Below are 70,498 nucleotides of genomic sequence, written 5' to 3'. Positions count from 1 at the left end.
ATACATCGCCTCCTAGTCTATTTAGTCTTTGTGTTTCCCTTCCTTTGTGCCACCGAACAATCCTCCAGTAAAGACCATTCTCTCTACTCTGTCGTTTGCCTCCTGAGTCATGTATTTGAGTCCTTTTTCTCCTGTTGGTCACCCAGCCGTCACAGCGCCGGCTGAGCCAGGGGCGTAGGAATGAGTTTAACATTGGGGGGGACACATATCGGAAACCTGACAGATCCGTTAATGGTTTGTACAGAAATATGTCATAAATGAACTACACTGAAAAAATTCACAAATATATTTTATTATACTAAAAAGATGCATTCATAAATGTAAAGGAAAACACATTTTGAATGGCAGTAATGAACTGATGAATATCAAATCAATTCTTTAATTGCACGCTCAATCATCCAGTTTTTGTAGAATAAGAAGCGGTGACAAGACGCTGTGTTGCGCTTTCAAAATAAAATAAAATATTTTTCTCTCCCCGGTATAATTCTTAGATGGGACAAATGCACCTGTCTCCAATATTGGAGGGGACACGTCCCCTCCGTCCCCCCCGGTTCCTACGCCCTTGGGCTGAGCTAAACCATAAGAGCGATTTGATGAGCGTTGTGTAACGAGCGTTGTGTTTGTTCCTGCCATCCCGTACAGCATGTCGTCATGGCGACAGAGGAAATGGTCCTTCCTGGTTCTTACAATTCTGCTGTACTCGATCATAATGGTGATGATCAGTCTCCTGCAACCGGAGCGGGCGAACCGGCTGGTGAGTTCGGAACGTTTTGAATAGAGTTGTTCCGATTGGTCGGAAGGTCAGAGGTGAAAAGTCGGAATGGGAAACGCTCCATCTCTGACCAACGTGCGTTCGAGCTAACAAATCTGAAAAACATGGATGCTCCCGCTTAACTACAAGCAAGGGCGTAGGAACCGGGGGGGACGGAGGGGACGTGTCCCCTCCAATATCGGAGACAGGCGCATTTGTCCCACCTAAAAATTAAACCGGATCTGTCAGGTTTCCGATATGTGTCCCCCCCAATGTTAAACTCATTCCTGCGCCCCTGACTACAAGAATCCAAATGCATTATTCTAATTATAGATTATAAATGTAAATGAGCTAGTTCTGAAAAAAATAATTGTCGGCAGAAAGTGAACAGACTATACATTGCCGTCATCGTAAGAGAAGCCTTCAAAAAGAACAAGTGCTATTAGTAGTTACAATGCTAGATGCCGTATCGGAGTATACTTGGTATCGGCCGATACTCAAGTTCAGGAATCGGTATCAGTAGGGAAAAATGGTATTGGAAATTTGACCCTCATTAGACGGTCAAAATGTACGGAAGGCCATTGGGGACAGAATACGCGTTAACACACAGGAATGGCCATGTTGAGACAGCCGAAATGATCGCTTTGACTACACAGCCAATAATACTGCAATATTTTGTCATATTGGAATGTCTTTTCATCTGCGATTCTTTTATCGGTTATGAGCACCCTTCCCTTTTCTGAAATTTTGACCAGATACATTTCTAGAAGATCCACTAGACTCCAATGCCGTGTCTGAAATCGCGCACTTACGTAAGTGCACTTACATTGAGTGCACTTCATTATCCCTACAGTACACTTACTTATAGGCGCAGTGCTGTCATTTCTACAGTGCACTGTCAAAACAGCCTTCGCGCACCTACCGGAAATGAGATGCAGTTTGACGGTTCTTCTTCGGTGGTATTTTTTTTCTGCTTGATCATTTCCATAATTCGCCCATCATTTTAATAGCTATCAATTTAAATTACCATCAATCAATTTCTATCGATTTTATCTGTTTTTATTTTAGCGCTGAATAGTACTAATCAACTCAAAAACATTTGACGTTCCCGCCCCCTCCGCTACGTAGACAAGATGGCGGCCGTTGAGGGTGGAAAGTGTCCATCGGTCCACACTCAAGTTCTAGATCGTTTTGAGTGCGCCACCGAGGTACTTCCAGTGCACTGCGTTTTGGCACACTCTCCGTTTTTGCGCAAAGTGCACTCAAAAAAGTAAGTGTAAGTGTAGAAGTGCGCGATTTCAGACACAGCACAGGTCTCCGGAGTAAACAGGAAGTAACAACCTCCCCTTGTCCTAAGCCCTTCTCTCGCCTGCTGCACTAACAGAAGCGTGAGGCCTGCGGCTGCAGCGTGCGCTCCGACTCCGAGACCTTCACCCAGGTCCCCGGCTCCAGGACCCTGCTCATCAACGCGTTCCGCGAGCACCGCACGCCCGCGGCGAGCGTCCGCCTGCTGGCCATCGTGCCCGGCGAGGAGCGCTCCCTGCGGAGCCGCTGCGTGTTCTGTTGCCAAGGGGACGGCGAGATGGCCACGGCCACGGCCCAGCGCACCACCCACCGATCCAACTACTTCTTCCCGTACGGGACGGGGGACTTCCTGTGCCTGATCCCCCCCGGCTGCGAGCCCAGGTAGGGCCATTCAAGAATGTTTATTTCACTGTCGCCAATGGAGCCTACAGTGACATTCGAAACACACTTGACCGATATTGAGGGCAGCTGCTCTCTGATTGGCTGGATGTCTCCCAGGTTCGTTGGGCTGTTGTCCGGAGACAGCGTGGACTTCACCAACTTCACCCTGCTGCCCGTCCTGAACCGGGCCCCCGTGGAGCGGCCAAGGCTCCCGCTCCGCTTCACTCTGTGCATCGCCAACATGTTCAACAGCTACGACAACGTGCTGCAGTTTGTCCAGGTCACCAGTCTCAGTTTGTCCAGGTCAAAGGTCACCAGTTTCAAAGGTCACCAGTCTCAGTGTGTCCAGGTCAAAGGTAACCAGTCTCAAAGGTCACCAGTTTCAGAGGTCACCAGTCTCATTGTGTCCAGGTCCCCACTTTCAGTTTGTCAAGGTCAAAGGTCACCAGTTTCAGAGGTCACCAGTCTCATTGTGTCCAGGTCCCCACTTTCAGTTTGTCCAGGTCAAAGGTCACCAGTCTCAAAGGTCACCAGTCTCAGTGTGTCAGGGTCACAGGTCACCAGTCTCAGTGTGTCAGGGTCACAGGTCACCTGTCTCAGTGTGTCAGGGTCACTGGTCACCAGTCTCAGTGTGTCAGGGTCACAGGTCACCAGTCTCAGTGTGTCAGGGTCACAGGTCACCAGTCTCAGTGTGTCAGGGTCACAGGTCACCCGTCTCAGTGTGTCAGGGTCACAGGTCACCCGTCTCAGTGTGTCCAGGTCACCACTCCAGTGGAATAACATGGGTCCCCATAACTTCCATTTTGGTATCTAAACCATGTTATGATGACCGGTATCTGTTGGTACTCTCCCCCCTACAGCATGGATCCAGAGACATCCCAGTGATGACAGCTTTTAGACACAACAGAAACCAGTCAGCTCACACCCCTGGTCACATGATACACAAATGTGGATTGTGGAATGGAATGGAAAAGAACCTGTGCTTCTGTGGCTATGCAGGCGATGGAGCTCTACCGACTGCTAGGGATCCAAAGAGTCATCGTCTACAAGACCAGCTGCTCCGCTACCATGGATACGGTGCTTGATTACTACTCCCGCAAGGTGCGCTAAGAAGCTAACCCGCTAACATTTTTGGCGCTTATTGTATGTCGTACATCTTGGCACTTAATGTAAGCACTTATCGTATGTTGTACGTCCTTTCACTTAAAAATAGTTATTAAGATCGCGTAGTGTCTTATCCTATCTACCTTTTTCGTAGACGGGAAGGGGTTAACCTAGAGATTTTAGTGCCTGGCACTTGTTTCTATGAACATCCTTACTGTTCCGACAGCGATATATTTGTTTATTTTTCTTCTGACAATACTCATGCAAGTCGCTTTGGATAAAAGCGTCCGCTAAATGCCCTAAATGTAAATGTGAATGTAAAAGTACATTGTTTCGGCCCTCTCCCCCCAGACGGGCTTCCTGCAGGTGCGGCCCTGGCCCATTGACGCCTTCCTGAAGCCTTCCTCCAGCTGGACGCCGTCGCTGGGGCCGGGCCAGATCCACTACTACGGCCAGATCCCCTCCAGCAACGACTGTCTGTACAGGAGCATGTACCAGTCCCGCTACGTCCTGATGCACGACGCCGACGAGGTCATCCTGCCCGCAGGTACGGCACAATTGAACTTTTCGGATTTTTGGGGGTAAGGGGGGAGGCTATGGCGTGCCTAGGTGAACAAGTGATTTTTGAGCCTTTTGCGGAAGCTGGTGAGCATCGTTGAGCAGTTGATCACCAGTTATGGGCAAGGTTTCACGTTGTTAAAAAAGACTCGGGCCAATCAGATTAGATAACTTAGTGCATGCTCTCTTCGCTGTGAATGCAGTTTTCTCCTCATCTTTTAACATTGTTAAGTGATGAGGACGACCGCTGTGTCTTGCGGTGTTCATCCCATCGCCACTGATAGACGATGGTGTCAATCTGTTGACAGGCAACGTGTCTTTCCAAACGCTGATCAGTGACCTGGAGAAAGCCCACGGAGAGAAGGTCAACTTCTACTTCCCCAACAACGTTTTCCCTTACGAAGAAAAGGAGGAGAACAGCAGGTACGCCCTTCCGCCTGAAGATACGGCAACGTTTCATTCCAATACATTTATTTAGCCGACACTTTCGTCCAAAGTCACTGACGTGCATTCAACAATGAAGATATACCCCACAAAGTGCAAGATTAATTTAGGTGCAAACAAATCACAAAATAAGCAGAGCAACTGCTTTTAAGTGCTAAGGTACAGAAACAAGAAATGGAGACCAATTCAGAATTATGATTATTTTAAGGGGGCATATTATACCACCAGGTGTGAGAGGGATTACCATTAACTTCCAGCAAAGATCTACTTATCCAGCAAAGATCTACGTGGACACGCCCACTAGTGATGTCATATGGGGCAGATTTTCGAAACGGCTTGTAAGGCTAATCACACTCACAACTGGTGGTATAATATGTCCCCTTTAATTTCTAAAATGTTTTTATAATGTAGGCTATGTTTTTATTGGCATATATATATATATATATATATATTAATGCAAATAACAATTTTTTTTATATTTATTAATTCAAATAAAACAAAAAGATATTATTTTTAAATAATTAATATTATATTAATAATATTTTTATTATATATATTTAGCATTTATATATATGAATATATTGTAATATTTTGCATTCATGTATACATACATAATTATTTTTTTGCCTCCTGTGTGCTCCTCAGGTTTGACTTTCCAGAGTGGAGGAATGTTCCTGGCTCCAACTTCCTTGGTCATGTTCTGAGGGAGCTAGACACGTCGGGCTACAACACGGGGAAGCTTGTGCTGGACCCCCGCGGCGTCCTGCAGATGGAGGTTCACAGCGTCCACGAACACATCGACGGAGGACGCACCGAGCGGGTAAGCGTCGTGACATAAACTCTAGCAGTCATTCCCAAAGTGTGGTCCGTGGGCCACCAGTGGTCCGTGACGGTACTGCAGGTGGTCCGTGGAAAAGCAAAATAAAATGTAAAATAATAGTATTTTTTAACGTTCATTTTACCAGGAAATAAAATATGTTAGTTAATATGTCAGTTATTTTTAATGCAGGGGTTTAGTAGGCCCATTAAGAGGTGCGGGTGATTCAGGTAGGACTGTGTGTAGACATATTCGGGTCTAGAATCCAGACCGCTCCCAGCTCATTTCTGACCAATCAGGGCATCTCTTCCACGATTGGTCCAGGAAGACATCACTCACGTGTTTAACTGAAATGGGTACACTTTTCATTGGCTGGGAAACATAAGGAGGGCGGGAGCAGAGAGGGAGTTTAGTTCCGGTTAACTTCGGTTATTTTCTGCCCTCCATCTTTACACCCTCTAATCTTACCGACAGCCTCTTTAATGTCCCGTTTTCCTTGTTCTATCTATAATAACTCGGATCAAGAATTATTAACGCATACACCAAATTAATAAATCAGAGGTGAAATATTCTGGAGTACTTCTCAAGTGTATTTTTTACATTTCAAAACCGATGGTCCCACGATAATTACACCAATTGTAAGAAAACACTTCCTGCCCTTAAACTTCACAATTGACTTATTATGACCGCATGACTCCTGTTGACCCCGTCCAGATCGGCCGAGAGCGCGGCCAGCTGTACCACGTGCGGCGCAGGAAGAACAACCAGCAGGGGGTGCTGGTCCGGGACGAGGGGCTGCTGAAGGTGGCCGGCGCCCTGGTGGAGCGGGTCAACCGCGCCCTGAGCTCAATGGGCCTCCTAAACACCACCGCTGGCCCCGCTCCAACCTCAGCCCATCCTAGTCCCGCCATGGCAGGACTACTTTGATGTTAGCTACACGTTAGCTAACACAACGTTAACGTTAGCTAATGCTAATTTTAGAAATTAGCATGACTTTGTTGCCATCAGTAAAATAAGGATTGCGACAAAGTATTGAAAAAGAAGTTTTTAATTCAGTGATTTATTTAATGGGAATGTTCATAAGAGTATCTCTTGAGAAGCTTTGCCATCAGGCCCTGAACCTCCGCCAGACAACTGCCCTTTGACCTCGTGCTCAACCCACACACTTATCTGGTATGACAAGACAGGAAATAATTACAGTTTTTTTCAATTGCTTGAACACACTTTGCAAAACTTGGCTCATTGTGTCGAAACTTAACACACAAGCAAATAAGACCGAACACTGAGAAATATACCATTCACATCTATGTCAAATTGAGACTCTTCTATCGAAACCTAACAACCCTTTGTCAAAATATCACTCTGATGACAAAATGATACACACTTGTATCATATGAATATACTTTCAGATCAGCAACAACACACTAGTCTACTTTATATAAAGCACTGCAGTCTTTCATGTTTACTGTTTTTATTCAGTTCCACAGAAGGCACGTTTTCACAACAACCAAAAAATCTAATACTCAATACTGTACATTGCAGTAAGGTACTTTACAGGGCAGTAAATTCAGTTCAAGCAAAAATAAAACAAAAATACACTACTGTACTATAAACTGTATAAACACAGCAATTGTGCGTGTGTGGGCTTATGGATCCTCGCCCTGTGTGCCGAATCCATCCATGGATTGACCTTACCTCAATGTCTCCGCAGGCTCCATTGTTCCATTGCCTGCAGAAGAGGCATGCGGGCATTTGGTTGGCGGTCATATATACGCCATCTTCAAGCTGAAAAAAAAACTTCTATAGGGTTTAGAAATGGCGAGTATATGACTTAAAATTGTTTATGGTTGGTGTACCAGTGCCGGACAAATACAGCCTGATGGAAACAAACATTATCCCAGACAACAACAACCCTAGGCTGCTCTGATCTGTCCTGTTCAGCTGCATCATGAAGTGCATCTAGAGAGTGATGATATGTTGGGTATTTTAGGGACCTATTTTTGAATGATGTTGCAGTTACCCTCGAAGGCTTATGGCGACACACAATGATATGTTTCCCCTGCGCTGCCCGGGTACGTGCACAATTGCCCTTTGGCCTTGTAGCTGGCTGATAGGTGTTCAGTTTTGCAAGTAAGTATTTTCAGCTGTGTATCTAAGTATTTTCAATTACCCAATGTGTTTTGTATTTTGAATAGATGTGTTTTCACAATGGTACACTGAGATATAATTTTTGAACTAAGTGTCTTATGTATGAAATAGTGTGTAGTGCGCAGGAGTGAGTGTGTTGCAGAAAGGAGCAAGTGTGTTGCACAATTGCAACTAAAGTGCAAAGCAGCGCTTTTGTTTAAGATATCGTTACATGTGTTTAAGGTATAGTAACAAAAACTTCAAGTTGTGTTACTTTGGTCTAAGCATGTGTCTATAGTGTTCAAGCAATTGAAAAAAACTGTAAAACGGCACAGATTATCAATCAAATTATTTTCAATGCAAATTCCAGCCTCTTCCAGGACATTTGATAAATTTGTCCATGTTTTCCATGTTTCGAAACCAAGCTTTTAAAATCCAGGTTTTCCAGGCACGTTGGAATCCTGCAAGGGTCGCAGTGTTTGAATGTGTGAATGAATGGGTGAATGTTTTACGCTTTGAGTGGCCACAGTTCAGAACATCACTGTGTAGTCCATTTATTATTTATCATAATGAATATAATTCATACTTATCGACGTAAAACGACAATCTCTCTCTTACCCCCCAAACAGTTCCTCTATTTGTAAATTATTCCATATCCCAAAAAAATAAAAATTATATTTTGAAATGTTTTAATCTCTTTGCACGTCAACTATAAAGCACCCCTTGTACATCATGTCAGTAGGGCCGAGCTCTCTGAGTGGCCAAAGACGTGCGTCGCGACGTCTGGCTGCTTTCAGTCGCTGTGGTCGCTGGCAGGCTTGGTCGCTCAGTCTATGGGCGGTCGTTAATCAGTTTATTTGCCTGTTATTAACGTTTTTTTTGAGACAGTTGAAGTGCCAGAAAGCCATGCTCTCTGGCGAAAGCTACCTACAACTCTTTATTGCTAATATTATTTTAATATTTTTCTATTGAATTACAGTTTAAAATGATGAAGTCGTTGCTCTATCAGTATCGATAAAATATATTAGTTGTAATTTGGGGCATATTCAAATGATGTATTTTATATATTATAAATAGCCTATTTGTTTTGTTAAATGTCAATAAGCCTAATAAGGTATATTATGTACAAAGTTCTGCGTTATAGTGTTAATTAAATAGGATTGTAACGAATGGAAGTTAATGCCACATTGGTACAAGCGTTATTACCGATAGGATAGTAATCAAGAGGGACGGTGTTCTATTCTCTCCACGGTCAGATGTACTTCTGCTCTTTTAGTCAAACTTACGGATGCAATCGGCCTCTTTCATTTCAACATTTTAGTATGATTTAGTACGATGGTATGATAATTAAGGTATCGTTACATGTGTTTAAGGTATAGTAACAAAAACTTCAAGTTGTGTTACTTTGGTCTAAGCATGTGTCTATAGTGTTCAAGCAATTGAAAAAACTGTAAGACGGCAAAAAAGATTATACGACGTAATGACGGGCTGCGACGCCTGGCTGGTATCGGCTGGATGGCTGCGACGACAGGCCAGCCACGGCTGGCCGCTGGCCGCTGGCTGCGGCTGGCTGTTGCTCTGGCAGGCTGACCGACTAGGTCGCGACCATAAAAGCGTCGCGACTCTTTTTGCGGCAAATAGGTCGCAACCAACCAGAGGCTGAATGAGCGACCTGTGGCAGCCAGCCATTGTCACCATGGCTGCTACCATAACTAAATCCTATGTTATCAGTAAACATTTCACTCATTGAACAGAATAAATATGCATGCGTCAGTATAATAAAAACGTACATACAATAATATATAGCTTTTGTGGGGAGGGGGCTGATTTGTGAGGCATTGAAATGCTCATTATTGTAGGAGTGGCCAATTGTATCAGTGGGCACATCAACAAGGATGACAAAACAACTGTAAGCTGTCATACAATTGTTAATCAACTATTGATATATCATTCATCACTGTATAACTAATTATAATAAACACGCCTATCGTGGCCTATATACTGTATATCTAACCAATATATTATTTTATAGGCCTATGTTTTTACTATACTGACGGACACTAGCGGCGCCAAGATTTTGATTGTGGGTCGGCCTCCAGAAAACTGGATGGGCCAGTTAAAATAATCCAAAAAAAACAACCAGGTTCCCCTTCATCTCTGTTTCAGCGCCTTTCTGCGGCACTGAGGACAGCGACTCAGTAGCCTACCTGTGTGGCTCTTGTGTCGCTGTTCTCAGCTCAGAGCTGAAGTGGACAAAGACACACACCTTAGCAGTAAGCCTAACTTCATTTATCTGTTTTGAACGTTCAATACACAAAAAGACTGAAACTGAATTTTATCGTTGGAGGGTCTGTTTCCCTCTCCATTCATTTACCCAGCACGGCGCCCAGGGAACTGTCCAAAATTATTTAACTGTTTCTTATAAATTCAGAATGACAGAAGAACTGTATGGACATGAAATAACAGCAGCATTGAATCTGACACAGCTGCTAAACACAAACAGCAGGAAAACGATCAAAAATTATTTCTCCTGTAGCTTATTTCTTAAGAATAATTGAATGAATAACATATCTAACCATAAACAACAGCATAACAATCCGAGATAACTGATAAATAATCACAAATGCACACAATTCAATTCAAACTGGCTTGTGGGACTTGGGGCTTGTTACAGCAGGAGAGGGCGGGGTTTCGTGCTGAACACAGCAAGAATTTCTTGATATTCCAGTGAATCAGTCCATTCCCTTTCAAATGAAAGCAGGGACAACGAGCTCAGTCTATCTGTCAACATTGTTGCCATTGTGCCTGTTTTTATCCGATTGACAGCTGAAAAGAGTCTCTCCACAGTACTTGTCGTCATGGGCAATGTGAGGAGGCTGTTCATGTTGGGGAAAATATCACGGGGGCATGCGTCGAGCACTTCCACAAGTGTTTCGTTCATGGTCTTGTTGGCCTTTGCCTTTCTTTTAAGCTGCTGCACAAACACAGTGTGCTCTGCGTCTTCCACTGGAATGGAAAAGTGCGCGCAGGCGGGCCGGATGAGAGCCTTGTCACCAAAGGTGTCTGACCATGGCAAGCAGGCAATGAAATTCACTCACTACTCACTATAGGCCCGGGTCAAAATGGGCGGGCCCGGACCTAAAATGGGTGGGCCCAGGCCAACCCGGGCCCAATGGTAGCACCGCGGGTGCTGACGCACGTATATTTATTATGTCCAATGAGATGTTAACTGATAACAGGCTTCTGGTTGCGACTGAAAGCAGCCAACTACAGCTGCTTTTTACAGCAGCCATGGTGACTGTGACTGGCTGCTTTGGTCACTCACTCAGCCATACCTCTAGTTGGTTGCGACCTATTTCCTGCCTAAAGGGTCGCGACGCTTTTATGGTCACGACCTAGTCGGTCAGCCTGCCAGAGCCAGCAGCCAGCTGCCAGCAGCTAACACATACTTATCATACTATCGTACTAAATCATACTACAATGTTAAAATGGAAGAGGCCGAATGAATCAATATGTTGGACTAAAAGGGCAAAAACAATCTGAGTGCGGAGAAAATCGAACGGGCATCCTCTTGAATACTTACCTAGCATCACTACTGCTTGCAGCAGTGTTAGGAAAGTTCACTTTCTACGTGAACTAGTTCAAAGTTCAGTTCACAAATTCACAGTTCCAAAATATGAACTAGTTCATAGTTCTTTTTTTCAATATGTTGCTGTGAGCTACTCGTTTTTTCTGGTATTTTGAACATTGAGCCCCCTTTGTGGTTTGTCTAGGATGAAATAGAGTGGTTGAATCAAGTATCGTAGCGAAATACAATTTCTATCGTGTTTTATTGCACATTTATCGCATTTTGCAAATCCCATTGATTTCTGTTGGAAGACTCATTGCTCGTTGGCCGGAAACGGAAAAAGGGTGTTCACGTTTGGTTGTAGTCTTTCGCTCGGTTCTAGCCCTACTAATGAGAAGGAGAACCGAGCGAAAAGACTACAAACAAACGTAAACAGCCCCCCTTTTCCGTTTCCGGCCAACAAGCAATGATTCTATGAGGTATTCTAGTCCGCTGAGCTATGAGCCAGAGAGCTAACGTTATGGATTGTACATATTTATAATTCGAAATTCGTGTCAGCCTTTATACCACAGATACTCTAGGGTCCATAGCATATAACCGCGTTGTCTGATTACAGTTTAATTCATTTCCCACAATTTAACAGCTCTCGTTTTGAAGAATAATCACCGCGTCATTCGTTTTAATGGGAATCGCGCCGGTCTATACTTTCAAAATAAAGTGTACATATTTATAATTTGAAATTCGTCCCAGCCTTTACACGACATATACTATAGGGTCAATAGCATATAACTGCTTTCTCTGATTACAGTTTAATGTAACAGTAAGCTTGCAACACCGCAACTGCAAATTAACCACACGGAGATTACCATGGCAACCGGTCAAACAACACGGCGATCTGCGCGCGCATCCGCCGTGTTGATCAAATAACCCCCATAATTGAACGAAGTTAAACCAAGTGAGCGTGCCGTTCACAGACACCAGAATGAACGAGTTCACAGTAACGTTCATCAGGCAGTAATACAGTACGTTCAGTTCACATTCGCCCAAAATATGAACGAGTTCATGAACTATCGTTCAATGAATGCGTTCAGGCACAACACTGGCTTGCAGTATAGTGTAGTGCCGGAGGAAAAGGAGGACGTAGGCAACGTAATAATAACCGTTTTAATCCAAAAACGACAGAGCAGAACAATCACTCGCAGCGCATGGCTAGAACTCGTGCAACCGCATAACCCGTCCCCCTAGACCCCCGTGACTCATAGCCAGTTCCCTCCCACTCGATCAGTAAGAGGGGAACACGAACCCATAATGTAGTCACTACACCAGCCCCCCCAGTGTTCACCTCAATATTCAAAATCCCCACGGCGAGGAGGGTGTATGGCCCGGCCCCTACGACTGGAGGCAAAGTCAGGAGGTGCGGGAGGAGGTGTGACATCGTCCATCACATCCTCTTGTTGTGCGGGGCGGGGGGCAGCGTCGACCCGAGGGCCGCAAGCTGTGGGGGCTTGTAGGGGTTGGAGGGGGGAACAGCCACGGCGTGGCAGGGGGGGTAGGACGGGGGGGCGGCCCCTGAGCGGTGGCAGAGCCAAGTCCGGGGGCAGTTCAAGGTCCAAGTGAGCCGGTTTGAGGCGATCAACAGACACACACTCCGGCGTACCCCCCATATCAACCATGAAGCTCTTGGCCCCTGCCTCGATGACACGGAAGGGTCCGTCATAGGGAGGTCGTAGCGGAGCCCTGTGGCCGTCGTGGCGGATGAAAACGTAACCCGCAGACTGCAGCTCCGGGGGCACCCGCGAAGCAGGGACGCCATGCCGCGTGGTCGGGACCGGGGCGAAGGCCCTGGCGCCGTCCAGCAGGGAAGCGCGCTGAGTGGAGGCGGACCAGGGCTCCGTCGGCTTGGGGATGAAGTCACCAGGGACCCGCAGCGGCTGTCCGAACACCAGCTCAGCCGACGATGACCGGAGGTCCTCCTTGGGCGCCGTCCTGAGCCCCAGCATGACCCACGGCAGTTTGTCGAGCCAGTTGTTGTCCGTGAGGCTGGCCCAAAGGGCGGCCTTCATGGAGCGATGAAAGCGCTCCACAAGTCCGTTAGCCTGTGGGTGGTAGGCGGTAGTGCGGTGGAGCTTGACCCCCAGATTCTCTGCCACCGCCGCCCACAGCCCCGAAGTAAACTGCGGGCCGCGGTCAGAGGAGAGGTCAGCAGGAGTGCCGTAGCGGGAGACCCACACCGCGATGAACGCCCGGGCCAGGTCGGGGGCTGTCGTTGAGGAGAGTGGGACTGCTTCCGGCCAGCGGGTCGTCCTGTCCACCATGGTAAAGAGGTAGGTGAAGCCGTGCGAGGGGGGCAGGGGTCCCACCAGGTCCACGTTGACATGGTCGAACCTCCGCTCGGGCACCACGAACTGTTCCAGGGGGGCCTTGACATGGCGATGCACCTTGGCGCGTTGACAGGCAGTGCAAGTGTCGACCCAGGACCTCACATCCCTCTTGAGCCCGTGCCAGACGAACTTCTCTGACACCAGCCGTGAGGACGGTTTCCTACCCGGGTGAGATAAGCTGTGCACCGCCTCGAAGACGGGGCGTCTCCAGTTGGCGGGGACTACTGGCCTTGGCTGACCCATGGAAACATCGCACAGGAGCTTGGCCCCTGTGTCACTGAAGAGCACCTCCTCCAGGCGCAGCCCTGTGTTCGACGACTTTAGAGCTTGGACGGAGGGGTCAGCAGCCTGATCCACAGCCATGCGGGAGTAGTCCAAGTTCAGCTGGACCGCACCGACCACCGCCCTGGAGAGACAATCGGCGAGCACGTTGGACTTCCCAGCCACGTGCTGGATGTCTGTGGTGAATTCGGAGATGTAGGAGAGTTGGCGCTGCTGGCGGTCGGACCAAGGCTCCGTGGTTTTGGACATGGCGTGTGTGAGCGGCTTGTGGTCCACGTAGGCCGTAAACTCACGGCCTTCCAGCAAAAAACGGAAGTGTCTGACCGCGAGCCACAACCCGAGGAGCTCCCTGTGGAAGGTGCTGTACTTGTGCTCTCTGGGAGACAGCTGGCGGCTGAAGAATGCGAGTGGCTGCCAGGCATCCCCAACCCACTGCTCGTACACCGCCCCCACGGCAAAGTCTGATGCGTCCGTGGTGAGAGCAGTGGGCGCAGAGGGTGAGGGGTGGGCCAACATGGCCGCGCGGGCCAGGGCCGCCTTGGCGTCCTGGAAGGCCTTGACACGTTCCGCCGTCCAGTCGACCGGTTGTTTCAGAGCCTTGCCCTTCTTGGCCTCGTACAGTGGGTGCAGGATGTGAGCTATGTGGCGGAGGAAGCGATAGTAGAAAGTCATCATCCCGATGAACCCCTTGAGCTCGCTGACTGTGCAGGGGCGTGGGAAGGCTGCAACAGCTTCTACCTTCGAGGGTAGGGGGGTCACACCCTCCGCGGAGACCTGATGCCCGAGAAAGTCAAGGGTGTGTCGTCCGAACTCACACTTTGCCGGATTGACAATCAGCCCATGTTGGCTGAGTCGCGTGAAGAGGGTCCGGAGGTGGGACAGGTGCTCCTCTTCTGTGGTGCTCGCGACGAGGATGTCATCCAAGTAGACGAAGAGGAAGGGCAGGTCCTGGAGCACCGAGTGCATGAGGCGTTGGAAGGTCTGCGCCGCGTTCCTCAGGCCGAAAGGCATCCGCAGAAACTCGAAGAGACCGAAGGGGGTGACGACGGCTGTTTTAGGGACGTCCTCTGGGTGCACCGGCACCTGATGGTAGCCCCGTACCAGGTCCACCTTGGAGAAGAAGCGTTTGCCCGCCAGATGCGCTGAAAAGTCCTGGATATGCGGGACTGGGTAGCGGTCAGGCTTGGACGCGTCGTTGAGGCGGCGGTAGTCCCCACATGGGCGCCACCCACCGTCTGGCTTAGGGACGATGTGCAGGGGAGACGCCCAGGGGCTGTTCGAGCGTCGAACAATGCCCACCTGCTCCATGTGCGCGAACTCCGCCCTGGCGACGGACAGCTTCTCCGGGTTGAGGCGCCTGGCCCTGGCGTGGAGGGGAGGCCCATTGGTCTCGATGTGGTGCTCCACACCATGCTTCACCGTGGGAGCGGAGAAGGTGGGCTTAGTGAGGTCAGGGAATTCGGCGAGCAGCCGAAGGTACTGGTCGCTGTCGGCGAGCGTGTTGGACAACCCGCTGTAGATCGCCTCCCCCTGCGTACAGGCGAAGGAAGCGAAAGTCTGCGAGTTGACCAGGCGCCTGTTCCCCACGTCCACCAACAGGTTGTGGGCGCACAGAAAATCAGCGCCCAGGAGGGGAAATGTGACAGCTGCGACGACAAAATCCCAGGTAAAGCGTTGTCCACCGAAGCAAACATCCACCGCTCTAGTGCCATAGGAACGGATAGGCGTGCCGTCCGCACCCACCAACTGCGGACCGTGCTCCCCCTTTGCCACCTCCGATCCCCCTGACGGAATGATGCTCCATTGGGCACCTGTGTCACAAAGGAATCTGCGACCGGAAATGGTGTCTTTTATGAAGAGCAGCCTGTTGGTGACACCAGCGCTCAGGGCTACTACCGAACGCTGGCCCTGCCGTTTCCCGCCGGTCCAAAGGAGCAGGGCGAGTGGCATCGTTTGGCCTTGGCGCCAAAAGTGGCGTGGTAGAAACAATGGCCCGCAGCGTTACCCTGCTGGCCCGAGGGTCTGGCGTCGTCCTTCGCTCTCCTGCGACGGTCCGGCAGTGGAGCAGCCGCGGGAGCCAGCAGGTCCGGGGACCGTTGAGGCATGGCCAAGACGAACCGGTCTGCCTCCCTGGCCAGGGCGCGGGGTCCAACGATGGTGGTGTTAGCAAGCGCCATCCTGACCTGAGCTGGCAGTGCGCGCATAAACAGCTCCGTGAAGAGGATCATGGGGTCTTCTGTACCGAGCAGGTTTAGCATCCTCTCCATACGTGCAGAGGGCCTCTCGTCTCCCAAGTCCGACATGTCAAACAAGCGGCGCACCCTCTCTGCGGTGGACAGCTCAAATGTCTCCAGGAGCAGGGCCTTGAGGCGCTCATACTTGTTTGTCGCCGGGGGGGCGGACAGAAACCCCACCACACGCGCTGCGGTGGAGCTGCCTAACATAGCTGTTGCTATCGCTTTTGTAGAAATGTGCCTCTACTATAGTGAACCATGCAGCAGGCGTTGAGCCCCAGAACTCTGGCAGCTTAAGAGTGGGGGTGCGCACGACCTGCGTCACCCTGACAGGAGACGGTGATGTCTGCCGCTGTGAACGTCTTCCTTGGGCGGACATGTTGCAGAATAGCAGTGTTCGCTTGTGCGGTTTTTGTAAACGAATAAATAACAAAAACGAACGTCGGGGTCACCAATGTAGTGCCGGAGGAAAAGGAGGACGTAGGCAACGTAATAATAACCGTTTTAATCCAAAAACGACAGAGCAGAACAATCACTCGCAGCGCATGGCTAGAACTCGTGCAACCGCATAACCCGTCCCCCTAGACCCCCGTGACTCATAGCCAGTTCCCTCCCACTCGATCAGTAAGAGGGGAACACGAACCCATAATGTAGTCACTACACCAGTAATATTTTATCAGTCTTTGACGTTTACCAAACCAATAGGTTATACAATATAATCAATACAAATTCGTACACATCAATGTATTACAAAGTTATTACAAAATTAAATATAGATGGATAGACCAATAGGCCTATTTATTTATATATATATTATAAAAAGGCCTATTGGTCTATCAATATCTAAGCTATATATTATTGTATGTACGTTTTTATTATACTGACGCACGTATATTTATTCTTTTCAATGAGACGTTAACTGATAACATAGGCTTTTGGTTATGGTAGCAGCCATTTTTGACAATGGCTGGCTGCCACAGGTAGCTCACTCAGCCATACCTCTTGTTGATTGCGACCTATTTGCCGCAAAAAGGGTCGCGAAGCTTTTATGGTCGCGACCTAGTCGGTCAGCCTGCCAGAGCCAGCAGCCAGCCGCAGCCAGCGGCCAGCCGTGGCTGGTCTGTCGTCGCAGCCATCCAGCCGATACCAGCCAGGCGTCGCAGCCCGTCATTACGTCGTATAATTATCATACCATCGTACTAAATCATACTAAAATGTTAAAATGAAAGAGGCCGATTGCGTCAATAAGTTTGACTAAAAGAGCATAAATATAGCTGACCATGGAGAGAATCAAACACCCACCCCCTTGATTGCTGAACTAGCGTCACAACCGCTTGTACCACTGCGGCATTGACTGCACATGGTTACACTTATATTAAATTACATCACTCTATAATGAAGAACTTTGTACATAATATACCTTATTAGGCTTAATGACATTTAACAAAACAAATATAATATATATAATATATAAAATACATTATTTGAATACGCCCCAAATTGCAACTAATATATTTTATTGATACTGATAGAGCAACGATTTCATCATTTTAAACTGTAATTCAATAAAAAATATTAAAATAATAATAGCAATAAAGAGCTGTAGGTAGCTTTCGCCAGAGACCATGGCTTTCTGGTTCTTCAACTGTCGCAAAAAAAAGTTAATAACAGGCAAATAAACTGATTAACGACCGCCCATAGACTGGGCGACCAAGCCAGCCAGCGACAACAGCGACTGAAAGCAGCCAGACGAGCGACCAACACAGCGACCAATGCGACCTACGTTGCGACCAATACGACCTAAGTCACGACGCACGTCGCTGGCCAGAGCTCGGCCTTCCTCCATCATGTTGTCTGCGTATAATTCATATTATCACTTAATCATGGACATTTACCTTTATGCAAATGAGCGCCCCTTGCAGAGCCTGTACGGCCATGCGATTTGTCAATCGGCATCCAGTGAAGACCGGCGGACGTACAGGCTCGTTTAATTTAATTTCCTGGTTTAAAGCACTTCCATCGACCACGTGGCGAACTCTCACCAGCGGCCACTTGAGGGAGTGCTAACAATGATTTCACTATTGCAAACGTCCTCCACATTGTAAATAATGTGTATGAGCCAGTGTTGCCACAGTAACCTTGAAAAAGTAATCGGATTACTGATTACTAGTTACTCCTTAGAATAGTAACTTAGTTACTTTACTGATTTTAAAAGTAACTAAGTTAGATTACAAGTTACTTTATTAGTTATTAGTTACATTTAACGCGTTACTGGCATCACTGGTATGAGCACAGTGTATCTTTAATTAATCTGTTTATAGGAGACACTGGAATTATTATAATATCCCATATTTTACTTTTTATATCAGCTGGGAAAATGGTCCGTGTGGAATTGATTGCGCTGTTGCACATTGCCTGTTTCGGGCACAAACTCAATTATTTGGTAAAAAAAAAGTAAGTTGTTTTTAATACACTGAAGACATGTATACATGGTTCATTATATATGGGATTTGTTAACCTGTTCAAAGATCTCGCTCTATCCCTGGGTGCTGCTCTGATCAGTTCAGACTCTGTCCTGTCCTTCAATTGCATTCCTTGTTACAGTACTTGATTTCTGTACAGATACAGATAAGATATAATATAAGTCAGGCTGTTGGTTAGGACACTAAAAAGTACATTCATGTAACTGCTTTGGGGTGAAATATGAATGTAAACGTTCATATTTTTAACAATGCACCAGGTTAGAGGGTTCCTTGTTCTATTTACAGCATTAGACCTATGATAATCTAGTTCATATCCAGGCAAAATTGGTATTGCAACGAAAATATCCCTGACCGAATCGATATCGAATCGGATGTTAAGTCAAATCCGGACCTTGTGAATCAGTAGCGATACCCAGTCCTTCACGTGTCTCCAATGGCATATCAGGGGGGGTCACCCTGCCATGAGGTGCTATTGCAGGAGATGGCTGGGTGGCACCCACTGGGTGGTCATGTCTCTCCATAAGCTGCTCTTTCGGGAGCAGGGGGGTTGCTCACGTGTCTCCCATAGGGTGCTCTTACGGAGATGGCGGGTCCTCACGTGTCTCCCGTCGCCTCCTCGGGCGGGGGGCGGCGGCGGGTGGGTGCCTATGTGCCTCCTCAGGTTCCCGATCTGGGAGAACTCCTTGGGGCAGTGGGGGCAGCTGAAGGGCTTGACCCCGTCGTGGCTCAGCATGTGCCTCTTCAGGCAGCTGACCGTGATGAACCTCTTGGGGCAGACGGCGCACGGGTACGGCCTCTCGCCCGAGTGCGAGCGGCCGTGCACCACCAGGTGGCTCTTGGTGGTGAAGCCCTTCCCGCAGGTTGTGCACGTGTAGGGCATGTCGCCCGTGTGCGTGCGCGTGTGCAGCAGCAGCTCCCCCGACGACAGGAAGCTCTTGCCGCACGCCGGGCACAGGAAGTCCTTCTGGCCGGCGTGCATGCGCATGTGCCGCACCATGCTCACCTTGCTGAAGCGCTTGCCGCACTCGGGGCAGAGGTGGGTGGGGCCCTCGGTGTGCGTGCGCTCGTGCTGCCGCAGGGAGTAGTGGCACAGGAAGCTGATCGGGCAGTGGCCGCAGGGGAAGGCCCGCCCCTTCCTGTGCAGCCGCTGGTGCTGGTAGTAGCCCGACTTGCTGCCGAAGCCCTTCTCGCAGGGCAGGCAGCGGTAGGGCAGCTCATGGAGCTTCAGGTGCGTCTTCAGCTGGTTGGGCCGCAGGAAGCTCTTGCCGCACTGCGGGCACCGCGTCTCCGCCTCCGTGTGGGGCGGGTTCTCCGGCCGCGCGCTCAGGAACCGCCGGTCCTGCCCCTTGGGCTTGTCGGCGGGGTGCTGCTCCGCCCCTTCTTCCGCTTCGTCTACCTCCTCCTCCCCCTCCTCCTCGATCGGCTCTTCCCCCACAACGCCTTTCCGCCTCTTCCTCTTGGTCGGGGCGGGCGTGGCCGCCGCCGGCTCTGCCCTATCGGCGTTCTCCTTTCTCGGCCCCTCCTGGGCCATGGCTTTCCTCCTGCCCGGGGGGCGCCCCCGGGGCTTGGGGACGGGACGTACTGGTTCTGGGATGGGGGGTTCTTTAGAGGGGGGGATGTTAGGGGGGCCGATCTTGTGGAGTTGGATCTTCAGCAGCTTCAAGGCCGGCTGGCGACGGGAGGACCGCCTGTGGCCTGGAGAGGAGAGGAGGAGAGAGGAGAGGAGGGGAGGGGAGGAGAGGAGGAGAGGAGAGGAGAGGAGAGGAAGAGAGAGGAGGGGAGGGGAGGAGGGGAGGAGAGGAGGAGAGGAGGGGAGGAGAGAGGAGAGGAGGGGAGGGAAGGAGAGGAGAGGAGAGGAGAGGAGGAGAGAGGAGAGGAGGGGAGGGAAGGAGAGGAGAGGAGAGGAGAGGAGGAGAGAGGAGAGGAGGGGAGAGGAGAGAGGAGAGGAGGAGAGAGGAGAGGAGAGGAGGAGAGAGAAGAGGAGTGGAGGGGAGGAGGGGAGGAGAGAGGAGAGGAGGGGAGGAGGGAGGAGAGGAGAAGAAGAGGAGGGGGGAGAGGAGAGGGGAGGAGAGGAGAGGGGAGGAGAGGAGAGGAGAAGAGATGATAGGAGTGAAGAGTGGAGAAAATAGGAGAGGTGAAGAGGAGTTAAGAGGAGTGGAAAGGAGGAGAGTAGAGAGGAGAGGAGGAGAAAAGAGGAGAAGATGAGTGAAGGGGAGTGAAGAGTGGGCGTGAGCCGAGCAGTCGTTGCATCCTAGGTAAAGAACTGTATCTCTAATCACTCCCACATCATTGAGCGTTAAGTTGATTAAACATTCTCCGCCAGTCTCACCTGACGGTTTGGTGGGCGGCTCCTCCTCCTTCCCGCAAAGGACGTCCCCGTCTCCGTCCCCGTCTCCGTCCCCGTCCCCGTCTCCGTCCCCGCTGTCCTGGCCCTCCTCCAGTCGGGGGCCGCGGGCAGGGGGGGGCAGTGCCAGCGCGGCCATGATGGCGTTCGCCTCCTCATGGCGGGGCGGGCCTGAGGGTCAATGACACGATCAGACTCCAGCGTCCACTGTGACCCCCCCCCCCCGCCCACCGGACGAGGGCGGAGAGAGCGGGATTCAGGGGAAGGAGTTAAGACCCCCGCTGGGCAGGAGACCTTCCACTTTAAAGAGAGAGTGGTCTAGAAGTACAAAGTGGACCCTGAATATGGTCTACAAGATGAAATGAGATGAGATAAGATAAGCTTGTTCTTTGACGGGAGATTTGGAGGTCACAGCAGGAAGCACAAGACTATAGTCGAATAAAGAGATGCAAATAACAAATAATATATATATATATATATATATATATATATATTCTTTGCTATTTGCATCTCTTTATTCGACTACAGTCTTGTCACAGCATATATATATATATATGTGCTGTGACCCCCAAATCTACCATATATGTATATATTAGTGTGGTCAAGCGATTAAAATATCGCATTAATGTCATAGTTAACTGGCGATTAATCGCACATTTTTTTCTATTCTAAATATACCTTGATTTCGTGCTGCTAGCCTTTTAGTGAGATCAGAGAGTGTTGAGAAGGACAGTAATAAAATACAGTTGGTAAGATGGATATAAGAATAGAGACCCGCAGTGAATTCAACCCGGTCCACTTGGCGTCGGGTAGGTGCATGACAGTGGTAGGCCTACCGCAAAACTTCGATTGCCCAGGCTTTAATTTGTTTCAATGACTGAACTTTCGAACAAAACTCTTGCACAGCAAAGATGGGAAATACTATAACATTTATTATTTAAACCAGTATGTTTATTCCTACCGTACGTAGGCCTATATACATTACCAGGCTATCGAATAACGCCTACACACACACACACACACACACACACACACACGGTGGCGGAGTGGTAATCGGGAGAGTCGGGAGAATTCCCGGTGGGCCGTTAACGTTACGGGCTGTCGGGCTGATTACTGCGGGATAACAATATTGTGTTATGAAAGTTCCTTGCAGCGCCTTCCGGCAGCCTGAGCTGTGCGCCTGCAACCTCACACTCACTCAACAAACTGTCAACGTTGCAACCAAGTCAATTTTGTCTAGAGGGGAGTAACTGAGCGACCACTCCCGAAGTGGTACAGCCCAGGTGGGCCTTGAACTGCGATTGGTCAGAAATACGTAACAGCTCATGACAACATTGAACTCTCGTGCAGGCTTGAACAGAGTGACACACAAACACACACACACTTTTAAGGAGTTTTTCACCCGCTCCGTATCCTTGCTTGCCCCAACAAGTTTGTGTGGCGTGCTTGTTGTTTTGTTTCCGGTGTAGATCCAGTATGGTGTTGTAGTTTTTCTAACTTGACTAGTTGCTGCTAGACAGCAGGTGAAAATACGACAACGTTTGCCAAGCCAAAAGAGCATTAATCGCGCGATAAAAAAATGAACCCCTTTAAAATTGGTTTGCGTTAACGTACAACAAATGAGCGAGAGACAGAAATAAAGAGAACCACAGAAGAGGGAGAAAGAGAAATAAAGAGAACAGAAATAAAGAGAAGCAGAAATAGAGAGAAGCAGAAATGAAGAGAAGCAGAAGTAAAGAGAGAAACAGAAACAAAGAGAACCAGAAGAGAGAGAAACTGAAATACAGAGAACAACAGAAAGAAGCCGCACGAGTTCCACATGAGGAGGAGAGCGCTTGGTACAGAACCAGGCTCCCCTCCTAGCATCCGGGTCAGGACCCCCCACCTTGGCCCAGGGCTCCCAGACCCCGGTGGTGTAGCAGCAGCGTCTCCAGGGAGGACGGATCCAGCAGCCAGCGGCTGAATTCTGGTCCGGAGGGGCCGTCAGGGAGCCAGGCCGCCGTCTGAGGAGCAGGGAGGAGGAGGGAGGAGGAGCAGGGAGGAGGAGAAGGGAGGAGGAGGAGGGAGGAGGAGAAGGGAGGAGAAGGGAGGAGGAGCAGGGTGGAGGAGAAGGGAGGAGGAGGAGGGAGGAGCAGGGAGGAGGAGAAGGGAGGAGGAGCAGGGTTGAGGAGAAGGGAGGAGCACCGAGAGATTTTAAAGTTTAAATTTGAAGTATTTAAAGTGAAAGATAAATGCAAAATATGTTCTTTCTTCATTACCCGTCCGAGATCAATTGATAACGGGGGGGGGGGGGGGGGGGGGTAGCTGTGTGAGGGTGGGGGGGGGGTAGTTGTTGTACCTGGGTGGGGGTGGTGGTACCTGGGTGGGGGTGGTGGTACCTGGGTGGGGGTGAGGGTGGTGGTACCTGGGTGGGGGTGGTGGTACCTGGGTGAGTACCTGGGTGAGGGTGGTGGTACCTGGGTGGGGGTGGTGGTACCTGGGTGAGGGTGGTGGTACCTGGGTGGGGGTGGGGGGTGGTGGTACCTGGGTGAGGGTGGTGGTACCTAGGTGAGGGTGAGGGTGGTGGTACCTAGGTGAGGGTGGTGGTACCTGGGTGAGGGTGGGGGTGGGCAGCAGCTGCTCCAGTCTGGAGAGGAACTCGGCCAGCAGCCGTCTGAGGGTCTGGTCGTAGACCCGGCCGTACGTCACGGGGAACACCTCCTATCAGGACCAGAGGTCACGGGGAACACCTCCTATCAGGACCAGAGGTCACGGGGAACACCTCCTATCAGGACCAGAGGTCACGGGGAACACCTCCTATCAGGACCAGAGGTCACGGGGAACACCTCCTATCAGGACCAGAGGTCACGGGGAACACCTCCTATCAGGACCAGAGGTCATGGGGAACACCTCCTATCAGGACCAGAGGTCATGGGGAACACCTCCTATCAGGACCAGAGGTCACGGGGAACACCTCCTATCAGGACCAGAGGTCACGGGGAACACCTCCTATCAGGACCAGAGGTCACGGGGAACACCTCCTATCAGGACCAGAGGTCACGGGGAACACCTCCTATCAGGACCAGAGGTCATGGGGAACACCTCCTATCAGGACCAGAGGTCATGGGGAACACCTCCTATCAGGACCAGAGGTCACGGGGAACACCTCCTATCAGGACCAGAGGTCATGGGGAACACCTCCTATCAGGACCAGAGGTCATGGGGAACACCTCCTATCAGGACCAGAGGTCACGGGGAACACCTCCTATCAGGACCAGAGGTCACGGGGAACACCTCCTATCAGGACCAGAGGTCACGGGGAACACCTCCTATCAGGACCAGAGGTCATGGGGAACACCTCCTATCAGGACCAGAGGTCATGGGGAACACCTCCTATCAGGACCAGAGGTCATGGGTCATATGGAACACCTCCTATCAGGACCAGAGGTCACGGGGAACATCTCCTATCAGGACCAGAGGTCATGGGTCATATGGGACACCTCCTATCAGGACCAGAGGTCACAGGGAACACATCCTATCAGGACCAGAGGTCATGGGGAACACCTCCTATCAGGACCAGAGGTCATGGGGAACACCTCCTATCAGGACCAGAGGTCATGGGTCATATGGAACACCTCCAATCAGGACCAGAGGTCATGGGTCATATGGAACACCTCCTATCAGGACCAGAGGTCATGGGTCATATGGAACACCTCCTATCAGGACCAGAGGTCACGGGGAACCCCTCCTATCAGGACCAGAGGTCATGGGTCATATGGAACACCTCCTATCAGGACCAGAGGTCACGGGGAACACCTCCTATCAGGACCAGAGGTCACGGGGAACACCTCCTATCAGGACCAGAGGTCATGAGTCATATGGAACATCTTCTATCAGGACCAGAGGTCACAGGGAACACCTCCTATCAGGACCAGAGGTCATGGGTCATATGGAACACCTCCTATCAGGACCAGAGGTCATGGGTCATATCGAACACCTCCTATCAGGACCAGAGGTCATGGGTCATATGGAACACATCCTATCAGGACCAGAGGTCGGTCCCTTACTGAGGTCACTGGCATCAACAAAAACAAACTACGACAGGAGTGGAGGTCTTCTGTAAGTATTTGACGCCTTCATTTGATGAATGAACCATTTCATTCATCTCTTCTTATGAATCAAAGCAAAGCGTGGAGCTGACCTTGAGGAAGGTCTCCTTCTCCGAGGGAACGCTGATCAGCCTGAGGACCAGCTGGGAGAAAGCAGTGGCGGAGGCCTCCAGGGTCTTCATGCCGCCCTGCCACCAGAGAGCAGGAACAAGAGGAACACGTCAGGAGTCCGTTGTTATGGAGACCATGCCGAAGAGTCATGGAGTGAGTGCTTTGATTTGTTGTTACCCGGTGTGATTAAAAATATAATAATCTTGATAGTTGGTGGGCGGAGAATGTTTAATCAATCTTGATAAAACGTGTTATTGATCGTTTCTACGTGGTATTGATGGTTTCTACATGATACTGATGGTTTCTACTTGATCTATCCTCCGTAGGGTTCAGGCGTTTAGGGCTTCAGGGGTTTAGGGGTAAAGGGTTAAGGGGTTCTACCTCCTGGTGGAGGGAGCCCAGCTGGGCGCTGCAGGCGTGGATCTTCTCCAGGTTGGCCTGGATCCTGACGAGGTCGGGCGGCCCGTCGGCCTTGCAGAGCTCCAGGATGAGCTGCACGGGACAGAGGAGAGGACAGAGTGACCACACTGCACCATGAACACATTCACACGCACGGGGATCACCAGAATCATGGTGTAGTGCTCAAATAGGAGCACCATAAGCAACATTATGTTTGTTACATAATATAAGGATAACTTATAGCAAGAACGCAGGTCGAGACATTGATATCCTTTTTAACTCTGATTTACTAGCACCAGAACAATGTTACAAGATACACTTAATGGTGACGTATTATTCCACCAGGTGTGAGTGTGACTGGCCACTATGGAAATCTGCCTCTTCTGACATCACAAGTGGGTGTGTCCACCTAGATGTGTGCTGGATAGACCAGTCTACCAGCCTACCCATTGGACTGCAGCAAACGTTGCTCATCTATCCAGCACACATCTTGGTGGGCACGCCCACTTGTGATGTCAGTAGAGGCAGATTATCAAAAACGGCTAAACACACTCACACCTGGTGGAATAATATGTCACCTTTAACGTAAGGCGCCGTAGAGCGCCCCCTAAGGCATGGGAATAACAATGCATGCTGTTGAATATCTGTTGCATACATAACAAGCAGTATGTGTGTGAGAGGGTGAAGAATAATCCCATCCGCCCAACCACTGGTCCTCACCCTCGCTCTCAGCCCCAGGACCAGCTCCGCCCTCTGGCCCGGCGCCAGCAGCTCGGGCACCGTCTCCGTGACGACGGCCACGAGGTTGGCCAGCGCGTCGTAGCTCAGCACGCGGCGCTGATGGACCACCTGCCAGGCGGTGGCCAATAGGAGGCGCAGCGGGGAGACCAGGAGGCGGAGGGATGACAGGGGGAGGGGGGGGGCGCCTGAGGGAGGGGGGGGGGGGAATCAGAGCACAGACGTTACCACAACGCTTTGGTCGGTGAGTCGCTCACAAGCCTCCGCAAAAGACTCAAGACTCACTCGTTCAGAGTTCACCTAGACACTGCATAGCCTCCCCCCTTACCCCCCCGCCCCTCAAACCCCTAAGTGTTACGCACATAGTGTATGTTGTACGTCCTCACACTTAATGTAAGCACTTATAGTATGTTGTACGTCCTGGCACTTCATGTACACACTAATTGTATGTTGTACGTCCTGGCACTTACTGTACACACTTATTGTATTTTGTACGTCCTGGCACTTAATGTACGCACTTATTCTATGTTGTACGTCCTGGCACTTCATGTACACACTTATTGTATTTTGTACGTCCTGGCACTTAATGTACGTACTTATTCTATGTTGTACGTCCTTTATTATTATTATTGTATGCACCTATTGTATGTTGTACGTCCTGGTAGTACATCATGGCACTTAATCAACACACTTATTGTATGAGGTTAGTCCTGGCACTTAATGCACGCATTTATTGTATGTTGTACGTCGTGGCAGTTAATGTAAGAAACGTATTGTATGTGGTACGTCCTGGCAGTTATTGTACGCACTTAATGTATGTTGTACATCCTTACTGTAGTCCCTGGTTCTTTAAAGTTGAGGCCTTTCCTTGTGTTTAAAATAAAACCTGATATTTATTGGTTTTCTTCCTACTTCTGAACAAGATTAAAGCATGATAGCAGACTATAGCTGGTACATCAGAATGCATCGGTGTACAAGCCCTACGAGGAGACCTCATTCACCCCCGAGGGGAAATGAAGACATTCTAATACAAGTGAGTGTACGTTCATGACGGCTCATGTGTTCATGAACAAGGCTCTCTAGAGAGGAACTGAGAGGGTGTACTGAACACGTTCTCTTCATCGCTTGCTGTAAAGAAGACGATTGGGGACCCTCACCCCTGAAGGTCTCCCACCCACATCCCCTCAGCCCTTTAATCTTCCTCATCATCCTCATTAACCACTTCATCCAGACCACGGGGTCCGTCCCGCTACTCACCGCGGCTGCTCGAACCCGTCTCCATCATATCTCCAGCCTCCGGTAACCAGGAGACAGACTAGCAGACAGTTAAACAGACTGATATCCACCTCGTTCAACGATGGCAAACTTACTTCCGGGTAAACCGGATGTTTTATTTCTCTGAGCGCGACTCATTGGATTCGAGTCTCATCGGTGACACCTGGTGGACAACATTTGATAGTGCAGTACAATCACTGAAATAAACTAAAAAACATATTATGATACAAAGGATACTGTAAACTTCAAAAGAAAGCAATGTATTATTTCGATCATTGTTTAATTAGAATAGATAATAAAATGCATCTTAAAGATATCCAATATAATATACTGCTCTGCAAAGGCAAACCGCAGGGATTCAAGACAGCATCAAGCAACAGGATAAAAGCTTTTAACAGATACAAATATCACATATCTGAGCTTATACTAGCTATTACAAATATATGCACATGTATGTGTGAAAATGCTATTTAAGTTATATGAATATAAAGAAAAAAGTAAAAAGGAAAAAGTCCGATAAAATGAGGAAATAAAGAAATATACATAAAAAAGTCCAGAGTCAGGAACTTGTTCTGCTCTCCTCCAGAGAGGATGTGAGGCTAGATGACGGTTTTCAGTTTTTACTATTATTATTTTGATCAGCTTTCCATGATAACGTTACTTATTGGAACGCGGCCCAGGTGAGAAGCAGGCCACGCCCCTGGATACGCCCACTGCCCACGCCCCGGACCAGGTAGCGAAGGGTTTCCGATTAAGTGTTCGGCAGAGGAACAAGCAATCAGTGCGCTCGGTTACCTGAACATGCCCGACAGTCTGAAGCTGTGGTTTTAGGGCAGCCACTCTTCGGGTCAACACTTCGCGTTACGGAATGGTGTAAAGTAGTGAAGTCCTCATCTCCTTGGTACTGAAGATCGGGGTGATCCTCCGTCATGGCGAACAGGCGCAGCAGGGGCGCACCGAACGGGGACTTCTCGTACGTCAGCCGAGTTGTGAAGTACACGCTCTTTCTGTTCAACATGATCTTTTGGGTGAGTAGTGGTCATTATGTGGACTGGGAGGATGTGTATCCATGACTATTAATCATCTACTCTCTCCGTGTTTGCTCCCGAGTAATTTCTAACTGCACTGGTGCGTGTATGTGGGATGGCTGAGACTTTCACCTCCTGTATCCTCAAAAAAACTCACCCTATGTGCACTGTGAAATGTGTTTTGTGTCTTGTTCAGACAAGTTTAAGTTTAAACAACACACACACTCTCTCTCCCCCCCCCCCCCCCACCCCTCCCTACCCACCCTCTTACTCCCTCCCTCCTTCTCTCTCTGGAACACACGAACACAAACACACACACATGGTCGTACATTCACTCACACACACACAAACACACACACGGCCCATACACTCACTCATACACACACACACACACACACACACACACACACACACACACACACACAGAATGGTTAAAGTGTAACTGCAGAGTTATGCCACGGTCACAGTATTATGTCGCCCCAAGTCACATGCGATGTGAAGCAAAGCACTAATAGTTCTGAGGTGATTGCCGACCCTGTAAGCTTTTAAGAGGATGCCAAGTGCGGTTATGTGTTCAGATTTATGTGTAATAAGAAGCCAGTGAATGCAGGGGAGTTCTGCTGTCAGGAAACTGAAACCGAAAACGAACTGAGGACTTCTGAACGTGAGCGAACTGTTTCGGTGTGGACGACCATCCTCAATGAACCATCCTCATGGAACCATCCTCATGTCACTATACCCATGTCACCGTGCAATGTTAGGAGTTCCAAAGTAACTTCTCAAACTCCAATGGGTTCATACCAGTGGTTGTCGTGTATGCTGGGACGACATAAAGCGACTAGCCGTTCATTCTGGATCGCACCTTCAGGTTCTAGTCCCTGACCTACCCAGGAAGTTAGGCTAGGAGGTCAGCCCCCTATCACTCTGCAAGTTATTATCAATTGCTTCATGGATGTATGGATATGTAAGTGTTTGATCAGTGTTGTAAACGGAAGAGCATGAATCTGTGATGCTTTCTGTCACTGAGAGAACCTCCACTATCACTGTCACTTTTATTGGGTCATAATGGATTCATTATCAGCTTTTCATCCAGAGAGATATTGATTCCTCCCTGAGCGCTGTTTAACAAGCCCTTTGGCTTTGAGGGGCCAGAAATGAACCGTTCTCTACTGTTGAAGAGTTCAAGTCGTTAGCCCATCAATGGGGTGATAACTGCAGCTTGGGGCGTGTCAAGAGTGTGTGTTCCTCATTCCTCTCATGTATAAACCTGAGGGATGTCAGCGATGGAATGTGTCTCTGCTCGTCGCCCACGGCTGCAGTATTCTGACAGACGCTGGTTGGACAGGAAGATGAAGAGATCCGATCTACCAGTATCATTCAGCTTACCATTCATGACTTCCCAGACCTGACGCTAACAGGCTGCCTGGGAGTTTGCTGATAGTAATAGTGGTTGTAAACGTGTATGGGTGTTTCTCTACTGTGTTTATTCAAATTGAAACTTGTTCCTGCAAGGTTTTAATCGCCTTCCTTTGGCACATGTCATTGCATTAAGTATATTTATAAGCCCCCCCCCCCCTCCTGAAAGTGTGTGTGTGTGTGTGTGTGTGTGTGTGTGTGTGTGTGTGTGTGTGTGAAGTAATTGGATATGTCTGGTGTGGCGAGCATAAAGCATTTCCCAGGCGGCTCCGCATTGTTCGGTGGGGACTCTAGAAATTCTGCCCTCCTCTGGGTGGGGGCCGAGGGAAAACTCTAGTCTGGGGATTCAGTAGCCAGCCTGCCGACAGCTACAAGTCAAGTCTGATTGATTCATTTTATTTGACCATTTTGTTATTAACTATGAACAGCACTCTGTGTCATACACATTAAAATACATAAGTTGTCAGGGATGACGCAACAAACCTTGAAGACTTATTTCCACTGCGGTACCTAAAATACGTTCTTTATCACAGACTTCCCTTGCGCGGTCCTAGACCGCTTCCTGGAGGATTTCACAACGCACGCACGTACACGGCCACAGTGGTGCACGATAAAGGCAGGCTGAGACGTCTCGCCGGGGCTGAGTTTAGTTCCTGTTCTCTGTGTCTGTCTGTGCGTAATATAAATATGCTTCTTAAAAGATGCCAGGAAGACATGCTTCCTCTTAGTTAGCTTAGCAACACGCTCTACCCAAAGTTCTTTGTTTTCAAACACTCATGAAGGCCGATCAAAACCCTCCAGTGAGATGGAGCGTTCTGATAGGCCTGCCCCTCCCTGGACAAGTAGGAACACACAATCAGATGATAAAGGTTCCCCACCTCTCAAAGAGGAACTCGGTCAGACATGGACGGTAGTTCAATGTTTGTGAATTAAATGGTGGATTGACCGTGATGGGGAACGCGTGACGTGTGTCCAGCTTAGGCGGGGTCTGTTTGAGTTGAGGTTGAGGACCCATTAGCTCCTTTGTAAATGGACTGCATTTATATCGCGCTTTCCTAACCAGTGGCCACTCAAAGCGCTGTACAATACTGCCTCACATTCACCCATTCATGCGCACATTCACACACCGACGGCGGAGTCAGCTATGCGAGTCGACAGCCAGCTCGTCGGGAGCAGTCCGGGTGAGGTGTCTTGCTCAGGGGACGCCTCGACACGGGCAGGGATTTGAACTAGCAACCTTTCAGTTACAAGTTAACCCACTCTAGCTCCTGAGCCCTTGCGTGTCCCACGGTCAAGAAGGGCAGCAGACAGTCGCAAGCTTTCCCTTTAGTGCTCCGACCAGAGCTCCTGCTTCGACTCATGGCCACTGTAGAATAAAGCTAACAAAGGTCTGCATTAGGGATGCATTCATTTTTTGAATACATATTAAAACCTTTTTCTTCTCAATGTCGGTCTTCAGGTCATCGCCCTGGTGATGGTGGCCATCGGGGTGTACGCCCGTGTGTCCAAGCATGCAGGTAACACCTCCTCCTCAGACGGAGTCACATCGTCACTAGTGTTTAGCGTCATCTCAGATACCCCTGATGCTCCACAGGGGAAAGGCTTGAATCCACTGATGATTAATGTAGAGGATAATGTTAGACTACAAAACACACACAATGTGTCACTATGACAAGCTCGGACACGATGGCTGACTGACTGACAGCCTAGTATCATCTCTCTGAGTCCTGGCTTTGATAAAACTAAGTACAATTGACCTAAATACATATTAAGGGGCTGTAGGTAAGAGTGGAGCGTTGTAAACAGAGAGCCGCCTCCTACTCCCTACCTTCCCCCCTCCATTGAGAAACATTGCATTCTAGTGATAGACAGATGAGATAGATTCCCCAGCCAATCAGGGAAGAGATGCCCTGATTAGTCAGAAATGAGCCGGTAAACAAAAGATCTTGAAGATAATTTCAAGAATGTTTCCCTGTCCAAACGGGTATCGGTGTCAAGAATTAGTCATCCTCATGTCTTTTCTTCTGCTCTGATCTGTTCTTCTGCTCTGTTCTTCTGCTCTGTTCTTCTGCTCTGTTCTGTTCTTCTGCTCTATTCTTCTGCTCTGTTCTTCTGCTCTGTTCTTCTGCTCTGCTCTGTTCTTCTGCTCTGTTATTCTGCTCTATTCTTCTGCTCTGTTCTTCTGCTCTGTTATTCTGCTCTATTCTTCTGCTCTGTTCTTCTGCTCTGGTCTTCTCGGCTGTTTTTCTCTGTTCTTCTTGTCTGTTCTTCTCATCCAACCTTCTCTGTTCTTCTTGTCTGTTCTTCTGGTCTGTTCTTCTGCTCTGTTCTTCTCATCCGTTCTTCTCTGTTCTCCTGCTCCGTTCTTCTACCCAGAGACGGCCATGGCCTGCCTGGCTGTGGACCCGGCCATGCTGCTGATGGCGGTGGGGGTGCTGATGTTCCTCATCACCTTCTGTGGCTGCGTGGGATCCCTGCGCGAGAACATCTGCCTCCTGCAGATAGTGAGTCCCTGCTGGCCCCCCGGAGCCTACTGGGCCCCCAGGAGCCTACTGGGCCCCCAGGAACCTGCTAGTCCCCAGGAACCTGCTGGGCCCCAAGGAGCCTACTGGGCCCCCAGGAACCTGCTAGTCCCCAGGAACCTGCTGGGCCCCCAGGAACCTACTGGGCCCCCAGGAGCCTACTGGGCCCCCAGGAACCTGCTAGTCCCCAGGAACCTGCTAGTCCCCAGGAACCTGCTAGTCCCCAGGAACCTGCTGGGCCCCCAGGAGCCTACTGGGCCCCCAGGAACCTGCTAGTCCCCAGGAACCTGCTAGTCCCCAGGAACCTAATGGGCCCCCAGAAACCTGCTAGTCCCCAGGAACCTGCTAGTCCCCAGGAACCTGCTGGGACATTCCCAGTCCTGGAGGAAGCATGATGGTTACTGTATAGGACGAGAGGGCCTTCCTTTTGTACTATATAGTAACCATCAAGGCTTTCTTCCAAGACTGGGAATGTGGTCTGGTCCCAGGAGAAGTTATTTTATTTGAAGTAAAATATTTGAAGTTACATCAGCTTGAAAACATGTTTTTGTGGGTTGCAAAACCAGATTCTTGGGTCCTTATGGGAGAAATGTAATTGCTGGCCTATAGCCCGCGGTGGGAACACCCATCTCCTGTCATCTAGTGCCCGGTTGTTGCTTTCAATTAAGGAATTAACTTCAAAACTCCAACATTGCAGCATGATAATTATCTATCACAGATGCACCGTGTGTATATTCTGAGAAACATTTTGTAACAGTTAAACACCAAGCCTCTCAAAACTCTCCAGCAGAGATGAACGTGCAGAATTGAGCAGTACATCTAGTAGAAAAGCCCTTGTCGTTCCTCCACCAGCGCTCTCCTCTCATCGGTGTCAACTTGTTGCTGTTCCTTCTGCCCTCCGTCCAGTTCTGCGTCTTCCTCATCCTGATCTTCCTGCTCCAGCTGGCTGCCGGCATCCTGGGGTTTATCTTCTCTGATAAGGTACGACCAGGGACCGTCGGGAACGTCTGAGAGGTGTGCGCGTCACGCTCGGTCTGTTCACAGTGTTGTTTGTGTGGTTTTCCAAGGCGAGGGCTAAAGTGACGGAGCTCATCACCGACGCGGTCATCCACTACAGGGATGACCTGGATCTCCAGAATCTCATTGACTACGGTCAGAGAGAGGTGAGCCACTGGATTGCACTTTTCCCCCCCCCAAATAAACTTTAATTAAATTTTTAGAGCTGCACTGTGTTACCTTTTCACTGCAGCTGATTAATCCATTAAAGCTTTGTGAACCAGGAAGGTGTAATAAATGAGTAGTAAATAAGGTTTTGGGTTGGGTCTGTCCTGTGTGTAGTTTGGCTGCTGCGGCGGCACGGCGTTCACAGACTGGCAGCACAACATGTACTTCAACTGCACGCCGGAGAACCTGAGCCGGGAGCGTTGCTCCGTTCCCTACTCCTGCTGCCTCATCTCCAAGGACGAGGTGGGAGAGACTGGATGACCCGGGGTCGTGTCCCAATGACTGAATGACCCGGGGTCGAGTCCCAATGACTGGATGACCCGGGGTCGTGTCCCAATGACTGAATGACCCGGGGTCGAGTCCCAATGACTGGATGACCCGGGGTCGAGTCCCAATGACTGGATGACCCGGGGTCGAGTCCCAATGACTGGATGACCCGGGGTCGAGTCCCAATGACTGGATGACCCGGGGTCGAGTCCCAATGACTGGATGACCCGGGGTCGAGTCCCAATGACTGGATGACCCGGGGTCGAGTCCCAATGACTGGATGACCCGGGGTCGAGTCCCAATGACTGGATGACCCGGGTTTGAGTCCCAATGACTGGATGACCCGGGTTTGAGTCCCCCGACTAAATTACTTAATGACCTGGGTTTGAGTCCCAATGAGTAAATTACCTAGGTACGAGTCCCAATGACTCAATGACTTAATGACCATGGTTTGAGTCCCAATGACTAAACGACCAGGGTTCGAGTCCCAATGACGAATTGACCCGGGTTCGCGTCCCAATGACTGAAGTCCTTGAGATGGATTCTAAACCCCCACTACCTGCACCCTTATCACTCGCCCCACTATCCCCAGTAAGGTGCTTTGGTTCCAGTCCTACATGTGTTAATGTGTGTGTGTGTTCCCTCCAGGCCGTGATCAACACCATGTGTGGCAGCGGCCTCCAGCTGCAGAACTTCCTGGAGGCGGCGGAGGTGATCCACACCAACGGCTGCATCGACAAGCTGGTGGACTGGATCCACAGCAACCTGTTCCTCCTAGGGGGCGTGGCACTTGGGCTAGCCGTTCCCCAGGTGAGGCCGCTACACACCCTGTTATACGCACTACACACAACACGAGGGACTACATATTACACCACACTACACAAGCACCTACACACTACACTACACAATGAGCTACACACACTGCACACTACACGAGGAACTACGCACTACACTACACAAGGACCTACACACTACAGGGTAATGAGCCCAACCCGATGTGAGAGAGAGAGAGAGAGACACACACAGTCAGTGAGTCAGTCAGTCAGTCAAGGACCCACTGAAGTGGTCACATTGGTCCCTGAGGTTAAACGTTAAAGACCCCCCTGGGGTCGATTTATACAGGGAAGGAGAATAGGAGCTCTGTTGTACCCAAGGTGAAACCGTCTGAAACGTGAACCTCTTGTCTCTCCACTGAACAGCTGGTAGGGATCATGCTGTCGCAGATCCTGATCAACCAGATCAGGGAACAGATAGATCTCCAAAACTACAACCACAGGCACCAGTCGGACCCCTGGCGCTGAGGTCGGTCCCCAGGACCTGACAGGAGAACCAGGAACCGTTAACAAAAGCAACCGAGATCAGCATGAGGGCTCTTGCTGGTTTGAGAGGACTCTTCTTCTGGTGTCTGCTTGCAACACATTGGGAACGTTTGGTGGATTTCCCCAAGGAAGTGACGGGACTGGAACGTGACTGAACAGAAAGTGTTTACACGAAGCGTCAGGCTGGTCTTGCTTCGCCCCCTGGTGGATGAAAACGGGACTTGACTTATTCGCTATTTTTCAGAACTCGACTAATTTCCAGCCTTATTTTGTCTTCCAAAAGACTCCATGATCCCCGCTAGATAGATGCACATCTGCACATCTGTAACTTTACATTTAGGTGTAATGCAAATGATAATGAGACATTATGTGTTACAAGGGATAGACATTTGGTTGTATTTTTGTAAAAGCTATTTTTATAGTGCACTTTACTTTTAAGGCAGATCGGGTGGTTTATTCTGCCCTCTGAGCTTTCACAACGCATTGGAAGACATTGAGGAGATGCCTGAAAAACACACTTTTTTAAGATTCATTTAAATATTAATCATTTTTATAGTTACAATGTTACACCAACGATGCATCTATTCATTAAACGTTTTCAAGTATGACTGAAGCAAAGGATTTTCTCTGTTCGCAGTTTTCACAAATTGAAAAGTAGATATTGAATTAGTTTTGCGCCCAGAAAAGCTTGAAAACACTGGGCTAGTTTTAGTTTTAGTTTTTAGTCTGCTGGCTGATGAACTATTAATGAGAACGAGGGCTTTAAAAAGTACTTTTAATTGCGCCCCAAGTATTCCGTCTCTCCGCCTGTTCAGGCTGGAACTAGCCCGCCTCCTTGTGGCAGGTTCGGTTCACTACAACACATTGCCGAAGCGTCACCTCAGCGCAGGCTCTGTATTCGACTGCACTGGGTAACACACTGGTAGGATGAGACAACTCTTGTTATACCATAATTCGCTGAGGTTCACTGTTCATCATTTGGGATATTGTTATGTTTGACAATTTGATTTGTCATGGAGATTAATGTAGATTAATGTTCCCATTGAACCTCATTAATTTGCATGTCATAGATCATATTACAGATTAATGGGAGATTAAATAAGGCTTTATTTGAAAATATATTTTTAAAGCATAACCGTAACACAGAATAAACGGCTAAATGACAGATCTTTATTGTAATTAAAAAATACACAATACAAATATGCTTTCGACTTTGAAACAAACCTACCTTCTTGAAATTAATAAATACTTGAGCAACTTGGGGACATGAACCAACCATCGCCTCAACATTAGGGTCTGAAGAACACACACATACACACACACACACACACACACACACACACACACACACACACACACACTGAAACATGACACTGTGAACTTCAGGACTTCAGCGTCTTTCAGGAGGATCGTTCTGGGTTCTGGAGCAGAGATCGTATCTGAGTCGCCGGTCGGAACATCGATAACGTTTCTGCAGCGTCCGCGAAATCGCGACGTGAGAACGAATGGGCTTCGCTCTTAGGACCTTCGGCCGGTTGGTGGGTGGAGTCCAGCGGTCCTCATGTGTGAAAGACAAGAGATGACGATCTATTTTTCATTGTGCCAACTATTATGGAATGAATATTACAAACCGTTATTTACTGCTCTTTGTGTGTGTGTGTGTGTGTGTGTGTGTGTGTGTGTGTGTGTGTGTGTGTGAGTGAGTGAGTGTACGATCGTGTTTGTGTGTGTGTGAGTGAGTGCAAGACCGTGTGTGTGTGTGTGTGTGAGTGAGTGCAAGACCGTGTGTGTGTGTGTGTGTGTGAGTGAGTGCAAGACCATGTGTGTGTGTGTGTGTGAGTGTACGACCGTGTGGTGTGTGTGTACAACCTTTGTGTGAGTGAGTGTATGACCATGTGTGTGTGTGTGTATGTGTGAGTGTACGACTGTGTGTGTGTATGAGTGAGTGTATGACCGTGTGTGTGTGTGTGTGTACGATCGTGTTTGTGAGTGAGTGTACGACCGTGTGTGTATGTGTGTGAGTGTACGACCGTGTGTGTGTGTGTATGAGTGTGTGTACGACCAAATGTGTGTGTGTGTGTGTGTGTGTGTGTAAGTGAGTGTATGACCGTGTGTCTCTGTGAGTGTACACACGTGTGTATGTGTGTGTGTGAGTGTGTGTGGGTGTGTGTGTGTGCGTGTGTGTGTGTGTGTGTTTGTGTCTGAGTGAGTGTGTGGCCGTTTGTGTGTGAGTGATTGTACGACCATGTGTGTGTGTGTGTTTGTGTGTGAGTGATTGTACGACCATGTGTGTGTGTGTTTGTGTGTGAGTGATTGTACGACCGTGTGTGTGTGTGTGTGTGTTCCAGAGAGAGCGGGTGGCAGTAAGGGAGTAGGTGGGGAGGGAGAGTGAGAGTAGTTTGTCTGGGCTGCAGTGAGGGGGGCCGCTAGGAGCTGCTCTGTGTGTGGTCCTGACTCACCACACACACACACACACACACACACACACACACACACACACACACACACACACACACACACACACACACACACAGGAGAAGCAGAGCATTGTGCTCAGCCTAACTGATACACTTCCAAGTGCGCTGTCACAATAACACGGCCATCCACAGCGACACAGGGGCTGCACAGAGAATGAGAGGATGAAATGACAACGTGAACACATTTTGGGAGCTCAGACATAGATTTACCTTCACAGAAAATAGAGGCCTACCTTTTAGCGCAAGAGTAACAGCTATTTTCAACGTCCAACGGACACATAAGTCACTTGTATTTTTAATGTAAATCCTTTTTTTTTAGGCCTATATACCCGTAATCAACTTTTACGTATTTTAATTTCAAGACTTCAGGGCCGTATGAAAAAAAATAAAAACGACTTCTGGCCTTACTCCAATAATGTAGGCTAGAAGTATAGTGATTTGAAACGGACTATAGTGACTCGGTCATTGTCATTGTGTACATCATTAATACGATTAAAAGCATCTCCCTCTCATCCCCATCCCGGCACACACATCTCAGAAGTGAGATTATGTGAGGTGAGATTCCTTCTGGTCCTGAACTGTGGGCTTAGATATTGTTTTGGTATTCACACATTCTTCCCCCGAAGAGGGGGATGGGATTGGATCCCTCCCCCCCCCCCCCCCCCCCCCCCCCCCTCACCACCACCACCAGTAGGCCCACATACCAGTGGGGCACCGGACAGACACTCAACCAGGCTGAGACACAATACTACTTTGTTTGAAACGCTCTTCAATCCAAACTTTATCCCGCATCTCGAACAGCGCGTCTGGACTCTGGAGCCCCGCAGCGATGCGGGATCGCTCGGATTCCTCCTGGAAAGTTTGTGGGAAGTGGGTGGTGGTGCGGGGGTCATATTACACCCAGTCTGAGCTTTTCCAGTCCGCTCCTTCGACGTGGGGGAGGGCGAACCTCCAACTTTTCTCGGCCTGATTTCTTTTTACGCGCAGGGAAAGAAAAAACTTCCAAACGGTGGAATTACTACGTAAAGCGACCGTTTCTTTTTGGGTTTGATGTTTAATGTAGTGTTTCTGTAGAACATACTCGGGATCCGACCATGAATCCGTTTCCGAGGATCTTTGGGTGAGAAAAGAAGAGTTGGAGACCGCGTCAGAGCTCCGAAGAATCCGTGATAATAGTTATTTACAATGCGGGACCTGGGATCAAATCTGGGATTACATCTGGAGACCGAAGAACAAGCCATCCCTTACAGGACCTACAGCGCCGGAATAACAAAACACTAGAATAAAAGTCTTTTTTTTTTCTCGGGGTGCAAAGTTGCAGGTCTGAAACCCCCAAGATGTCCTCCCAGGGTAGCAGCCCTATTGTTGCAGTGCTCGGAATGGTGATGTGCGCCCTGGCCGCCTCCCTCCTAGGCTCCTCTCACGCCGTTTTGTCTCCAAACGGGACGGTATTCGACGACCCCTGCAAGAAGACGACGACCTGTGAGGTCCTGAGGTACAACACATGCCTGGGCTCGGCCCTGCCCTACACGCACACGTCGCTCATCTTGGCCGAAGACTCCACGACCCAAGAGGAAGCCTTCGAGAAGCTGACCATGTGGTCCGGTAAGCCTCCAGTGGAGAAGTTGTTGCTGTCCGATGGAGGGCAAATATAGATTTTCAAACCCGTTCCAAAGCTGGTCCAGAAATTATACTAAACCTGTGCAATGTAGACCCCACAACCACAACATTTATTTGTGGCCTTATAAATCAGTATCGCATGCATCTCTCATTAATAAAAAGATTTGCAGTATAGGCCTACTTGCATAACAAGTCATGATTACCTACACGTTATAATGTCACATAACGTAAAATGTAAATCGGATGCCTATTATTTAAATTAGTCTTTAGGAAGCGGATGCAATCATCGTCAATGATGATGAGGAGGTTGTCGCCAGGGTCATAAAACACCAGATCTCCCCCGGTTTCCCATCCGGAAGAGTCCTTCAGGAAGCAGTGGTGTCATCGAGTCGATGAGGAGATAGCGTGTGAGGGAGAGAGGAGAGTCACCATTGTAAACATAAGCACACTTTACTGATTATAAACACACACATTGTCGCCGTGGATACAACCAACTGACCCTCTGGTGCGTGTCCAGAGAAAGTTAAAGATCAGAGCGAACGGTCTGACTAGACAGCATCTAGTCAAGGTTTGAGTGTCTGCTCAGGAGCCCTTCAGCATAGGAGCTGGTCCAAAGGAGGTCTGTGTGTGTTGTTTAAAAAACAAATCATCTCTTGTTGACGATGAACCCCTCTAGTGTGTCCACATTAGGCTAGCTCCCATATTAGCCATAACACTAGGGAGGATCCCTCACCCCAGGTTAAAGGTCAAGTCAAGCCCTGATTTGGCAGGAGAACTTAAAGGGAACTTCAATATATATATATGGCCTGAACCTCCTTTCTCAACACGTTACACACATTTGACAACTTTCTGAGAGAGAGAGCCAGAGAGAGAGAGAGAGAGAAAATTACCTGGGTTCAAGTCCCAATGACAAAATGACCAGGGTTCGAGCCACTGAACTTTCTCTGCACCGTTACACATTTGAAACCACAACCACTCACCAACACACTGTGAGAATGCAACGTGTTTCCAACTGAAACCCAAAGTGACTGTGTGCTTACACCGCACCTTAAGTAACGAATCAGCTCCTCTCTCCCCGTCCTCCTTCCATCTTTTCACTAACAAACATTCTTATTCAATGATTATATTTTGTGTTCACTCAGTGAAGCTTCCTAGGACGTATTTGGGCAGCAGTAGCTCATGAGGCAGAGCGGGTCGGCCGGTAAACGCAATGTCGCTCGGCCGAGTGTCGGGGTGTCCCTGAGCAAGGCACCTCACCCCAACTGCTCCCGACGATCTTGCGGTCGCCTTGCGTGGCTGACGCCGCCGCCGGTGTGTGAATGTGTGCACGAACGGGTGAATCGGAGGCAGTATTGTCAAAAGCGCTTTGGGTAAAAGTCCATTCACCGTTTATCTGGAAACGTGCTGCATAAATCGCATGTATCATAATCATCGCTCACGTTGTTCCGCTGTCCCCCCCCCCCACCGTACCCCCAGGTCTGCGGAACGCGCCTCGCTGCTGGTCGGTGATCCGGCCCCTGCTCTGCGCTGTCTACATGCCCAAGTGCGAGGAGGGCCTGGTGGAGCTGCCCAGCCAGGCGGTCTGCCTCGCCACCAGGAGGCCCTGCAGCATCGTGGACCAGGAGAGGGGCTGGCCCGACTTCCTCAAGTGTGAGGAGAACCACAACTTCCCCGCCGGCTGCTCGGTACGGCTGCTTTCTGATCCGGTCTCTCACTGGTCCTCGTCATGAGGACGTTGTTTCATGATCCGGTCTCTCATTGGTCCCCCCGTGATGACGTGTTTCATGATCCGGTCTCTCATTGGTCCCTCGTCGTGATGACGTGCTTCATGATCCGGTCTCTCATTGGTCCCCCGTGATGACGTGTTTCATGATCCGGTCTCTCATTGGTCCCCCCGTGATGACGTGTTTCATGATCCGGTCTCTCATTGGTCCCTCGTCGTGATGACGTGCTTCATGATCCGGTCTCTCATTGGTCCCCCGTGATGACGTGTTTCATGATCTGGTCTCTCATTGGTCCCCCCGTGATGACGTGTTTCATGATCCGGTCTCTCATTGGTCCCTCGTCGTGAGGACGTGTTTCATGATCCGGTCTCTCATTGGTCCCCCCGTGATGACGTGTTTCATGATCCGGTCTCTCATTGGTCCCCCCGTGAGGACGTGTTTCATGATCCGGTCTCTCATTGGTCCCCCTGTGATGACGTGTTTCATTAGTTCTGCTCCTGTGCGTTGATCCGAGGTCTTTTGTTTATTCAAACTGTGTGTTATAAAGGGATAACAGAGACCTATGAATACACACACACACACACACACACACACACACACACACACACACACACTAGACTCCAGAGACCCAGGCCTACACACACACACACAAACCACACACACACACACTAGACTCAGAGACCCAGGCCTACACACACACCACACACACACACACACACACACACACACACTAGACTCCAGAGACCCAGGCCTACACACACACACACACACACACACACACACACACACACACACACACTAGACTCAGAGACCCAGGCCTACACACACACACACACACACACACACACACACACACACACACACACACACTAGACTCCAGAGACCCAGGCCTACACACACACACCACACACACACACACACACACACACACACACACACACACACACACACACACACACACTAGACTCAGAGACCCAGGCCTACACACACACACACACACACACACACACACACACACACACACACACACACACACATACACACACACACACGCTGGCCACCAGAGAAGCACAACAGAAAGACGCTCATTCTGCTCCAGTTGTTAAAGCTCCTTCTCCCCCGTCCCCCCGTCCCCCTCAGAACGAGGGGCAGAAGCTGAAGTTCAACACGTCCGGTCAGTGCGAGGCTCCGCTGGTGAAGACGGACACTACTTCCAGCTGGTACAAGGACGTGGAGGGGTGCGGGATCCAGTGTGACAACCCCCTGTTCACCGAGGAGGAGCACACTGACATGCACGCCTACATCGCCTACTTTGGCTCCATCACCATGCTCTGCACCTTCTTCACCCTGGTGAGCGCCTCTACACCTCCCACGATGCCCCCGGGAAGCTAACAGCCTCCCGGGGACAGGTATTATTAATTACCAGGTATTATTAATTACCTATTAACATGTATTGACTTATTACACCCTGGTGAGCGCCACTACAACTCCCACAATGCCCCCGGGAAGCTGTTAGCTTCCCGGGGGCATTGTGGGAGTTGTAGGTATTATTAATTACCAGGTATTATTAATTACCTATTAACATGTATTGACTTATTACTTGTTATTATTACACGGTTATTAATTCCCCTTCTGTGTTTTACCTGCAGAGTGATTTAATTCATGTTTCACTAATGCTCCTGCATTGAATGGGAATGCATTCGCCAAACTACTTAAAATATCGACCACTTAGTTGAGTGGTCAAACTGTTGAGTTGTCCGACCGTCGAGTCGCCTGAATGCTGGGTTGTCTGACTGCAAGGGAGAGGTCTAACCATTGAGTTATGTAAACGTTGAGTCACGTCGCTACCGGTCAAGGATTTGCGGGGACGCTAATAAATCGTCCATGTTTTCCCCCACCCCGCCAGGCGACGTTCCTGGCCGACTGGAAGAACTCCAACCGCTACCCGGCAGTCATCCTGTTCTACATCAACGCCTGCTTCTTCGTGGGCAGTATCGGCTGGCTGGCCCAGTTCCTGGACGGCGCGCGCAAGGAGATCGTCTGCAAGAGCGACAACACCATGCGCCTCGGCGAACCCTCGTAAGAAAAAGAGTCACTCGCGTTATTCCGGAGCATCTACTGATGTCTGGGGTCCGCATAGTTCAGGAAGTGGAGTGGGTTGGATGGTAACCGGAAGGTTGCTAGTTCGATCCCCGGCTCCTCCTAGCCGAGTGTCAAGGTCCCTGAGCAGGACGCCTCAAGCTAACTGCTCCCGACAAGCTGGCTGTCGCCTTGCGTGGTTGAATCCGCCGTGGGTGTGTGAATGTGTGTGTGAACAGTTGTAAGCCGCTTTGGATAAAAGCATCTGCTAAATGCCCTAAATGCAAATGTACTGGGGTGGAGTCCCAGTGTTTACGTCAGAACAGACTCAGATGTGGTTGGCAGTGGGTGGAAGTGGTGAATCAGGACTAGGGTGGAGTAGTTTACGCTCGGTAACTGGATCAACCGGCTATGAAAACGTATGTCGTGAGGCATCGAAAAATTGGTAGATTTTACATTAGGTGTTAAGTGTCACACTCTATGCACTATATGATTTTCTAGCGGTACTATAATCAAACTATTCCTCCTCCTTCTCCTTCTCCTCCGCCTCTCTTTCCTTCTCTGCTCTCCCTCCTCATCCTCTCCCTCCTCATCCTCCCCCCCTCCTCTTCCTCCTCCTTCACCTCCTCCAGCTCCTCAGAGACTCTCTCCTGCGTCACCATCTTCATCATCGTGTACTACTCGCTGATGTCGGGAGTGATCTGGTTCGTGATGCTCACCTACGCCTGGCACACCTCCTTCAAGGCACTGGGCACCACCCAGCAGCCGCTGACCGGACGCACCTCCTACTTCCACATGATCACCTGGTCCGTGCCTTTCGTCCTCACCGTCGCCATCCTGGCCATCGCCGAGGTAGGACCCCCTGGGAGAAGGGAAGACCACCTAGACAATGGGAGGGGATCATTGCGTCCTCTTCGTCGTAATAAGAATAGTAATAACTTGGTTGTTTGAAGATGTTTGGTCAGGAGAACTACGAAGATGCAACGCCATTCTGATTTTTTTAACTCCAGATCCCAGGAGGCCCTCTGTTAAACAGAGCTTTATCTGAGGTCTGCCATCTTTTGACCAAAAATTGTTATAATAATAATACCCAGCAACCATCACGCAGTTGTTATTGTGATTCTTGAACTGCGGGGTAGATCACCATCAGGCCTCTTGTGCTGAAGAAAACGACGGCAGCCTCCCCAGACCAAGCTCAATCGTAGATTGAGCTTGGCCTCCCCAGACCAAGCTCAATCGTAGATTGAGCTTGGTCTGGGGAGGCTGCCGTCGTAGATTGAGCTTGGTCTGGCAATAGCCAGGCTACCTCATTGGGGTCGCTATTCTCTCTGTTTGAGGTGTTTATTAAATGTGTTAAGCGGAGTACTTCTTGTTCCCCGCCTGCAGGTGGATGGGGACTCTGTCAGCGGTATCTGCTTCGTGGGCTATAAGAACTACCACTACCGTGCCGGATTCGTTCTTGCACCCATCGGCGTAGTGCTGGTCGTCGGGGGCTACTTCCTGATCCGAGGTAAGCGGGGACTGGTTATACTTGTTCTGTACTGGTTTGCTTCGTCAAGTAAAAATATGAACAGAACACACTTGGTTTCACTTTTGCTGGCTATTGCGTTCTGTTGGTAGATAAGGGTAAATTGTGAATTTACCCTCATCAATTGTGCTATTTTGTATATTTGACTTTTAATCCACTTCCCCTCCTAAATTACATCCGCTAAGTGAATTCTCCTGATGTTGGGACCTGTTTGAATGTTAGGACACAATATTCCCTTGCTTTGAGATGAAAATCAAATACTTTTAGTTTCAAGACTGTCTTTTCGGGGAAGTGTCCATATATGCAACGCGAAATGCAAAAACTTTTTTCTGTTTCTTTTCTACAAAACGTTTAATTGGATGTCTACAAGTTTACCAAATCAAGTAACAGCGCAACCTTTCTTCCAGGGGTCATGACCTTGTTCTCAATCAAGAGCAACCATCCGGGCCTGCTGAGTGAGAAGGCCGCCAGTAAGATCAACGAGACGATGCTGAGACTCGGTACGTGCCAACAAATCCTCACACCAGACGACCTCTAGAAATGAAACACTTGAGTGGAAAAAAAAGGGCGGGTCAAGTACAAATACAAGAATAGCAGATCTGGGAACAGATCTGGGCTTTGGGCTGAGTTGCAAAGCAACTGCTGATACAGCAGCAGACAGAGCCCAGACCAGTGGGACCTGTGGGTCGGAAAGAGATTCACAGAGTGGTTCCCAACTTTTTTGTCCCATTTTCTATTTCTACACACACCACACACATCCAGATTAACTTTTAAAACTATTAGTTTTTTTATTCTTTATCCAAAACATATCATCAAAAAGCTGTAAATTATTATGCTGCAACCTCCCTGACCCCAATATGCGAATCGGCGACCCCAAGTTTTCTGGTGACCCAGCAGTTGGGAACCACCAGATTAACCCCTGCATCCCGGGGTCTCAGCTCAGATCTTCATGTGTTCACCATTCCCCCAACATTAATCCACTCACAGTAGTTTCTTACCCATGAGATGTGTCCTCCTTCCTCCTCAGGGATATTCGGGTTCCTGGCTTTCGGCTTCGTCTTCATCACCTTCGGCTGCCACTTCTACGACTTCTTCAACCAGGCCGAGTGGGAGCGCAGCTTCAGAGAATACGTGCTGTGAGTTCAAACCCTCAAACCTTTATTTAACCGCTCAAACATACGACACCAATCACGTCCTGTTGTTTAGCAGATTATAACATCAGAAACTATTCTAATATTTATAATATATAAATACTATAAATATATATAACAGTTATGCCCTCAAGCTACGATTAATCCAAACTTTGATTGCTGAGATTGTAATCCACAGCTAAAACTGCTAGCGACACAGCTAATGCAGCGCTAACACACGCTAGCCCTCCTATATAATTACATAACGGAACATCCCTCAATTCCATGGCCTTAGATGTAATATTTAACAATAAACATAACCTGAACATAACAACTATATTATAGAAATATAATTTTTGAACAATAGAACATTACAATAACAACAATTCTCATAAATTGTTATAAATCCTTTGTTGCTCCAGCTGCGAGGCCAACGTCACCATCGCCTCTAAGACCAGCAAGCCGACCCCAGAGTGCACCATCAAGAACCGGCCCAGCCTGATGGTGGAGAAGATCAACCTGTTCTCCATGTTCGGCACCGGCATCGCCATGAGCACCTGGGTCTGGACCAAGGCCACCATCCTCATCTGGAAACGCACCTGGTGCAGGTGAGACACCCCCCACTGCCCCCCCTCCCCCACCTGTCAAACGCTTGGTGGGATCTGGCTGTGACTGGTTTGAGTCTGGTCTCTGAGGGCGTGGTCTCAAGGTCCTTCCTTTATACTCTGTGTTTATAAATGCAATGAATGCAAATATATTGTATTAATGTTTCGCCTTCAAAACCTCATAATGATGTGATAATATGTAAAGTGTATGTAAAACTGGTGCAAAAAATGTCTGACGACGCTTCAGCTTAACTAATCGGTTGACCGGTTTTGAAAGAATCCCAACACCTGAGCGATCCTAAACATGGCCTCCGTTTTTGTCTCCCCGTGTGCCTCAGGGTGATTGGCCGCAGCGACGACGAGCCCAAGAGGATCAAGAAGAGCCGCATGATCGCCAAGGCCTTCTCCAAGCGCAAGGAGCTCCACAAAGACCCCGAGAAGGAGCTGTCCTTCAGCATGCACACAGTCTCCCACGAGGGGCCCGTTGGTGGGTTCTGCTGCCTCCAGGGGGCGCCACATTCAAACTAACGGGCTAACCGTTATGTGTTAACTCAGAGAACTCCACCAGGGGGCGCCACACTCCAACTAACGGGCTCCCCTTAGAGAACTCAGGCGGCATCGTTGTGAGCTAGCAATGTTTGGGAACTGAATCAAAATATTATGTTTTCTATAGACTAGTTACATAATATCTACAATAAGTACATTTGTCAGAAGAAAGAGAAACAACAATATATCGCTGTCGGTACAGTAAGGATGTTCATAGAAACAGCTCCCAAGCACTAACAATTGCTAGGTCAACCCATTCTCCGTATACAACAAAGATAGCTAGAATAAGATGCTACACAATGCTAATTACTGTTTTTAAGTGCCAGGATGTACAACATACAATAGGTGCGTAAATGTAGTGTTTTTAGGAGAGAAGGGGGGCTGGGGGGTAAGGGAGGGGGCTAAGCAGAGACCAGGTGAACTCTGAACAAGTGAGTCTTGTTCAGCGACTAGTTCTAGGTGGCGCAACATATCTGGTCCGTGCTCATTGGTTAAGAGACGACGATTCAGAACATTAACGTTTGTTTATGTATTCCTTTGTTCGCCTACTCCCTGTCTGCAGCTGGGATCAACTTTGACCTCAACGAGCCGTCCAATGACATGTCGTCCGCTTGGGCCCAGCACGTCACCAAGATGGTGGCCAGACGGGGCGCCATCTTGCCCCAGGACATCTCCGTGACCCCCACGGGAACACCCGGTAGGACACGCCACACACGCTTGTTACACGCAAGTTGAAGACAAGATAGGCCCCGCCCCCTCAGCGGAGGACACTTAATTTATTCATCACCTCCACTATAGCGTGTACGCTTTGCTCTTTGCCTCTCTGTGCGTCTGTGTGCTCTGTGAGAATTGAACACACTAGGATATAATAGATCTGCACATGCTCAAAGGGCAGGTACGAAAAGGTACACAGTTAACACACAAATTGAACGATACAGAAACATTCTCCTGATCCCTATAACACACACAGCCCAAAATGTATGACTTCTAATTACAAACAAGACCTCCATAGTCTAATATGTAGTCCCTTAATGTCCCTGCTAAGGCTGTCTTGCTTTTTTACCTGAATGATTTTGTTCTTTATCATTGGAGACAGTTTTCAACACATTTCATTCAGTCCTTCTAGTTGCAGAGTCTGATCGTGCTAGGCTAGCGCACGGCAACCGGCAATACTAGCCTGCTAATAAAAACTTCTTACCCACTCCACAGTACACCCGAGGCAAATCAACTATAACGCCAGACGGTCGATGTAAATGTCTGTGCTGATAGAATAATGTTAGAAATAAAACCAGCCTTGCATTGCATTGGATTTTGAGGGACTTGTGTCTCAGCAGCAGTGTTATATTCCTGGTAGTAGGCTACGGCAGCGGCGGACTGATACCTAGGTTTAATTCCGCTGCTGCTGAGAAAGTAGTCCCTCAAAATGTGATGATTCATGCGATGCAAGGTTAGTTTTATTTCTAACATTATTCTATCAACACAGACATTTACATCTATAGTCTGGCGTTATAGTTGATTTGCCTCGGGTGTACTGTGGAGTGGGTAAGACTGTTTTTATTAGCAGGCTAGTATTGCCGGTTGCCGTGCGCTAGCCTAGCACGAGCGAACCCTGCAACTAGAAGGACTGAATGAAATGTGTTGAAAACTGTGAAGATAAAGAACACCAAGGCTAACTTGGCAATCAGGCCCTATGTCCTAACTACCCCTTTGAGGGCGGAGCGAAAAGAACTGACTGGACTTGTTAACTTTGTGTTCTCCGTTCGCATTGTGTCGGTTTGTCGGTTTGTCGTTTGGTCGGCTTGCCTTTCGCCGCTATGCCTCTGTTGTCGTGGTAACTAACCCCCCCCCCCCCCCCCAAAACCCAGTCCCGCCGGCGGACGAGCGAAACCAGCTGTGGATGGTGGAGGCGGAGATCTCCCCCGAGATGATCAAGCGCAAGAAGAAGAAGAAGAAGAGGCGGAGGGCGGGGGCGGGGCCGAAGGAGGCGGGGCCCCTGGAGGAGGCCGGGGCCGACCACCAGGGGTACCGGCGCCGCGAGTTCGGCCCCAGCGCGGTGCCCCGCCTGCCCCAGCTCCCAAGCCACCCCAGCCTGGTGGCTGACCTGCGGGCGCGGCCGGACCAGCGCCGGCCCCGTCGCCACGACGACGAGGACCTCCTGCCGGGCTCCTACCTGGACTTCCGGCCCTCCCACCCCTACCCGCCCTACCGCCCCCCCGGGCCCCTGGAGGAGCTCAGCGACGCCCCCGAGGACCTGGGTCTGCGGGGGCCCCGCTGTCGGCCCTTCGCGGCCCCGGCCCCGCGGCAGCCCGGCCGGACCCTGCGGCCCCCCGGGCGGCCGGTGGTGGCCCCTGGGGGGCACCGGGTCCCGAGCCAGGGCCCCATCCACTCTAGGACCAATCTGATGGAGGCGGAGCTTATGGACGCCGACTCGGACTTCTGAGGAGGGGGGGGGGGGCGTTAGTGAGGAGGGCTCTTGGGTCCCAGGGGTCCCAGGGGTCCCAGGGGTCTCAGGGGCCTCTGGGTCTGGGGCCCCTGGCATGCGGAGTAAGAACTAAAGCGCTGGCTGCTTTAGCCTCCCAGGGGCGGCCGGTCTGAACGGGATGAAGCCAGATGATGTTAGTTTCTTTTAAGGGATGGAGAAAAGGAAAAATGTAAATAAAATAATGAAAAGAAAAGAAAGATATTTTTATATTTTACATGTGCCCACTTGAATAATCTCATAGATAACTCTGCAGCGACAGAATAAACAACAAGGCAGCTAATATGTTTATGCGGACGAAGCGAACCGCCATAATTATTCTGCCGCCCATTTTCCAAATTGTCTTATTATTTTTATATAATTCACCTCCACACTTAACGCCCCGGATTTCAAGCCCCTCCAAAACTCAAGTCAGTCGCAGACAGATTTATATTCACGGTGTTCAGTAAAGGTTAGTCTCCAACGTCGGAGAATATCAATCCCCCGATGAACTGAGCGTAGTGAGTAAGTAGAAGTAGAGAGACACGCGTGGAGGTCCACGACGTGCCACGTCGCTACGGTACACCTGCAGAGCTTCAGTCACGCAAGTGTTTGATAGACTATACGGCGGTTTGTGAATCGATCCGTGTTCAAATTGATTTCTTTCTGCCAATATGATGAACCTCACCAGCGCTGGACTAAAATGCACTCTCCCGTAGCGATACCCCTCGGTGCTAGCCTGTCCGGTACTGCCATATCCAATGCTAGAATAGACTTTCTCATGGGAAACCTCACTGGTATAAGCTATTGCCGAGTGCAATTTAACACGTTCAGCATCCGTGATTACACATGTTTTTTGTTCAATCGTAAATGTTGTCAGTCAGTTCATGAAATAACTCCTCATTTTTACGTTGTGTGTATATAGAAAAGTTATTTACAGCAGTATTTTCGCCATCTCTGTTCTGCTAATGCTATTTTAATTATTCAAAGTGAGCCTGTTTTTTGTGTTTTTAGTGTTTTAGAAAAGTGTCATGTTGTGCGCCTATTGTGACACTTTGTTTCATCATCTTTTTAAGTATTACATTATCACTTTTCAGCCTTTGAATATCTTTGGAGTGCAAAACAAAGTTCTACCAATTTCTTATTTTATGTTTGTATATAAGCTGTTCGTTGTCATTTCATTAGGATTTTGTTTGTGTCTGATTGCTTTATTACACAATAAAGGAAATTCGAGATTTTATTTGCGAAGTGAATGTGTTATTCTGATCAGTGGTAGGAGAGACAGAAGTTATATTAATCTTAAACTAAAACCAGAAGTTTTATGTAATTACTTGAATGTAGTTCTCAAGACTAGTACAATAATCAGTACTCATCAAAGTAGAATAAGCGTTGTTAATAAAATGAAACCGTTTGTAGCAGTGTAGACAATCATTTAACAAATATTTGTTAAACGATTGCAAAAATTCAGAAATATTCCTATCCCCAGATCAGTACTTTAGGCAGCAATTCATAGCACCACTTGGTGGACTACATGTCCCAGAATTCAGCGCGGCCTTAAGAACGTCAGCTGATTCGTTGTAAACAAGGACAGTGTTTACATTCTGCCACATGCACCGCCTGCTGTCTTGCTCTGTCATAACATCGTTTTGATCGAGGAGAAGAGGAAATATGGAGGACCCATACGTATTTGGGGATATAGGTAAATACTCGGTAGAGCATGTTTGGCTAAGTGAACGTCATTTATGACTTTGTGTTCGTGCGATTTGAACCCGACTCCTGTTAAGGCCTGTTGATGACACGTGCTTCACATGAGAGGCTGCAGCGATTAGGCTGACACAATATTTACCCGACATGGGTTTTATAATCGACCGATGGTTTCAGTAATGTATCAAGAACAGACATTTGCCTCATTTCCAGTCTCTCTTGTGACCCTATCCCTGGCTCTTCTCCACTGGACCACCAACAGTGCTGCTTAATGCTTTAGGAATTATAATGTGATTCATGGATGATTATAAAACGAATAGTTAAAGTTGGCTGCTTGTTTGATAGAGCACACACACACACACACACACACGCGCACACACAGATGCACATAGACAGACGCACAGGCATGTACACGCACATACACAAGAATACACACATAAACACACAGAGAATACACACACGCATGAATACACACGCGTGTGCAGACACACACACACACACACACACACACACACATACACACACAAGCACCTTACTGTCACCTTGAGGCCTTATTACTCTCACTCTCAAAACACAATCAATGACGCTACTATACGTTGTTTTATTACGACGCGACGCTTCGTGGTGAATTGTCGCTGTGCTCGAAGGCAGCTGGGCGGAGCGGACGGAGGTCCACAAGGCCGCCTCGCAGGGCCTCGTGGACCAGCTGAGGCAGCTGATCGCGGACGGAGCTCCGGTCAACATCGTGGCGGTGGACTCCATTACTCCGCTCCACGAGGCCTGCGTCCGGGGCCAGAGCCAGTGCGTCAGGCTGCTGCTGGATGCCGGAGCCCAGGTGGGCCCCAGTCCATTATGTGTTACACAGAACGCCATCACTTTATGAGAGAATGGATAGCGTGGGGGAAACCCCCCGGCTTACCGAGGGGAACTCGAGAATCGTTATTTTATGTTGTGTCGACTTCTATTGATGTTTGTTGATATATATATGTTGTTCTTTATCCTAAGAGGAACATTTTTAATTATTGTTGCGATATTCAGCCCTGGTGCTTGGCTTACTGTTTTGACTCGATTGTTTAATCACAAAAAGCGCTTTTCAAATTACATTCGCAAATTCACACACATCCACTTACACACGGCGTCGTCGACCACGCAAGGCGACAGCCAGCTCGTCGGGGGCGGTGACTTGCTCAGGGGCACCTCGACACTCAGCTAGGACGAGCAGGGGATCGAACTAGCAGCCTTGTGGTTACCAGTCAACCCGCTCTACTTCCTGAGCTCACGCCGCCCAAGTATAGAACGCTGAGTGTCAGTGATTTGGCCCGGATCAGAGTGGCCGCGGCCTCACAGCTGGCGGTGATCCAGAGTGTCGGTGAGAGGGTCCGGTCTCCAGTGTGGCCGCGGCCTCACAGCTGGTGGTCTCTGGGTGCAGGTGGACGCCCGCAACGTGGACGGCAGCACCCCGCTGTGCGAGGCCTGCTCGGCGGGCAGCCTGGAGTGCGTGAGGCTCCTGCTGGACCACGGGGCCACGGTGAACCCCGCCCTCACCTCACGCACCGCCTCCCCCCTCCACGAGGCCTGCATGGGAGGTGAGAGAGGGGGAGGAGGGAGGGAGGGAGGGAGAGGAAGAGAGAGAGGGAGGGAGGGAGGGAGGGAGATGGAGGGAGGGAGGGAGGGAGGGAGGGAGAGAGAGGGAGGGAGGGAGGGAGTGAGGGAGGGAGGGAGGGAGATGGAGGGAGGGAGAGGGAGGGAGGGAGATGCAGGGAGAGGGAGGGAGAGAGAGAGAGAGAGAGAGGGAGGGAGGGAGATGGAGGGAGGGAGGGAGGGAGAGGGAGGGAGAGAGAGGGAGGGAGGGAGGGAGAGAGGGAGGGAGATGGAGGGAGGGAGGGAGAGGGAGGGAGGGAGGGAGAGAGAGAGAGAGAGAGAGAGAGAGAGAGAGAGAGGGGCTTCATAGGATGCGATACCTACCCTACTTAACCCTTGAGCTGCCCAGTAAAGTGAACACATTTGAAATATGTCCAATATCTTTTGAAACCTTTAGAGCACCTTTAGAGAATATTAGTTATTGTCGTCCAAGACAACGATGGACTTGATCAAAAACGGCAAAATGACCAAACAGTTTTAGCGGAACCCTTTCCGTGTCGTGCTCCTGTGAAGCGACTGGCGCCAGTGTCTGACCTCCGACCCCCCCTACAGGGCAGGTGGAGTGTGTGCGGTTGCTGTTGTCGCTGGGGGCCAGCCTGGAGGCCTCAGACCTGTACCACGGCACGCCGCTGCACGTGGCCTGCGCCAACCAGCACACAGAGTGCGTCCGGATGCTCCTGAACGCCGGTGAGGGGGTGAAGGCGGACGGACACCGATCCACACCGGGTCACTTTGTACAGAACAGAATAAATAAAATAAAACGATGGATGTGGCACACAACCAAACCCTTTTTTTTTTTTTTACGTTTTGTTTAGACATTGATCGAACCGAAGTGAAACTGGTTTCGTGTGTGTATGCACACGTGTGTGTTCATGTGGAAGTGCGTTTCCATGTGTTTAACCGTGCGTGTGTGTGTGTGTGTGTGTGTATGTGTGTGTATGCCCGTGTGTGTGTGTACCCGTGTGCGTGTGTGTGTTTCCAGGAGCCAACGTGAACGCGTCCCGGCTCCACGAGACTCCTCTCCACTACGCCGCTAAGGCCCGGCGGGCTGAGACGGTGGAGCTGCTGGTGGAGTTTGGTGCCAACATCTACGCCCGCGACCACCGGGAGAGGCGGCCCGTGGACTACACCGCCCCCGGCTCCCCCGCCGCCGCCTGCCTCCGCGCCTACGAGAGTAAGACCCCCGCCAGGACCCGGGAGGACCTGGAGGACCTGGAGGACCGGGCCGCTGCAAAGCGACCCGGGTGCGGCCTTCAGTCCCAGGCTGCGGCCCACGTCACTCTCTCCTCTCTCTCACTCTCTCTCACTCTGTCACTCTCTCGCTCTCTCTCTCTCCTCACTCTCTCTCACTCTTTCACTCAATGTCTCACTCTCTCACTCTCTCTCTCTCCTCACTCTCTCTCTCTCTCTCTCTCTCTCTCTCTCTCTCTCTCTCTTTCCTTACTCTCTCCTCACTCTCACTCTCTCCACATCACTTTCCTGTCAATCATCTTAAAGTGTGTGTGTCTGTGTGCGGCTGTGTCTGTGAGTGTGTGTGTGTGTGTGTGTGTGTGTGTGTGTGCGAGCGGCTGTGTGTGTGTCTGTGAGTGCGTGCGTGCGTGCGTGTGTGCGTGCATGCGTGTGTGTGCGTGTGTCTGTGAGTGTATGCGTGCGTGTGTGTGTCTGTGAGTGTGTGTGTGTGTGTGTGTGTGTGTGTGTCTGTGAGTGTGTGTGTGTGTGTGTGTGTCCCCAGGGGCCCCTCTTGCTTTGCAGCAGCTGAGCCGAGTGGCCGTGAGGAACAAGCTGGGAACACGCGCGCTAGAGGTCATAGGTCAACTGGACATTCCCAAGCTCCTGATTGGCTACCTCAGCTTCCAGTGACACCTCCTGCTGCCCGGACCCGGACCTGGGGGGACCCCCATCAGGGGAGACCTGATCCTCATCCTCACACAGACTGGACTCTTGTTGACATGTTTCAACGTACAAAACAGTGACAACAAGCATGACAACACAACTTAAAATTGATATACAGTGTATATATATATATACATGTATACCGCTAGTTATACCACACTCTTGTTGAATACTTGAATACTCAGGTGCAATAGTGATTTTTGAACACTTTTTGAACACACATTAGTATCTTTAGTAATAGTGAAGACTTATGATTATGATGAATCACATGGAAGGTTTTCTTTAAGACGAAAACCTGAAATTGAAAAACGAAAGCCTCACATGAAATGTTTTCTCTAAGACGGCCGTCAATATCCTTTGCTGAGGTACGCTGTGACAACTAATGGATTTATTAATGTGAAATAATCTTATCAGATGACTTGATATCTTTTATATGTTCATGATATTTTCCAGCCATGTTGTTAATGTTCTGTATGACTTGATTGTAGTTCTGTCAATATCCTTTGCTGAGGTACGCTGTGACAACTAATGGATTTATTAATGTGAAATAATCTTATCAGATGACTTGATATCTTTTATATGTTCACGATGTTTTCCAGCCATGTTGTTAATGTTCTGTATGACTTGATTGTAGTTCTGACTGCTGTTCTGCAGAGGAACAGTTAGAAGTTTCAGTTTGATTGACTGTTGGTTTTAATGTGTGTGATTCTTGGCTAATATTTATTTGATCATGTTAGATAAGGGTTAGGCATCAAATCAGCCCTATGTAGGCCTTACCTAAGGTTCACATATTTGGCAGGTTGGGAATTGAAAAGCTGTAACAAATCCGGATATTCAATATTACATGGAAAATATTCGAAAAGATAACGTTGACGTCGTTGGCGTAAGCAACTCAACAAAAAACGAATAAACGATAAACGATCATTTGATTGGTTTCATTTACTTCAGATGTCCTCGTTCTCAGCCAATCACAGAGCGTTCCTTCTCATTAGCTCTTAATTGTTTTCAACTGAATCACGCCTATATCCCCCTATATCAACGAGCACATGGCAGCTTTCTTTATTTTTGCGTTGGACCGACCAAAGCGGTTCAAACTGCCGTCAAACTCCGTTCACCAATGGCGCGCTTCAACAGGACCACCGCAGTGAGTAACCAATTAATGTTCTTTAATGAGCTGATTAAAGATTTTGTTCGGCTGTCTGTTTCAGATGAGCTATATTTGGTATATCAGTTTGATCCAGTCAATAACTTGACATGCTAAACATTTTACAGCTGATGTTATTGAGTAATGTTTTTGTTTTAACAGGTCCACCGACTGATTCACTAGACTCTGGGGGGGCCCCCTTTGGGCCCCCCCGGATCAGACTAGTTCACTGTGTAACCTGGAAACCGTATGCTGTGGTAACTTTGGTAACATGACGTAGTACTCTGCCCCTACAATCATATTCTGGTCCAAACCCGGTGAGAAACTTTGGCATGGAGCACTTTGACATTTTGTGTCTGTTACAATATTGATTTAGCGTCTTCTGCTTCGTACTGGCTCAACTGCAATATTTGAGAGACGGCCTAGGCAGAACAAATCAAAGCATAAATCAATATTTGAGTAAATTCACACCGGCAAATTTACTAAATGCAATGACTTGAGTTTTACCACAGATGGTGCTGTTGCTCTACTTTTGGCGTTTGAACGCCAGCAATGTTCAGGCGTATTAGAAATCCTCTCCGGTTGGAGGTTCTTACTCCTGAGGCCTCTCCTGGGCAGGGGGAGAGGTCTGCATGCAGGTACCCAGACTGGCTGGGCCGTCCCACAGAGCGACTCCTAGCTTCACCCCAGCTCTGCACTCATCAGGCGGTTAGAACAACGGTTGGTAGCTTAGAAGGCGGGATTAGCAGCGCTGTAGTCTTAAAATGGGAAATAGTCAAGTATTTTCAGTGTCTGGCCCATGTTTCAGCATGTTTTGCTGTGATGGTGTACGTTGGGTCAAAATGTATTCCTGTGTTCAACTGACTGCATCGATCCTGGAGCATGAAGACGGACCAGTTGATCTAGGACTTACCAGTGACTGACCGGACCAGTGACTGACGACTTGTTGCTTCATAAATAAACATTTTTTTTGTATTTACTGATTTTATGTTGTGGTTTTGCTTGTACTCCGGGAAATGGGTGATAATAAACTGTTAAGTGTCTAAGTTCAAGTTGGCTGCAAAGTAAGAATTACCAGTACTTTGTTGGTTTCTTGATCTAGCAGAGTTGTGTGTCATCAGCATCATTACTTTGGTCGTGCACGGACACACAGACTTCCAAACACTTAAAGGAGACATAGTGTTTTCCTAACAAGTAAACATAGTTTGATTTCGAGAAAACATGTTTTTGAAGCTGTTTGCTGGAAATAGCTTTTAGGGGAAAAAATCTTGCCTCCGCTATTCCCCTGTTTCAGTCCCTTCAGAATGCGCCGTTTCTGGTGTATGTAGCTTTAATGCAAATGAGCTGCTGCCCATTGACCAATGAGCTGTCAGACTGAACCACAGCATGGAGAAGTGATTGTTGCCATTTGCGGACTCCTGGAGCTCTATCTATATATAGGCAGGGTGCGATTTGCCGGTGGGGATTATCCCCCCCTCTGGTTTACACGTCCTACCCTCTGCTGAAATATTTTTATCCTCGGTGGGGATAAAAATGATCCCCCCCCACCCAGTATTTTCACCATTACATCGTAATAATTAACAACCAAAATACACAGGGTCCGTCTTCATTTTGAAACATTTTAAAATGTTTCTCAAAATTATCCCCCCTCTGGTTTTTTCACAAATCGCACCCTGTATATAGGTATTTATATTATATCTAGTATCACGGCCAAAAGCTATGTGCGCCTCGGATATTATGAATCATAAAGACTGCGTCTGACGTCTCTGGTACTTCCACAACAAGTAAAGAATCGTAGTAGGGGTTATGTCGGGCATGGTTGAGAAGTATTGGAGGAAAGGATCTTTGGCCTTGACTCTCTGACGTCCATATCGAACCACGACTTGGAGAAAGGGATTGTACTCCGGGAGCTGAGCTGCCGGACCGCTGGGGGGGCGGGGAGCTCGGCGGCCGTCCAGCAGTCGGAGCTGCTCTTCCGCTGGTCCACAAAATCGTAGCTATGCTCTAATTGGGGGGGGGGGGGGGCTGGGAAAGTGGGAGGTAATATTCAAATGTGCCCCCTTCCTACATAGGAGGCGGCGCCGAAACTGACTCGCTCGTTACTGGTAACTATAGGCAGGGTACTTTCAGAAATGCATATCTTGCTCAAAAACTCATGTACAGACTTTTTTTTAAAGTTTGTATACGTGTGGGAGCACCAGAGACTCAAAACAACACCCCAAATCCCAGGAAAAGTGTTGTTTTCATAATATGTCCCCTTTAACACACAGCCTTGACACTAGCCTGTCAATGGTTTACAAATCACTTTTACAGTAAAATACTTGACTTTTAATGTGCTTTAAAGGTCAGGAGTCTAGACTTTCAGTTTGCTATTTGAGACATTAATCCAGCAGACATTATTCGATTGGTTCCCAGACTTCATTATTTCAGACTTACTTCAGTTAGTAAGAGGAGCTGGGAGGTAGGCCACAAGTTAATGTTGTGGGGGAAAAGGCAAAGCCAAACGTTTAACATGCACTTGTTAATCTAGCCAGTTTTTATTTAGCATTGGTTAATTAGAATACCAAACTAGGGTTAACACTACCATGGACGTGGTCATCAATTGTCCAGTTAGAAGCAGCTCCACCTGGGAGTCGCTCTAGCAGGGCTGGCCACCCTGCCATGAGGGATGGTTAAGGTTCACAACATGTCACACACACGGGCCGTGAAGTGACCTTGCCACAGCAGGTTGTGGTAACCACAGCAAGCCTGAGTTGATGTGAAAGGGCCCATGGAATTACTGCTGCGTCTCTCCCCCCCCCCGACACACACACAGAAATAGTCCCGGGGGAACCCTCAGATCAATGGAGTTATTTAATACCTCCTTCCACCATAACTCCCTCATTTGATCGTGTGCCAGGACGGAGTGCTAATGGACAGTGTTGTCCTCCACAGCCAGGATACAGTGATCCAGCGGGGCCTTCTGATTGGTGCAGAGGGGTTATGGGTCTCTGCCCCTGGTGGGATGCTGTGCAGACGTCCGGGTTTATGCCGGTGTCTACCCGGCAACAGGAGCCGAAGCTTGGCAACGGGTTTGTTTGTAATGGAGCGGAGCTAGGACGGACGGTATGGGCCCGATGGCTCTGCTCCACATCGTTTGTTCTTGTCTGGCGTTCCGGTAAGACCGCTGGCGGGAGACTCTGTGAGACCGGGTGGGATCCGTCAAACATTTGAACGTTTGTCCTGCCGAAGCCTATTTGACCTCTCCCTGAATCCGGGGCCTTTAGAAAGCAATGGGGGTCTTACATACTGATGATGACATCCCACCCTTGTGTCTTCATAGCAGCACATGCCTGATCTCTCTCTCTCAGAATAGTTTGACTACTATCTCTGTTCATCCGTTAGATGATGGTTCATAGACAAGGATGCTGTCAAATGAGGCTCTGTCGTGTCACGCTGTTAACCATTGAGACTTTTTACACATTTGGGATCAGTCATCAGTCATTAAGGAGCAGGTAGGGTCATCAGTCATTAAGGAGCAGGTAGGGGCTAGACAGTACAGATACAGGTCAGTAAGGAGCGGGTAGGGTTAGACAGTATAGAGATGAGCCCTTAAAGAGCAGGTAGGGGTTAGACAGTACAGAGACAGGTCAGTAAGGTGCGGGTAGGGTTAGACAGTACGGAGACATTTTCTCTAGGAGGCAAGCACTTCAGTTACTATTTACTGAAATTCTAATGAAATCTCTTGTCATGGAAGAATGGCCCATCGGCATAAAAGGATCAGAATCTAAACATCCTACCCCTGCTAAGACTGCGACTAATGTACTTGACAAGCTTAAAATAACCAGCAGCAGCAAGACGAGTTGTTTCTGCCCGGCCGGGGGGTGGAAAGAGGAGTGCAGGAATGCGGGGGAGGAGGGAAGAGCGATGCTCGCTTTATAACAGACCCGCTGGAATCCTGTTTGAAGAGGACCGACTTGTTTTGAGAGCTCTTGTTAAGCAAGGGGCAGGTGGAGGTTATATCAGGTGCTGTTTTCATACGATTCTTGTTTAAAACTGTTAGATGTTCAATTTATTAACCTCCTCAAAGTTATATCAACATGTTGCTTGACTCCCCCCAGACGATGCATTCTTTGGTATTCATCTTGATTATAAAGTAAATAGAAATACGTTATAAATATGATGGATTGTATTCAACTTGTTGACCTACTTGTTTTCTATAAAACTGGATCAAACTGCAAAGTAGAAGTGATCTAAGTCACCCATAGGCTACCCATTAAATGTAATTTAGTAGGTATCTGAATGTATGTGGTACAAAATATATATACAGTGTGTTTGATGTGGAAGGTGCAGCGTCCAGCTGCTCACACTGACCACCGGGGGGCGCTGTAAGACAAGTGTTCAAGCTATAAACAACTAGGGGCACAAGTTGTTATTGTGCATTACACACCACCAGTCACCCTTTCGGCTTTGAATAAGATGAGTATTTTTACATTTTATTATTTAATGAAATTGTTGCTGCCTCTCCAAATTATTCCAAGGATAACGTTTACAATAGTTTGACGTTGTTAAAAACATCTTATTGAATTTTGCTAGACAACTTCAAGCGCCTTAATTAAATATACGAAAAAGATACACAAAACCTTTGCCAACTAGCTTGGTCGGTGAATCTGTGTTCTGAGAGAAGCGTAGACAAATCAAAAGCCCCCCTGAGTGTGTCCCTCTAAAGGGCCCTATTTTTAAAGTCTTCCTCGCTAATCGTTGTCCAAACCCAGCGATGGTCTCGCTGGAGGGGGTCTAAGTGGGCGCTTCCATCGATCAGGGGAGGGGAACGACTCTCCCGGCTGATTGGAAACACAACCATCACCCCCACCCCCTGAGATCCGCAGGGTAAACAAGTCGCACGGTTCCTCACTTGGTGATTCTGGAGAAGATTCCGGTGATTTTGGGGACGAGATGGGGCCCTCAGATTGGGGATTGGATGAATTGAGCAGGCAGGAACAGGAGATAAACACCGCGGTGGAAGCCCCTTGATGGTCCACTGCTAGACGCTAGCTTCCACGGGCGACGACCGCCCCCCTGAAATGAGAGGCAGATGTGAGACGGCTCTGGGACCGGGAGCTGCTGTCTGCAGGGCTGCACGTCTGTCCCACAGGCCGGCAGAAACACACGCATACACGTACGCACATGCACATGTATACATACAGTGTACACACACACTTGTACACACACATGCACGCAGAGGCATGTGTGCATACAGTAGACGCACGCATACAGTACAAACATACAGTAGTCCATGCACATAAACTCGTGCCCACAAAGGCATGTACACACAGAAGCACAGGCATGTACACACACATACAGTAGACAGACACACACGCACACATTGTTGTAGCATACATGTATAGGTAGTGTTTCCCACACACACATCCATGCTTTGCCCCAACCTGTTCCTCCTGTCTGCCCCCCCCCCCCAGATGGATCACATGACCGTGATCTACTGGAGCATTAAACACGGTGGACAGAGGAACTCTTTGAAGTGTGACTCGTGTCTGACGTGAGGAGACACACACAGCTGGGCCAGCTGTTAGAAGAGTTGTGATTCATATTTTTAGTTTTTTCCAAGAAGAGAAAATAAGACTCGCGTGGTTACGGTCGTCGGACAATGGCCTCTCAGTTCTCAGTGCAGTTCTCCGTTGCTAGACGGGTTCTCCTGAGGGCTAGCGTGCGAGCTATCTGTGCTAGCGCTCGGTCGGCTGTTTCCACCCCCCCCCCCCCCCCCCCCCCCCCCCTCCAAAGTGTTCCAACATCCAAACACAACATCCAGTGAGTCTGAGCCTGGTCTGGTCCACGTCTGGCAGACACCGCTCGAATACAGACTAGTCTAGCTTTCTGTCTGGGTCAGACAGAAAGCACACAGGCTCAACAACACTAGGGAGGAAGCCTACAGATACACTAGGGAGTAGGCCTACAGACTCAACAACACAAGGGGGTAGGCGTACAGATACACTAGGGAGTAGGCCTACAGGCTCAACGACACAAGGGAGTAGGCCTACAGACACACCAGGGAGTAGGCCTACAGATACACCAGGGAGTAGGCCTACAGACACACTGGGAATAGGCCTACAGACACACCAGGGAGTAGGCCTACTGACACACCAGGGAATAGGCCTACAGACACACCAGGGAGTAGGCCTACAGACACACCAGGGAGTAGGCCTACTGACACACTAGGGAATAGGCCTACAGACACACCAGGGAGTAGGCCTGCAGACACACCGGGAGTAGGCCTACTGGCACACACACCAGGGTGGAAGCCTACAGACACATGGAATCACCAGACACAAACACACACACACACACACACACACTGAAGGAGAAGGAAGAAGGAAACTCAATCTGATCATCTGTTTCTGGTTTAATATATTGGGTCTCAGGCACACACGCAGACGCACACACACACACACACACACACACACACACACACACACACACACACACACACACACACACACACACACACACACACACACACACACACACACACGTGTCTTCCAGTGAAACAGCAGTTCAGAGTCAGGACTCAGAAGTCAGTGCATAAACAGGTTAATGCGTAAACAAGGGCAGGAAGTGTTCAATCTCAAATGGTTCCGGGCCAAACAATCTAGACAATCTAGAGCTGCTGCTGCACTCCTAATACTGACTGACAAGCATGAGGCAAAACAAAGTACTCACACACACACACACACACACACACACCACACACACACACACGGTCACACACATCAATCAGGAGCGCGACGCACAGGTGCCTTCACACCCTGTTCTAGAAGGCCGGCTGCGCTGCATTCTAGCGGTGCTCGCCTACAGCCTCCACCCTGAGGCCCTGAAGGCTGAGAGGCTGAAGGCTGAAGGCTGAGGGCTGAGGGCTGAGAGGCTGAAGACTGAGAGGCTGAGGGCTGAGAGGCTGAAGGCTGAGAGGCTGAAGGCTGAGAGGCTGAGAGGCTGAGGGCTGAGAGGCTGAGGGCTGAGAGGCAGAGGGCTGAGAGGCTGAAGGCTGAGGGCTGAGAGGCTGAGGGCTGAGGGCTGAGAGGCTGAGGGCTGAGAGGCTGAGAGGCTGAAGGCTGAAGGCTGAGGGCTGAGAGGCTGAGAGGCTGAAGGCTGAGAGGCTGAGGGCTGAGAGGCTGAAGGCTGAGAGGCTGAGAGGCTGAGAGGCTGAGGGCTGAGAGGCTGAGGGCTGAGAGGCTGAGAGGCTGAGTGCTGAGAGGCTGAGGGCTGAGAGGCTGAAGGCTGAGTGCTGAGAGGCTGAGGGGCTGAAGGCTGAGAGGCTGAAGGCTGAGAGGCTGAGGGCTGAGAGGCTGAGAGGCTGAAAGCTGAGGGCTGAGAGGCTGAGGGCTGAGAGGCTGAAGGCTGAGAGGCTGAAGGCTGAGAGGCTGAGAGGCTGAGGGCTGAGAGGCTGAGTGCTGAGAGGCTGAGAGGCTGAAGGCTGAGGGCTGAGAGGCTGAGTGCTGAGAGGCTGAGGGCTGAGAGGCTGAAGGCTGAGAGGCTGAGGGCTGAGAGGCTGAAGACTGAGAGGCTGAGAGGCTGAGGGCGTGTGCGTGGCGTCGCGTGACCGACCCTGGAAGGCCGAGCGCGCCACGCCATCCCTGCCACAGAAAACAGAACAGAATGTTCTTTCGGGGAGAGGGGTGGAGCTCTGTCAGTCGGTGTGTGTGTGTGTGTGTGTGTGTGTGTGTGTGTGTGTGTGTGTGTGTCGTGCAGCCATTCATTAGATGTTTATCATGTTGGTAATGGCACACAACCGCTCCACAAGTCTGCACATCCACGTTGTGGGTCTGTTTCGTGGCCGGGGCACCAGAGGCTGACCTTGGGGTCTGAGTGTGCTCTGCAGATCCAGGGCTGACGGGGTTCTCTGCAGGTGGAGCACCTGGGCCTTCACCTGGGGAGCAGAACAGAACGGCACAACAAACCTGTCGGGTGGAGCGGCGAGGTCGTAAACGCATTTGCCCCATTTAAAAGTTGCGCAAGGCCTCGCTCCGCCAGGCGATAAATATACACTGTTAAAACGTGTGCCGGTGGACCGCGTTCCCTTTGATGTGCGCGTAGTCGCTCTGTGACCTCAGATCAGCTGCTGCTGCCTTGCTCTTGGTTCGGTCGCTCCCCTGTCCAGAACAAAAGACATAAACGTTGTGGTTATGATAATGTTTTCTGTTTTCTTGATGATCATTTCATCAAGTTTAGGAGTTTCACCTTTTAGATGGAACGTAAAAACATTGGAATGATAGAGAGGGGGGGGGGGGGGGGGGGGGGTGAGATGTGGGAGATACAAGATGGAGGTAGACCAACAACAGCTCATGTCTTCATTAAAGAAAACAATGAGAATGTGTGTGTTTGTGTGTTCGTTTCTGTGTGTGTGTGTGTGTGTGTCTTCGTTTGTGCACACGTTTGCGTGTGTGTGTGTGTGTGTGTGTGTGTGTGTGTGTGTGTGTGTGTGTGTGTGTGTGTGTGTGTGTTCTACTCCCTTGCATGGCAACACCAGCAAAACGACTCTATTACTTTGATGTGACAAAGCGTTTCCGCCCTTCCATTGCATCACGCGTCTCTCAGGCTTAATAATATCAGCCCATGTGAGGATAAGATTAGAACGCAAGCCTGGCGCCGCACTGGGCGAGCCAGAACGATTCACACCTGTGACCGAACAGGCGGGCCGTGCTAACCCACTTCTATTTGAGGCAGGGTCGGTGACAGTCATCCTCCTGCTTCCAGCGAAGCAACCTTTGTTATATTGGGAATGAAATCTCTTGAAACTTTTGGGTCATTTCAGGAATTCAAGCACTCACTTCTAGGCTTCCTTGGAATGAAAACTGCTGCCTCAAGAGACACCAGCTGTTCTCAGATCAGCGAGGCTGCTTTGTTTGTGTGTGTGTGTGTGTGTGTGTGTGTGTGTGTGTGTGTGTGTGAGAGAGAGTGCACGTGCAAGGCCATGGCTGAGAAAAGATTAGGCGTGCACGTCCAGTGTGAGACTGCGATAAAACATACTTCAATGGAAAAGTTAGTTTGGTTATAGCCCTGAGTTTTGACCATGAGGCTCTATCATTATGAATGATGCTTTATTTAGCAGAAAGGAGAAGTAATCTATGAAGATTTACAAGTTAATCATCTGAAGAAGAATTCCAGAAATCTTAATACGAAATTCCAGGAATGAAAACACATTGAAGTTCCGTTGCATGCTGGGAGCTCGCTGTTGCTCCTTGACATTCCTTACAGATATTTGAATTGACGATCTGTGAAGTGAAACATGTTTCACACTTCATAACACCCTGAGTGTCTGCATGTCTGTGTGTGTGTGTGAGAGTGTCTGCGTGTGTGTGTGTGTGTGTGTGTGTGTGTGTGTGTGTGTGTGTGTGATCCTGGTGTTGGCGGGGGGGGCATACCTTCGTGTTCCTGAGAGAAAGTAGATGTCTCTCCAGGGGCCGATGAGTCCATAAATATCTCTTTTATGCACTGGGGCATCAGAGCACTGACCTCTCACCTTTGACCTCTGACCCTGAGCGGGTCAGGCCGCTGTTCACCCATGAAGCAGACCCTCACTGCTGTCCCTCAGAACATCACCTTAGGGGGCTATGAAGGCGTCCCCAGTGAATGCATGAGTATATGAACACATGAACACATGTAGCACAGAGCGCTGCGCTGTAACTGTGTTAGCATAGCGTTAGCATTGTAAGCTTATGGCGGTTCATAAGCATTTATTAACAAGGTTTAAAAGCATGTACTCAAACATTTCATACGCATGTATTCACACGGTTTATAAGCATGTATTAACATGGTTTATAAGCATGTGTTCACACGGTTTATAAGTATGTATTTACATGGTTTATAAGCATGTATTTACATGGTTTATGAGCATGTGTTCACGGTTTATAAGCATTTATTTACATGGTTTACAAGCATGTGTTCACACGGTTTATAAGCATGTATTTACATGGTTTATAAGCATGTGTTCACACGGTTTATAAGCATGTATTTACATGGTTTATAAGCAAGTGTTCACACGGTTTATAAGCATGTATTCAAACGTCTTTTAACCATCGTAGTTGTGATTGCTTAGGTTTAGTTCATTTCTGTTAAACTCTATTCATTAAATCATCTCTTGTCATTCTTCTTCTCCCTCCAGCGTCTCCGGAAGACTTCTGTAATAGATTCATGTAAAGCGATCAGATCGGTAATCCCTCTCCGGGGCTCCGACCGTGGCGGGGTCCTGCTTCACTCTGAGGTTAACGTTGACTGCGCTGGCAGAGGGGGGCCGCTCCGTGCCTCTGTTAACGGGGCCCCCGGGGCCCAATGAAATACGTCTGAACGGCACTTTCCATTGGAAATGCACACTCACACTTTCCTACTGAATCTGTGAAGGACAGGGGGGGTTGGGGGGAGACCACTATTCCTGGATGTATTCCCATCTCCACGAGACCCCAACCCCCTCCCAGCCTGGAGTTCTGCCAGGTTGACCCCCAGGGGGGGGGGGGGGGGGGGGGGGGGGTTAGGGGGGAGAGGGGTTAGAGGTCAAAGGTGGGGCCGACAGCTGTTTTAGGCATCAGGAGGACCTAGACTGATCTATAGGCGACATCTGCTGTACTGTAAGTACCTACAAATACGCACACAAACGCCTGCTCTCTCACACACGCGCGCACGCACATGCACACAGGCACATGCACGCTCATGCACACACACACACACACACACACACACACACACACACACACACACACGCAGGGGCACAGACACATACACACACACACACACGTGTGTGTGAACACTCACCTATAATAGCACACACTTACATCACAAACAACAGTGAAATATGCATCTCACTTTTTTATACCTTTGGAATACTAAGGAACACTGAACACTGAAATCATGATTCAGACATGAATGCAGACACTGACACGTGTTGACACGAACCACAGGCAGGCAGGTCTCCCTCGGGAGTGTTTGGACGCCAGCCAGATGCACGTGAACATGCTCTCGTACCATCGCTACCCCGGGCCACAAGAATGAATGGTGGTAAGTCGCTTCGGATAAAATCGTCTTCATGTAAATGTAAAAGTAGGGACATAGCGGCGACTGTGTTTTCTCACGTGGTTATCTGATTAGGCATCCTAGACCAGCAGTGATCGCCCATCACAACTCAGGGTTCAGTAGTTATCTAGCTGCTAGCTTATGGACATGGCCCAGGATACAGTAGTTAGCTATCTGCTAGCTTATGGACATGCCCCAGGCTCCAGTAGCTTACTACCTGCTAGCTTATGGAGATGACCCAAGGTACAGTAGTTAGCTGCTATCTTATGGACAGGACCCAGGCTACATTGGTTAGCCGCTGTCTTATGGACATGACCCACACTACAGTAGTTAGCTACCTGCTATCTTATGGACATGGCCCAGGCTACAGTAGTTAGCTACCTGCTATCTTATGGACATGACCCACACTACAGTAGTTAGCTACCTGCTGTCTTATGGACATGCCCCAGGCTACAGTAGTTAGCTACCTGCTATCTTATGGACATGACCCACACTACAGTAGTTAGCTACCTGCTATCTTATGGACATGGCCCAGGCTACATTGGTTAGCTGCTATCTTATAGACATGACGCTATGCTATGCTAATGGTCCGCTAATCGGCCATCCTGTAGAAAGGCCCCCGGGACGTTGGGTAATGTCTGGTTGCCGTGGACCCCGGCCTGTACCCCAGACTGACCTGGGCTGTCTGCTAAGGCGATTGGCACTTCTGTGGTGGGAGCTGTTGGAGTTCACCGCGGCCAAATACTGAGGGAATGGTGGGAAGGGAGAGTTTTCCACCAAAGACGAGTCTGAGAGCGTAATGAGAGATGGTGTCTGGGTCGCTGCGAGAGGAGGGCATCAGGGGAGTGTGTGTGTGTGTGTGTGTGTGTGTGTGTGTGTGTGTGTGTGTGTGTGTGTGGGTGTGTGTGGGTGTGTGTGTGTGAGGGAGATAAATGAGAGAGAGAGAGAGAGTGCTAAGCGGCCATCTGGAAGCACTAAACGTTGCAGAGAGTTTATTATTGTGTGTCAGCTCTGGAAAAGCCGACGGTTCCATTTTACAAGATAATTAAAAATACTTAAGCAGTCTCGCAGATCAATGAGAGATTATTATTTTTGTGATCAGTAATTGATTCATGGGAATCGGTTGGCATTATGGTATGGCAACGATTATTAAGAGTCAGTGTGTGTGTGTCTGCTCGTGTGTGTGTATGTGTGTGTCTGCATGTGTGTGTTTGTACACGTGCGTGCGTGTGCATGCGTGTGCATGCGTGTACATGTGTGCGTGTGTGTGTGCGTGTGTGCACATGCGTGTGTGTGTGTGTGTTTGCACCTGTGTGTTTGTGTGTGCGCATGTGCCCGCGTGTGTGCACATGCGCACGCATGTATGTGTGTGTGTGTGGAGGAGGCAGGTGCGTTGCCTTCAGGCTTCAGGACTCCGCAGCGCTGAGGTCGGAGGTCAGTGTTTATTCCTAATAGCGTGCAGGTGGCAGATGTCAGTCAGCAGCAGCGTGGGTAACCCTCGCCAGGGATAAGTGTTCAGGAAATGAACGGATGAAGACATAACAAGCCTAATGACGGCTTTCACCTGCCAACAGTGTGACACTCCTGCGACGATTCAGCTGCCATTCAGCGGGGAACAGAAAGAGTTTCCTACAGCGTTGGAGAGCGAGGTTGTGGTCGGCTGTGGCTCTGCCAGTGCCGAGGAAAGTGTGGGTTCTTGTTCCCGACTCGGCGGCTAGGCGCTAACCGCTAACCGTAGCACAGCACTAATGGCCAAACTCAAGTGCGACTTGGCGCTAACCGTAGCGCGGCGCTAACAGCCAGACTCAAGCGCACGTCTTTTTACGACGCCCACGCGTCTGGGAGCGTGATGCAGGAAGGTCCGCTATGGTTGTGTCTGTTCAGTGTTCGTCTATCTCTATTGTGATCCTGTGAAGCTTTCTGTGACCTCATGTCTGTGAATCATTCTCTATACTAGCTGACTCACCTACCTGTCATACAGTCCTTAGAGATGTTGTAGATTAAATATTACTTATGTATTATCTTATGGAACTCCCCAAGCCTGATTCACTCACAGTCAAGGTTTGGTGTATGAGTGTACTTCTTATGCGCGCACACACACACACACACACACACTCACACACGCACACACACACACACACACACACACACACACACACACACACACACACACACACACACACACACGCAACCGCACGCACACACACACACACTGATGCGTTGCTGCCAGCATTATCTTTCTTTGACAATAAGTAACCTGTGTGTGTGTGTGTGTGTGTGTTGTGTTGTGTTGTGTTGTGTATATACAACATGCACTTGTGTGTACAGATCTGTGTCAAGATCTGACGTGCCTGCTAAAATGTGCACCAATGTGCTCATGCTACCTCCTGGGTTTGTTTGGGTTGTGGAACACTGACAACTTATCCTGGGCCTGGGGCCGCCGGAGGGGAGCTAGAGGTCTGTGTCTGGGTAGGGTGACTACTTGTGTTGGGTCTGTGGGTGACTACTTTTGTTGGGTCTGTGGGTGACTACTTGTGTTGGGTCTGTGGGTGACTACTTTCGTTGGGTCTGTGGGTGACTAGTTGTGTTGGGTCTGTTGGTGACTACTTGTGTTGGGTCTGTGGGTGACTAGTTGTGTTGGGTCTGTGGGTGCCTAGTTGTGTTTGAGTCTCCCCCATGGAGAGATAACATGAGGGGGGGGGGGGGGGGTCAGTCGTCCCGGAAATCAAATACAAAGTTTGTGTCTAGTGGTGCGTCTGGAGAGCATCACACACACACACGCAAACGCACACACACACATACACACACACAGAAAACCAACGCACACAATCAAACACACACTCACAGACAACACACGCACACATACACGCAAACGCACATGCACACGCACAGGCACACACAAACACACTCAAACACACACACGTGCACAGACACACACAAAGACACGCACACATAAACACACATGCACAGACACAAGTGCAATCACACACACACACACTCACGCACAGACATACACGCACACATAGACTTTTTAGAGAGAAATGTGTTTCATAAAGAGCTAAACGGTTTGATAAACTAAGCAGCTCCACTCTAATAGCTACATTAGGTATTTTATGTTACCTTGTCCAGGAAAAAAAGTATAATGTGGTTTCAATTATATTTTCCACAATACATGCATTCAGAGAGCCAAGGGTAGCCAGGATACACGTATGATTAAATTAGTTTTAAATGGATGCTTTTGTTCCATCGACTTGAGGCTGAAGCTGTTTTTGCGGAGTTGGACGCGAGTGGATGAACATAATGACTGCGGTTCGCTAACGGCGTGTCAGACCTCCGTCATGACCTCGCTAAGGCGGGATCCATGCAGGAAGGGAGGGTTGTGCCCGGGGGTCCCACGGCACTGGGAACACTGGGAATGTTAACGTGGAGCCTCTATAGTGGGGCACATCAGACGGAGGCTTTTAGGCCTTTTTACAAGCTGGCCGTGAAAGCGTCCCTGGCCGTGCTCCATTTGAAGATCGTAAATAAGGTGCATTAAAGCACACTCACTCTCTCATGTGATTTGAGGCGTTTTTCATTACTGACCGCTGGCTGAGAATGAAAGGTGCTTCACAACTCCTACTGCAGATGGGCTCATCAGGAACGTGCACGCCCCCAGAGTGCACTCTCCGTGCACATTCCAGACGGGGGCCACAGCGTGCACGCTCCTGATGGGTTCATCTGGAGCG

General features: G+C 49.3%; 5 protein-coding genes across 8 annotated transcripts in view; 4 read left to right on the top strand and 1 right to left on the bottom strand.

The window, feature by feature from the left end:
• LOC307075294 (uncharacterized protein) overlaps positions 1-8,023 on the top strand; it is a 9,703-nt gene extending 1,680 nt beyond the window's left edge. The window contains exons 2-9 of one of the 2 annotated variants that reach the window (XM_079735843.1): positions 643-754; positions 2,136-2,437; positions 2,555-2,717; positions 3,437-3,538; positions 3,893-4,088; positions 4,408-4,522; positions 5,189-5,363; positions 6,075-8,023. In XM_079735843.1, the coding sequence (XP_079591969.1) occupies positions 644-754; positions 2,136-2,437; positions 2,555-2,717; positions 3,437-3,538; positions 3,893-4,088; positions 4,408-4,522; positions 5,189-5,363; positions 6,075-6,287 (1,377 nt within the window). In that variant the 5' untranslated portion in view covers position 643 and the 3' untranslated portion in view covers positions 6,288-8,023. The remainder of the gene's footprint in view (positions 1-642; positions 755-2,135; positions 2,438-2,554; positions 2,718-3,436; positions 3,539-3,892; positions 4,089-4,407; positions 4,523-5,188; positions 5,364-6,074) is intronic. The other variant, XM_079735844.1, reaches the window with a different exon arrangement.
• Positions 8,024-17,584: 9,561 nt separating this feature from the next.
• LOC307074454 (uncharacterized protein) lies at positions 17,585-27,657 on the bottom strand. The gene is given in 9 exon segments (XM_079734615.1): positions 17,585-19,063; positions 19,065-20,130; positions 20,765-20,950; positions 22,665-22,782; positions 23,369-23,479; positions 24,960-25,055; positions 25,360-25,470; positions 26,098-26,303; positions 27,373-27,657. Coding segments are annotated over 9 exon segments (1,956 nt in total). The 5' UTR covers positions 27,401-27,657; the 3' UTR covers positions 17,585-19,029.
• Positions 27,658-28,109: 452 nt separating this feature from the next.
• On the top strand, positions 28,110-35,774 carry tspan33a (tetraspanin 33a). Of its 2 annotated transcripts, none has more exons than XM_079734765.1 (8): positions 28,110-28,418; positions 31,294-31,351; positions 32,211-32,338; positions 33,209-33,337; positions 33,424-33,519; positions 33,695-33,823; positions 34,496-34,657; positions 35,047-35,774. In XM_079734765.1, exons 1-8 carry the CDS (start codon positions 28,320-28,322, stop codon positions 35,146-35,148), a joined length of 903 nt encoding a protein of 300 aa, XP_079590891.1. In that variant the 5' UTR covers positions 28,110-28,319; the 3' UTR covers positions 35,149-35,774. The 2 variants fall into 2 exon arrangements, with proteins under 2 accessions (XP_079590891.1, XP_079590892.1); XM_079734766.1 differs by having other exon boundaries at positions 28,114-28,418; positions 33,263-33,337.
• A 2,795-nt stretch (positions 35,775-38,569) lies between these two features.
• Positions 38,570-50,502, top strand: smo (smoothened, frizzled class receptor). Its single transcript, XM_079734604.1, has 12 exons — positions 38,570-39,248; positions 40,740-40,948; positions 42,128-42,337; positions 42,894-43,066; positions 43,699-43,918; positions 44,453-44,576; positions 45,002-45,094; positions 45,622-45,730; positions 46,147-46,332; positions 46,668-46,816; positions 47,438-47,572; positions 48,741-50,502. The coding sequence occupies exons 1-12, from the start codon at positions 38,981-38,983 to the stop codon at positions 49,313-49,315; spliced, it is 2,451 nt and encodes an 816-aa protein (XP_079590730.1). The 5' UTR covers positions 38,570-38,980; the 3' UTR covers positions 49,316-50,502.
• A 428-nt stretch (positions 50,503-50,930) lies between these two features.
• On the top strand, positions 50,931-55,453 carry LOC307075405 (ankyrin repeat and SOCS box protein 13-like). 2 transcript variants are annotated; one of them, XM_079735998.1, is made up of 6 exons: positions 50,931-51,032; positions 51,685-51,872; positions 52,467-52,623; positions 53,231-53,365; positions 53,661-53,852; positions 54,411-55,453. In XM_079735998.1, exons 1-6 carry the CDS (start codon positions 51,002-51,004, stop codon positions 54,536-54,538), a joined length of 831 nt encoding a protein of 276 aa, XP_079592124.1. In that variant the 5' UTR covers positions 50,931-51,001; the 3' UTR covers positions 54,539-55,453. The 2 variants fall into 2 exon arrangements, with proteins under 2 accessions (XP_079592124.1, XP_079592123.1); XM_079735997.1 differs by having other exon boundaries at positions 53,661-54,472.
• The last annotated feature ends 15,045 nt before the right edge of the window (positions 55,454-70,498 follow it).

Source organism: Pollachius pollachius, assembly GCF_949987615.1.
Source record: "Pollachius pollachius genome assembly, chromosome: 4".
NCBI classification, from domain to species: domain Eukaryota; kingdom Metazoa; phylum Chordata; class Actinopteri; order Gadiformes; family Gadidae; genus Pollachius; species Pollachius pollachius.
This window is presented reverse-complemented; position numbering and strand designations above follow the sequence as displayed.

Coding starts and splice junctions, on each gene's coding strand:
- tspan33a (XM_079734765.1), top strand. CDS start 28,320: ATGGCGAACAGGCGCAGCAGGGGCGCACCGAACGGGGACTTCTCGTAC. Junction 28,419..31,293: donor TGTTCAACATGATCTTTTGG/GTGAGTAGTGGT, acceptor GTCGGTCTTCAG/GTCATCGCCCTGGTGATGGT. Junction 32,339..33,208: donor ACATCTGCCTCCTGCAGATA/GTGAGTCCCTGC, acceptor TTCCTCCACCAG/CGCTCTCCTCTCATCGGTGT.
- smo (XM_079734604.1), top strand. CDS start 38,981: ATGTCCTCCCAGGGTAGCAGCCCTATTGTTGCAGTGCTCGGAATGGTG. Junction 43,919..44,452: donor CCATCCTGGCCATCGCCGAG/GTAGGACCCCCT, acceptor CCCCGCCTGCAG/GTGGATGGGGACTCTGTCAG. Junction 46,817..47,437: donor CTCCCACGAGGGGCCCGTTG/GTGGGTTCTGCT, acceptor CCCTGTCTGCAG/CTGGGATCAACTTTGACCTC.
- LOC307075405 (XM_079735997.1), top strand. CDS start 51,002: ATGGAGGACCCATACGTATTTGGGGATATAG. Junction 52,624..53,230: donor CCACGAGGCCTGCATGGGAG/GTGAGAGAGGGG, acceptor CCCCCCCTACAG/GGCAGGTGGAGTGTGTGCGG. Junction 53,366..53,660: donor CCGGATGCTCCTGAACGCCG/GTGAGGGGGTGA, acceptor GTGTGTTTCCAG/GAGCCAACGTGAACGCGTCC.